Raw genomic sequence first — 72,089 nt, 5'->3', positions numbered from 1 at the left:
CACGCGAGACAACAGGTGCTGCGCAGCAGAGACAGTGCCCTGACAGACACCAGGCGTCTCACGGCGCTGACGCGATGTGAGAAACTGGCGGCAGCGTTATAGGCGTCGCACCTGGTGGTGAACGAAATGAGCATCCGATATGATGATGATGAAAATGTATTTATTGTAGGATGGCTCGAAGGCCTATTATGTGGAATAGGAAGGGGAGAGAGGGAAGGAGAAATTAGAGCCGTCCTAGAAGCTGCGTGTCCTTGGCGAAACCCAAGAGCGAGTCCAGAATGGCCGTGTCGGAATCCGCCAATCCAGTTGCCGGCCTAATCCACTCCTCGTAGGACGACACTTGCACCGCCCCCAGGTGATCCCGCTGCTTAGCGTAGCGCTGACACTCCTAAAACAAATGGGCTGCGGATGGTCGCGTAGCCACGCCGCAGTCAGGACACCTGTGCGGCTCCTGGGGTGCTTCTTCGTCCTCAGAGGCTGTCGAGGGGCCAAGTTCCTGCGACGGAAGGGGGGTCAGGAGAAGGGAAAGGAGGACGTCTCTCCCTGCGTGGCTGGTACTGCCGCCACCGCTCTAGCACGTCCGGTGTAAGGACGAAGCCGGAACGGAGCCTATGCAGCAGCACCTGCCCCGACCTGGGAAGACCCACGGGAAGTGGGTTTGGGTCTGGCGGGATACTCGCACGGAGTTTCCTCTTGCGTCGGTTGGCTGCTACTCTCAGAGCTCTGTCTGGGTCATACGGTGGTGCTTTTGTCGTGCTAGTTGTGCTGGCGCGGAGGGTCTCTGAAGGATCCGGGAGATGACGCGGTTGGAAAGAAGGGCGCGCGCCGCCTCATGGGCTCTCTCATTTCCCTCGATGCCCTGGTGACCAGGGATCCAATGAAGTGTTGCAGTGACCCCGCGGACCTCTGCACGCCTGAAGGCCTGCTTGACCAATAGAACTTCTGATGAGGCTGTGTGGCGAGACTTGCAAGCATACAGCGCATATTGGGAGTCTGTATATATCGATGTGTTTTGCATGCGCGTTGCTTGAGCCTATCGCCCGGAGTTCAAGTTCAGTTGGGTCGTCGGCATCAGCAGTTATGAACGTAGTATGTGTCGCACAAGAATCGACTACGTGGTAGGCGACTGCTCCCTCCCTGGTGCGTGGGTCGAAAGCTGCGTCAGTGTGCCAGACTCTGCGCATGACTCTGCGCCAGACTCTGCGCATGACGCGCAGCAAATGCTGCTCGACGGTGCGTATGTTGTGCGCCCATGTTTCGAGGCGTTGGTGTAGTGTCGACGACAGCAATGTCATCCCAAGGTGGAATTTCCGGTGGCAGTTGGGGTAAAGTTGATATGTCCTTTCCCATGTAGGCCAGTAGTGCCCTGCCTTGTCTGGTGTGCTTCAGGCGCTCCTCGTGGCCTGCCTTCGATGCTTCGATGGTTGCGCGGAGGGTAGGCAACTTCGCATATCGATGCAGCTCCTCGACACGTGTGTGCTTCGGGAGCCCTGTGATGATGCGAAGAGCTGCTCTGTGGAGTACCTCTAGCTTTGTCCAGTGCCGAGCAGGTCATAACAGCGTGCTCCGTAAATCGCTCGGGATGTCAGCAGAGCACTCACAAGCAGATCCGTTTTATGAGGTGCATAGTCTTGTGCCACGTCCTGCGAAGGTCAGCGAACCACGCATCCGCTGTGCCTGCGTGGTCAATAGGTATCCCGAGAACGCGCACTGGTTTTTCCGATCGCTGCAGTGTTTCGCCTCCGAGAGTGAGCGTGAGGGCAGCTTCATCTTGCGCTGAGCGGATCACCACGTAAGTTGTCTTCTCTGGAGATGGCCGCATCCGATATAAAAAACAATTCACACTGCTAAAAGTCAACAAAACTGTGCAAATCTGTATAAATCACACACCCTTACAGCCATAAAATAGTGTAAATACGTCTATTACTTACACACCCTTGCATCCTTCCTGAATATCCTTATAGCCCACATCTAAAAGTATATGCGGTATAGACCGATTTACAACCGTTATTCGCGTTTAAGTGTGTATGTAACCTATTTTACGGTGCGCAATGAACGGATTAGATGGCATAATTAGTAGGACGGCGAAAGGATGAAGACGTAGTGCAAGGATCCTATTGCAAGGATTAGATTACCGTATACCTTGAGGTCGCGGGATCGAATCCCACGGCGGCTGCATTTCGATGGGGGCGAAATGCGAAAACAACCGTGTACCTAAATTTTGGTGCACGTTAAAGAACCCCACGTGGTCCAAATTTCCGGAGTTCCCCACTACGGCGTGCCTCATAATCAGGTTGTGGTTTTGGCAGTAAAACCCCACAATTTAATTTAAACGGTATACCTTGATGTTTCCTGCCCTAGGCATTGCGGTGCGCTACGGACAAAGATGCTCAGCGGGAACGTTAATGCGCGTGCGCACAATGCCCGCACCAGCAGCGCAAGGCAGGTGACGTATTCTCGGATGATCGCTTTCGGCGATAGTGGGCCTCTTCGATTATCCGTCCCTGACTGTCGCGGACTGCCCGAGACACTGCTTTCAGCCAATGAGCGTTGCGTGAGCAGCTTCTCGGACAGTCCGGGACTGTCAGAGACCGAAAATCAAAGAGGCCCACTACCGCATTTGGCGTAAAGCAGTGCTCAACCAGCCAATAAGCGCGTACTGAAAGTGATATCGCCGGATGCCTTTGTTCCGCTGCAGAGACGATTACGCGGAGCGTGACGGTTCGTTCACTTGGCTTCGTTGCCTTTGCAGCTAAACGCAATGCGCCTAGCTGGAGACATTTGACATGGTCGCGCGTGCGACGGCGGCCGCGCTGGGGGCTCAGACGTCCGTACACTTCCTATCGCAATAAAAATGCAATGAGGCATTGGCCAGCGGCCTCAGTTAATCATATCGTGACACATTATTAGTCTGGCAAAGCAAGGCGAGTTGTGCGAGTTGATTCAGATTCATGGAAGAACAAGCGCAACTTTAACTCATACGGACAGAAAAAGACAAAAACGAGCTAACTGGACAGAGTATAACTAACTTGGTGCGGGGCGAATTGCACCTCTACACTGTTGTGTAGGGCACTTGTTAAGCAGGCTGCGTAAAGAACACAATCACACGCCCATAGCGAGTACGCTTACAAAAACCATTTTCTAGGAATATTTCACCGGTTTTAATAAACCCTTCAGTTGCCAGTGGTTCGCTCGTCCTTGTATTGTCCGTCTGTGGTAAAGTAGCGCTTTTTCCACCATGTACTGTGACAAAACTAATACGTCCTGGTCTGAGAGTAGCCTGCAAGAACTTCCTACTAATACGTCCTCGGAATGAAACACTGTAGTTTACATGCAAACGGTGCTTTGCAAATTCGAAGAATGCCTATAAATGCTTAGCAAGGCTTCCTTCTGGGCTCAGTGACGAATAGTAACACACAAACCTACGTGTTCTTGGCGCCACGGGGCATAACGGGTGACACAGAAGGGACCGCACACGTTGCCTTTACCAATTAATATTGTTGGAGAGGACGTGCGTAGCGTATATCGGGTGCACACTGCCGCATGAGACATCGCTTAAGCCTATGACAACACATCCAAAATGAAACAGGCCATTATTCCGCGATTACAGTGCGTGATCCAAAAAGCTCGTCTACTACCCTCGCGCACAGTGTGATGAAATGTCACTGATGCAGTTGGTGGCCTCCTTTTGATCAACTCACGCGCCTTTGGAGAAGCTCACGCGCTACAACACTCTTGGTTTAGTCAGGCGCGCACAGGCAAACATGAACGCATCTCACTCAATGACCGCGGAAAGTCGCTGTCAAAACGCTGGAGCGAGTCAGCGCACCAGCAGCAGCAGCGAGCGAATCGAGTTTCGTGACAGAGCTGGCATCAACGCGATCTTAGCCGCAGATGGCTTTCAAGACGCTCCTGTGTGCGCGCGCCGCGATACAGCATACGGCGAAAAAAAAATTAAACTGTCAGCCCTTCCACTGGGGTGGAGATGGAACACCAGCGAAGCTGTACTATAGTGGCATTATGTATTTCCAATTCTGACTATTAAGATGTGATGGTATAATGTGATGTGATGGTTAGTCTGAACTATTAAAGAATGAGAAATATATATGACCCGGTGGATTTCATTTATTTAGTGACCACAGGGACCGTGGCCTTATGGTCGCTACGGTACAACCGCCAAAGGTGTACGGGAAAGGTTGGCACGTTCTTCATAAACACGTCACCAACGCCGCGCGCGCTCGGTGCGAACGCGGGCAAAACGCCGCCGCCGTCGACAACCGTTCTGCGCGTTTGTGTGACCGCACACAACCGCTGTCGAAACACTGGCGTGAGCAAGCGCGCCAGCAGCAGCCTGCGAAGGTTCATGCGGTCTATCGCTTCAACGGAAACTGAGGGGCGAAAGCACACAGGGCATACAAAGGTAGAAGCCGTGTTGCAGATCGCTTTCAAGATACGGCACGCGCCTGCCTGGCGCCGCGTAAGTATAAGTTGCTCGCAGAGCAGGATCCGCAATCCTTCCTCCCGCGCTGCCTTCCCGCTGTCCTTTCGTATGGAAGATTAAGTCGCCAGTTCCCCGTTGCTCGTTGGGTTGTTACTCCGAACGAACGGCACGCGGCCGGGCCATAGCGAGTCGTAAGGGCAACTGATAAGAGCGCTAAGCGATGTCTACGTGACGGAACGGCTAAACGCCGCTGTCGACACTGTTAAGGGAGAGGCGGGCGAGAGCCCAGAGAGAGCTGATACCCACTTCGTCCAGCGATTTCTCGAACAGTCAGACGATTTCCACGAATCAACATATTGCAAACCCACTATCCAGTGCCCAGTACCATGCCTGATTATGTGTCCAGTGTCGCGCGCTCGATACTGGGACGCTGGCAAGGCGCGGCATACTGGGAGGCGCTGGGCGCGGTGTACTGGTGCGAAAGGCAGCTCTAGAGCGAGAAATACGTGGTGCCTGGCTACCTTATATTTTTCGAATACAGAAAGAACAGAGAACGTAGTAGTGCAATAAAAAAATTAAAAAAAGTAACACAAAAAACAATCCTCGAGGATTCGATCCTCCGCCCTAGAGATCCAATACCAGTATCTTACCACTACGCCACGCCGATCTATGATTCACGTTTCTATTTTGCCATGTCAACGCGCAGGCACAGTTGTAGCTTTGCACAGACGTCTCGCACAGACATAGTAGATGCGATAGCGCCTTCAACTAAAACTTACGCCTCTATCAGAACGAAAAAGTTGTTGTCCGTATTGCATAGTATGCCTGGAAGTGCTGCAACCACTGATTTGCTTTTGCGATGGGTATATTAACAACGAAAAAAAGCCTTAAATGAACCGCCGACCCGGAATGTTGTACGGCCCGTTACTGCCGATTTGACAGCCGTTTCTTATTCTTCGCGCAAGGTAATGTAACATTTCATAGCTCGACAATGCTTTTCAATCGACACATATGCTTAGTCACTTATCTCCGTAAGAGAAGTGGTCGGTTATGCTGCTGACAGCCTTCGGCGACAGCACATATAGGTATGTTTATAACGTCATATCGGCGCTCATCGCGTGTTATGCTGACACTGTACACACGAAAGAATGGTCTGTGTAAAAACAACCGATGGGAAAGGTGAACTACAGAGTGATTTATCCTCGTTAGACTTGTTGATTCCTCAGCCCAGAGGGGCCGATAGAGTGTAGACGAACTCGGCGGGTACGTACGGTAGGCTTAACCTTCGGTTGAACGAACGATCTCGGTGTGGGTACCGGGCGGATGCGAAAATGTTTGTACTTGAGCTTCAGAACCTTTTAACTATTATTTTTAGTACAGCAGGGAAAGTGGAAGCGCACGAATCACCGCAGCTTTGTTGTCGGTGCGATAATATCAATCAGCGGCATTCTTTCTGAGGTCCGTTCGAACGCGTCTGAATGGCTGCTCGGCTTCGTGTCGATTGTACAACACTGAGACAACTCGCAGTCATCGATTGCGTACAAACTACTAGAAAACGAGGCGTTATCTGCGTTTGCGTGAATTCGTTCACGAATACAGCTATCCGCACAGTCAAAAGGGAAATGTACAAAGCGAAAGTGATCTGAAGTGTCGCATATGCATGGGCTAGCGTCACACACCTTTATTCAAAGCTGCAACACCACCGACACGAAATGGACATTTATGATCCCAACTTATAGCGCTATATTTAGGACAGGAGATGCCCATAAAATTGTATCAAGCATTTAATATTCAACAGCGCCTGTACTCCGGCAGTGCTGCACAAACGAAACCAGCGCAGGCTCCACTACGAGCCAGCGAACTCCAGCGCGTGCACAGCGCACACCAGTGCGCCCCAGCGTCATAGCAGTGAAACCAGCGTCTCGTCCAGTGTGACCCAGCACTTCTCCAGCGATCTCACCAGCGTCGTAGTGACTCCCAGCGTGCGCCAGCGTCCCCAGTGCCACCCAGTGTCAAAAAACGCGCTGGTTCAACACTGGAAGGCACTGGAAGACGCTGGTTTTTGCAATAGGGCACAGTTCGAACTCTCGCGACGTGGTCATCATCTGTGGATGTAGAAGGTCGTCCAGGCTTGGGATCGTCCCCGACCGACATTCTTCCGTCTTCAAAACGCTGCGTGCGACGCACACATTCCTCCCGGTATGCTTGGCTAAGCAACTGAAATGTCTCTGTGAAAGTTTTACCAAATTGTAGCAGAACTTCACAGACACACGCTGTTCTTCCAATTACTTCATTATCACTTTGGCACCCATCCGAAGGACAGCTTTTCATGTGCTCACTTCAGCAGCTGTAGCTCGCCAACTAACGGTCAGAGCGAAACGCGGCAAATGGCAGTGTGCTGTGTAAACCTGCCGCTACATGCGCTCAGTAGCTGCAGCGCGCTCCCTCTGCCGGTTGGCGCGCTATTTCAAAAGTTATATATATATATATATATATATATATATATATATATATATATATTATATATATATATATAACTTTTGAAATATTTTTCAACTATATATATATTATATATATATATATATATATATATATATATATATATATATATATATATATATATATATATATATAATTTTCTATATTTTAATTTTCTATATAATTTTATATATTTTTCAACTATATATATATATAACTTTTGAAATATATATATATACTTTGGTGAAAGCTCCTTCCCACACACATTCAGCGATGGTCCTTTTTAGAAGGTTGGAAGTTTCGTGTGGAATACTCGAGACTAGACAAGTGCGATTCACACTGTATTATGAGCAGTCAGGGTGGATACACTGAAAAGAAAAACGATTCACTGGTATAACATAAAAAGCAATAATTAATGCAAGTGCTACAGCAATATACTCGTATAAATGGTACAGAGTACCACATGAAGCATAATATTACAGCGTGTAGTATTTGCGACGCTCAGGTAACAGAACCACTAAAAGCAAGCAGGACATTGATTTGAGCGAGTTTGTTCATAGTTGGGGAATGCAGCGCAAGGAAGAGAGAGACAAGGAAAGCACGGAACAGCGCTCGTCCAGTGTTCCGTGTTTTCTTTGTCCATCATGTCTTCGAGGTTGGAATGACTGGACGAAAGTTGACATGTTGTTCTTATTTATTTGTTAGGCTGTTTTCGCCAGTTTCAGTAGCAACGGAACAATTCGCCGGCAGACATGTTGGATTTGAATCGCATTTACTACAGTCTCGACGCAGTACGTGACGTAACCATCGGTTATAAACACCCACATCGGTGACACCGGCAAGTGACTGAATGCTTGCGACGGCGTGACGCCGAAATAAAAAAAAAATCTGTCCAACGCCCTGATGGTGCATGCGCCCAAGTGTAAACATGTCACCTACTGGAAAAACAGATCAGTCATCGCCATATAAATTACCGTCACGAAGATGTTATTGCTCGAGTCTTCACTGATACAGTCGTCACCCGATACCATGAAGCAAGGCGGATGGAACGTCGCCCCAAGTTTAAACCCGATCGAGGTTTGTTTAAACTTGGGGTTAGATCACGTGCTGCGCGCCGAAACTGACGACTTGTTTGTCTTTACTGAATTGTAGACTTTTGACTTGGTCAGTGACCAGAGGCTTCTTGCGTGTTTTTTTTTACCTTCTCTCTTTTTTTACATTTGGGATGAATATTTTGCGCAATCGCTTCCGAGTTATTTATGGAAAGCAATATGGAGGCAAAGTACCTAACTGGGCACAAGGGACCGAGAAGCTTTTACACTAGCTACTCAACACGAAGAGAAGCTTATGGGCTCTCACCCGCGCTGAGCACGGTGAGGACGGCGACGACGCAGCCCAGGAAGACAAAAGCCGCGCATACGCCACCGATGATGAAGGAAAGCTCGGTTGACCGGTGACCCCTGCGTGTTGTACGCAGAAGTGTAGGATGTGAGATGGCATCTTTTCCACAGGACCCCGCTTAAGAAGTACTTGTGACCCGTAACTTCACATCTAACAACGCCCTAATGATTAATAGGAGCGTACGAACTTAATATTGAATACGTTATGATGTTATGCGATTCTTGGTACAAGACCGTTATCGGACATACGTCTTTTTTTTTTTTTTTTTTTTTTTTTTTTTTTAGTCGAGCACCTTCTCAGTCGAATAAAGTGAGTTGGTGAAAGAGAGACTGAGAATTCCTAAACATTGTAGCCCAAATGTTTGGAGCGACAATACGGGATTACATCATTTGTATGAACTTTAGTTGTTTTAACGCTCAAAATAAGACTATCGAGTCGTATGCGCTTTCGAAGTATTTAGAGCTCAAACGCTGTCAGAATTACAGAGAGAGCACTTCTGCAATACTCACAAATATGACGTGAGGAGTTTGACATCTTGTAGCGCATATAAAGACCTAAATTTGAAAACAACTCTCCTGAAGCCGTTGAAGATCTGTAGACAACTAGCGATTCAACTTCGAATTTTGTTTCTAGGAGCCGCCTCTATTCAACTACTGTCAAATTATTCCCGCTACGCTTCTGTATCCAGTATGAAGAACACAATAAACCTGCTCAATCTGTCTTTACGACGTAAATGTTTCGTCTCTGCGTCTTTCTCACAATTTATCATCAGAATGAAGTGTTAAAAAGCTATCTTTTTCTTCAATCGACGCACATTTCATCGCGTGTGGACCATAAGTTTAATTAAGGTTGGTGTGCCATTTTGCCGAACCAACTTATATGATGATTCTTTTATTCGCAAAACCAGCGCAGAATAGAACCACCTTCCTGCCTCCATCGCTGCCATTATCGACACTAAGTTCAGAAGTGCCATTCAAGATTACTAGTTTGTTAACTTGTATTTTCATAAATTGTATTACTGCACACTTCTATATATATATTAACAACTCCTTTCTGTAAATTCCCTCGGGCTCTGAAAGTATTTGTAATAAATAAATAAACTTGCTATAAACAAAAGGCATTCCCCGCGTATTTTAATAAAAAAATCAATTTCGCCTTGATGCAGATAATGCCGCCAACGCTTCTGAGCATAACAAATTTGAACTCGGATGAAATTCGTTACAATCGGTTACGGGATTATTACTCCCATCGCAACGCAGCCTGCGCCTACAAAACAAGTAGATGTATTAATTATAAAACTTGATGGCGTACTTACTCCATTGCACCTTCATATGAAAGAAAAAAGTGTACTTGTAGAATGAATTTCATAATACTAACTCATCATAGCTGAGTAAAACAAATAGCTGAGCGTGTGCTTACTGTCTTCAGAAGAGTACTCTGCGAAAAAAAAAAGAATAGTCTTCGTCAGAGCACTCGCACGCCATCATGAGCACCGAATAACGGGTCTAGTCAATGGCGTGACTGAGCCTGGTTACTTCCAAATCGCTGCCCTGACTGTTTATCGCAGTTGTATAGCGATCCATCCAACACTGCCAGGCAGGCCTGAGCAATACCATGAAAAAAAAAATGCAATGGCTATTTAGCTGTATATGCGCGAGCAATGCGGTAGCATTACGGCGCCCCCCTTTGAACTCCCGGATCCATGATTTAAACGGCGTTGACCACATTTAAAAGCGTTCTTCAGGAGCTCACATGCACACTTCTAGCCGCTTCGAGGAGCGAAGTGCAAGTGGTGGTAGTTCGAAGGAGACCACCGCAAGTTTTAATTTTATATATATATTGTCACGGGAAACGGTATAACTGAAAATATATTTACAAAATATATACAGCGAGCTGTAGCACTGCGAACATGGCGCAAAAACAATCTCTTCAATCGTCGTCTTAACCCAAATGGTCAACCGTCATCTTTGTCCCATTGCACGCACTCTCGTAACATAACCTCCGGCCGGAAAAGCGCCGACCCGGCGCCTAAGACAAGGGTGGTGGGCGCGAGGTATGGCTTGAGGCGGGCCACGTGCACGACGTCTGAGGAAGGAGAAGACGTGGTAGGATCGAGCGGGGCTATTTCGTAAGTGACATCTGTCAATTGTCGCAGGACGCGATAGGGGCCAGAGTATCTCCAAAGTAGTTTTTCAGAAAGGCCAACGCGCCGAGACGGGGACCAACCAGACAAGGACAAGATCACCCGCACTGAAGCGGGCGTCCCGGTGGTGGGCGTCGTACAACTTTTCTGCTGTGACTGCGACGCCGAGACGCGAAGACGGGCAATGTGACGTGCCTTTTCTGCTGTAGCAATGGCGTCGCACGCGTATTCAGTAGGCAGTGTGGCAGGGGTCGAAATAAGTGTGTCAAAAGGGAGCGTTGGTTATCGTCCGTATAGAAGATAGAAGGGAGAGTAGCCGGCGGTGTCATGGCGTGAGGTATAGGCAAAGGTGACAAAAGGTAGCGCAGTGTCCCAGTCTTGGTGATCTGACGAAACATACATAGAGAGCATATCAGTGATAGTGCGATTCAGACGTTCAGTAAGACCGTTCGTTTGGGGGTGGTACGCAGTCGTAAGTTTGTGTTTGGTGGCACAAGAACGAAGTAAGTCTTCAATGACTTTAGATAAGAAGTAGCGACCCCGGTCGGTGAGAAGCTGTCGAGGAGCTCCGTGATGTAAAATGACGTCTTGCATCAAGAAGTCGGCGACGTCTGTAGCGCAACTCGTCGGGAGAGGTCTTGTGATAGCGTAACGGGTCGCATAATCCGTAGCAACGGCAATCCATTTATTGCCAGCGGTGGAGATAGGGAAGGGGCCGAGAAGGTCGAGGCCAACACGAAAAAATAGCTCGGCGGGTATGTCAATAGGCTGGAGGAGCCCAGCTGGAGGAAGAGATGGCCTTTTACGGCATCGGCACGACGCGCAGGCAGCGACATAACGTTGAACAGACCGTTAGAGACCGGGCCAGAAAAAGCGCCGCCGTACACGGTCATACGTCCTGGAAACACCAAGGTGGCCGGCTGTTGGGACATCATGCAGTTGCTCGAGTACGGTCGCCCGAAGGTGTGCGGGAACGACGAGTAGTAGTTCCTGTCCCTCGGGGTGCATGTTACGGCGATATAATGTGCCATTTACAATGACAAACAGGCGCAGTGACCGGTCCCATGAGCCAGACTGTACGCCGTTGATGAGATCATTTAGAAACGTGTCCCGCTGTTGCTCGTCACCAATGTGGCTGAAAGCGGAGAGCGAGAAAAGGCCAGGCGGTGTAAACTCCGTGGTAGCTTCGGGGAGATCAACGGGGTGCCGAGACAAGCAGTCGGCATCCTGGTGTAGTCGGCCAGACTTGTACACCACAGTGTACGTGAATTCCTGGAGACGTAGAGCCCAGCGACCTAGACGTCCAGTTGAGTCCTTGAGACTCGAAAGCCAGCACTGAGCGTGGTGGTCAGTGGTAACTGTAAAAGGCCGCCGGTATAAAGAAATTTGCTAACTGCCCAAAGAAGAGCGAGGCACTCGTGCTCGGTAATGAAATAATTGCGCTCGGCAGGGGAAAGAAGCCGGCTGGCGTACGCAATAACTCGATGACAACCACGTTGGCATTGGGCTAAAACAGCACCAATGGACATAGTCACTCGCGTCTGTGCGTACTTCAGTTGGAGCATTGGGATCAAAATGGGCGTGAAACAACACGGAAGTGTGGCGGCCCGCAACGCTCACGCGTGCGGTGCACATTCCAAGCACGGCCGGAGTTCCGTCGTCAGCGACTCGCACAGCGCGGGACTCTGGAGGTGTTAGTAATTTGTATAAGCGTTCACGGAGATCAGCGCGCTCATGATACAAACATGTGCACCACTCTCGATAAGGGCAGTAGCGGGTAGGCCATCCACTTCTACGGAAAGTTGGTTCTCGTGCGCGGGCAAGGTTAAAAGACGCTTTGCAGGTGGGTCCAATGCAGCGTCACCTCCTGGAGCTGCATTGCTCAGTTTTCCTGGAAGAGCGGCCAGGGGTGCGGCGATGAATAGCGACGGGGCAGAGGGGACCAGGAACGACGATCGTGCGGAGATGGTGAACGGCTGGAGCTGCGGGTTGGTACAGGAGCGTCTCGGAGCGGCGAGTTGTTACGAGCGGGAAACTGCAGGGGCCGATTGTTGCCGCGGCGAATGTCAAAAAAATGAGCGAGGGGAGGAAATACCGGCAGTCACGCGAAATATGTCCAACGCCGTGGCAATGAAAACATATGGGCTCATCATCGTCCTGGGTTCTCCATTGGGCCGGATCACGATAGCGGCGCAACGTTGCTGTATTTCTGTAAGGCGGAAGAACAGAACTGACCCGCGGGTGAGGCAGGGGGATGCAACAGGTTGGAGTCCTGCCAGTTCTTCCCTCACGACGGCTTGAATTAAAGAGACTGTCGTTCGGGAATCGTCGGAAGGGCGTGCGAAATAGGAATGTGGCGACGCCGCCTAAATTTCACGACGCACGATGCGGACAAGGCTATCGGTAGTCGGTTGCTGATTGGGCGGCTGAACGAACATCCGCGCAGGAGGATGTAGCGGCCGTGTTTGGAAGCCGCATGAATTGTTGGGCGATGCGGCGACTCTTCAGTGCTTCAAAGCGCCGGCATTCCTTGATAATGTCTTCAACGATCGAGGAGTCCTTAAAGACCAGCAAGTTGAAAGCATCATCAGCAATGCCTTTCAGGACGTGACTTACTTTGTCCGCCTCGGTCATGGTCGAAAGGGCGATAACGTCAAGGATCACGTACGATTCCGTGGGAGATTGGGCGCGACAGAAGAGATCTTTCGAAGGCCAATTGGTTTGCCAAATACGTCACGAAGCTTCTGCTTACATAGATCCCAGCTGGTCAGCTCCGTTTCGTAAGTGTCAAACCAGACGCGCGCTGTCCCACTGAGGTAGAAAACGACATTAGCGGCGAGTGTCACTGTCGGGTCCCACCGATTGTTGGTTGCGACGTGCTGCCCGCGATTGTTAGAGTATTAGTGAGTATTAGCGCGGGAGGAAGCGTGCCGCCTGTTGACATGGTGGAACTTGCCAGGACACGTCCGTCCGCTGCGGAGTTCCGTGTTGAGTACCCCAGCACCTCCACCAAAATGTCACGGGAAACGGTATAACTGAAAATATATTTACAAAATATATACAGCGAGCTGTAGCACTGCGAAGACGACGGAAAGACAATCTCTTCAATCGTCGTCTTCTTCACCCAAATGGTCAACGTCATCTTTGTCCCATTGCGCGCAGTCTCGTAAAAATATATATAGCGAGGGTATCGAATCCGGCAGCTTTGATGCCTGCAGGTAGCATGTGTAGATTTATTGACCAGTGGCATTCACGCCTCCGGCGGGAAGGATGTTCCACAACTGCCGCCAAGGCCAATGTTGCTAGACTAGGTTCAGTTTTCAAACTTCTGCGACTGTGTGGACCTGCCACCGGTTTTCGCATCTCGTGGCGCTGCTGTCGCTCTTTGCTCGGTCAGCACCCCGCGGACGCAGCGGCGAAGCGCTGCCCGCGGCTGTTAACGTGGTTTGGATACATGCATGTTTTGCCGCAGTATCGGTGATTTTCGCGACACACTTGTGCGTGTCGGATGCCGTGTTCATTTTGAAGAGTTTACGGGCCGAGTCATCAAATTTTATTTGGTGACGCGAATGCATTTTATGCGCGGTTCCTGCAGCTAGAACTTGCCTTGAATGTGCAAGTAATTTTGCTCACAAGCGATCAAAGCTCATGAAAGTTTGAACATTGCACTCGTGAATGTGGTGCTCTGATCAATGAAAATAATGCTGGCTTCATTTTTTTATCCCGAAATAAAGTGCTGAAAGTGTTTATCATCAGACGGTGCCTTGGGTTTTTATTCCTACTGTATTGAAATGGTTGCACCCATCGGCCTGCAGACCAATACAACTGCTGATTTAACAGCAACTATTGTACTAATTAATCGATTAATTTGAAAAACCGATTGTCCTGCTGACCGTTACAACTGCTGATTAGTAGCAACTATTAGCACCAACAATGTGTAATAATTAAGTAGTAAGTTAATTAGCCAGTTGGCCTGCTGACCACTGACGGCTGATTAGTAGAAATTATTAGTACCAATTGAATAATAAGTTAACCGATTGACCTGTTCACCGCTATCACTGCTCATTAGCAGCAACTATTAGTATAAAAACTAATTACTACGAACCAGCAACAGCTGATTATTAGAGGGAGCGGACGGGCAGGGTTGCTGGGGCCCTGGACTAAGGACTCCAACAGCGCACAACGGGGGAGCGCAGCAGCATTTTCACAGGTCAGTAAAGTTTTTCAATCAATCTGCCAAACGCGAGGCTATTATACAAACATTAAAAAAGGCATCGGTGAAAACACTTGTTGCTGTCCTAAGTTGCGAAGTCGGAGCAAGGAGGTTTTAAAAAAAATCGCTGGAGTGAAAATGATGTCCCGAAGGTGAAGCCGCACGTAGCCATCTTGGGAGGGGCACGATAAAACACTAGCTTATGGTGAAGAAGCGCTTTTCTCACATTTCACACGAGTTAATATTTTGCCAGACAAACTAGAAGGCTTAGTTTACCAGACAGATAGTTGTCTACGTGTATCTCTGCATCACTGGTTTTAGTGTGAAATCTGAAAATCCTAGCAAACTTTATTGGCGACAACTTCATTGATACCCAGAAGTTACTATTTTTGTTGTGAAAAACGTTTTTCTTTCTAATTAGCCTAGCAATACATTAACAGAGCCAAATCAATCCGTCAGCGGACATCACCCGACAAGGCTCTATTTCAGAAGTGAAGGAGGGGCCAGCATTGGCTTCGCCTCTCCTGGTAAGAAGCTACGGGAGCTTCCACTCCAGCAAATTGTTTTAAACCTCCTTGAGTCGGAGGGCCCGAGAACATTTGCCAACGCAGTTCTGCACCTGCGGAGAGCTACCTGCGGCGCTCCCGCCATCTGGCGGCAAGCCAAAGCACGAATGCGCCCGCGATGTACGCCTACGGAGAGTTCAACAACTGAACCACTCCCAGGGTTAATTCTAGTAGACAAACATAAATGCCGCAGAAAGTGGATGGGAAGGCGGCGTCGCGGTAGCTCAATAGGTAAGAGCATCGCACGCGTAATGCGAAGACGTGGGATCGTTCCCCACCTTGCCTGCAAGTTTCTTCATTCACTTTCATTTCCATTGATTTGTCACTTCTTCAATTCAGTGAACTGCCGTTAACTTCCCCTATGCTGTCCTTGGTATTAGCCTCTTATCATATATATATATATATATGCAGTTATATGATTAACTGCATGTCATTGGAGCTTCGCCGCACCACACCTCGGTGCTTTCCTTGCCGTCATTATTCAAAAAAATAGAGCCTCTTGGTTTCGATTCTTCTCTCATTCATTCATAGCGAGGGTCTCAAATCTGGCAGCATTGATGACATTAGGTATCATACGAGGGCTTTATAACCACGTGCTTGCTTTCCTAAGGTCACGTGATAAGTGACGCCATAGGGCGCAAAAAAATGTTCCACATCCGCCCACCATGGCTTCGAGTGGCGCTGGCTATTACTTCCAGGGCTACATGTTGTGAAATATAAATACCCAAGTTAGTCGACGGATTGATAGCCGTCGCCGTAGCACAATGCAACGCATGAGTAATGCGGAGTTTGTGGGTTCGGCTCTCACCGGTGACAAGTCATGTTTTCGTCCACTTCATTGTCTTTATTATTATTGCGATAGCAATTATATGGACACTTCCACCGGATTTCTGCCGTCGCCGTCGTCATCGCCGTGAGGTTCCGTATAGATAAAATCTTCGCAGCCCGCCATATGCCCGAGCGGAATCGTGCGGCGACTCACGCTGTCACGGAGAGCGAACGCACTCAATCTCCCACGCGCAAGCAAGGAAGCGGGAAGCGAGCGCCGGAGGGAGGGGGGGGGGCGCACTTTTACTCTGCCAACAACTGCGTTCGTCGCTCGCCCCGCACCGTCTCTTATCTCCTCCACACGGCTCTGACCTCTATGCGCTGTGCATTCGCCGCTCAGTTTCCGTTGAAGCGATAGACCGCACGTACCTTCGCCCGCTGCGGCGTATATGCGCTTGCTGCCAGCGTTTTGACAGTCGTTGTCTGCAGTCATTCAGTGTGATCTATTCATGTTTGTTTGTGCGCGCTCACACCACAGTTAGTAATAGTCGGGCCACATTTTCCAACGCACGCTACACATGTAATGCTGCCCGGATCGGCAGTGCGGCGCTACAGGTGTGTCCCTTCGCACGCGCTGCCCACGGGCAGCGCTTCTCATCAACACCACCGTTTCACACGCGCCTTCTCGTGGTCATCGAGTCTCTCTTTATGTCGGTCTACTTACGCCGCAGCACACCTGCTTACTTAATCAGCTCATGTTTACTACAATTCATATTGCTACCAAAGCCGCTCACCTTACTTCGTATGACATTGCTGTGTTGCTATCGCATTCATTGCTTCGCCCTTAGGGCGAAACTGTGACATTTTTTGCACCTTTCCATTTCAACCAGAGCTAATAATTTCCCCGCATCGTTGTCTGTTGGCTTTATATGGCCATGCTTAAAAAATCGAGCCCCTCGGTTTCCCTTCTTCTCTCGTTTATATAATATATTTTCATGTATTGAGAGCGCGACCCATGACTGACTCTTCATCTCTACACATCATCACTTGTACACATTTGTCATCTGTATTTATCATCATCATCCGCCCAGCTTGTTCTTCGTCGTCGCTCGATCTCCGCTGGAATAAACGGTTCCTTATAACTGTGCCACCTACTGCCAAGTCTGCTCAAGACAATCCGAGCACGTCCGCTACTACCACCCCAGCACAGCCTTCGCCATCCGTCGTGGCCATCCACAACCGCCACCGTGACCCACCAGTCTTCGCTGGTCTGCGGGGAGATGACGTCGAGGAATGCTTCCAAAACTACAACCTGGCAAGCGACTTAAATAAGTGGGACAACGCACAGAAGTTGCACAATCTCCCCTTCAACCTCACCGATGTCGCGAATACCTCGTTTTGGAACCATCAGCCTGATCTTCCCGACTGGGAAACAACTTTCTGTTTGTGACATTTGCTTGCAATACGGCTGTGCAAAAACACACCACCGGCTTTTCTGAAGTTTTCCTCGTCTATGGGCCGCTCACATAGTTTCGTTCTGGACTTCTCGTTCCTTACGGCTCCCGCGTCCTCAGCAATGAATGCCCATCTCAGAACAATTTATGTCTTGCCTTGAAGCCTGCCGTCATCGAGCCCGCATTAACATCGACATCGCTACGACTCGACTAACCGTGTTTTCACTTTTTCCCTTGATGACGAAGTTCTATGGACTCCTGTGCGCGTTCCCGGTTTATGCGGAAAATTCGCCAGTCGCTTTATGGGACCCTACACGGTCATTGAGCAGACATCTCCGGTTAATTACCGCGTCTCGCCCCTTAGAATTTCTTCCGACCACCGCTGCCGTGGTGCAGAAATCGTGCAGGTATCGCGCATTTCATCATAATTCCGAGCGACCAGGCGGCCGCTTCCACCGCGGGAAGGAATTAGTGTGAGCGCGACGCATGACTGACTCTTCTTTATCTCTACACATCATCATCACTTGTACAAATTCCTCATCTGTATTTATCATCATCAGCCGCCCAGCTTGTTGTTCGCCGTAGCTCGAGCTCGGCTGGAATAAACGGTTCGGTATAATATATATATATATATATATATATATATATATATATATATATATGCACCTTTACTACGCGAGTGGTTTCCCCCACTTAACATTAACTTTTTTGTTACTTTGACACATCTGATGCTAACGCAGCAAAACTACGCAAATCAATGAGCCTAACATGTTGGTGTATTAATGACGAGTCATAATGCGAAGGGAACTTACGGCCCCGTGACGGTATCAGCAGGTCATGGCCTGCAAAAGAAAAGTTCGTTTTATTTCCACAGGATGGTAGAAAGGGCAGTAGTACAAAGTTCCTATAAGAGGAGGAAAACAGGAATATTCCTATTTAGGCATAAGCAAGTGCAACACACTGTACCCTTGAGAACAATTTTAGATCGCACACAATATAGGCAACTAACAATAATATCAAATAGAAAATAAAGGGGAGTGAAATGGGGGAATGAAATGGAACGCTGCCGGATACGGGCCCAGAAAAAAGCAAATGCGCAAACATGCACAGCGTGTACTATGCGCACGGAATGAAATGCGTCGATTTAGGGTTAAATATAAAATGCATGCGACTAATTCTGTTTAAACGCTAGCAACCTTGTCGAAATAAGATTTTCCTTTAGTCGTGAGAGCGCTGTGCCCTTGTTATTAAGGCGAAAGCCTTATTACGGCCCATGAAGCGGAAAATCCGGCGACATGCGATGACAAGAAAACCGACGTTACCGACGCTAGACCTGCTGCGGCTCGCACTGCGAAATCTCACGATGAACAGCAACGCCGTGGCGCAGACCCCTCAAAATTTACTTTGGCCAATTCGAAAATTCAATTGACCCACGTTCAAAAACGACATGACCCACTTTCAAAATTGAGTTGCCCCACCCGCAAAATTGGGTGTCCCAACCTCAAAATTGACTTTGCCGAATTCGAGCACATGACCAAGTGATGACGTCATGGCGATATAATCACGTGACCAAGTAAGAACCTTAAGTTACAAGGTCACATGATCAAGTGATGTCGTGTGACAATGTCACGTGGCAAGGACGTCGATATAATCGACACGCCCAGACACGCCACGGCCTAATGCACATAAGGAGACTTCTCTGGCCCTGTAACATTTTTTTTTCTGCTTCTGTCCTCATCATCTCCGCGCATGGGTTACATTGAATTCCTTCCGACTTGCCCAACATGCATCAACTTTAACCGTTGTGCCTCGTATGTTCATTTCCGTCGTCTCCAGTTCGTGCAAAATTGGCATAATTTTGGCTCCCACACATCAGTGTTCACATCACACCTACTGATCGGATTCGTAGCGGGGACGACATAGCCCTCTTGATTAACTGCACGTATGGGGCGTTGTCTTCAAAGTTCGCCTGTCGCTTTTCACTCCGCGATTGTAGTCAATAACTGTAAGAAAGCTGCACCCCTAGGAGGATTTTCTTGGCCCACAGATATAATCGTCATTCACCTTGATCGCCTTTCGTGTCTTTAACGCTGCACTTTCGGTACCTTTAAGTGAAGAACGGCATGCGTTTATCAGCGTTAGAGCGTTGCGAAAGCTGAGTGTCAAAGAAAGCAACCGTACGCAACATAGATCAGTGTTAGTGTTTCGGTATAAGATGAAACAAAAAAAAAACGTTAATTTTTTTAGCATGGCCTACAATCAACCATGCAACGTAGATTAGATGACCGCATACTTACTTTTGAGTGACATGGTGGAGTGAAATGAATCAGGCATATGCTTGTCCACTGGAGAATATTAAATAAAACAGTGCGCAAATAGTAGTGTCACGAGCAGGTAGTCAGCAAAAGATGTTCATGGTAAGTTCAAGCTACAGTTTATGTGCATACGTGATGCTTCATTGATTCGTTCATACCAATAGCGTTGTCAACCTACCAGGTCGACGAAACAAGCACTGTATGCTTAGGACGACCTGAAATGCCCACCATGCACGAGAAAAGGCAAATAAGCATGCATGCATTCATGTATGTATGTATGTATGTATGTATATATATATGTATGTATGTATGTATGAATGAATGTATGTATGTATGCGTGTATGTATGCATGCCGGGTCTTGCGCTGATTAGGTCACGAGTTTGCCGGGTATTCCGCTGACATGGCGCATGGATTTTATAAATCCCTAATGCACTGGGAACGTTTGCTTGAAGTGTGTCGTATGGGCACCGTTCACTGTTCAGATGGCGCTACGACATTTCATGTTTCGCCCCAGTATTGCCGACGCCGGCCGCTAGAGGGGCGATGAAAATGATACGCCATTCCGAACGACAACGGCTTCGTTATCGTCGCTCGTTTGAGAGGTATGCCCTGCGCTTTGACGATATCAAGCTCACAATTGTTACCGCTGCTCATATCGATTGCGAACGCGTGCTATCATATGCAGAGCATGCAGACTTTGATATTTTCACATCTCGGACAGTCTTCTTTCGTGATAAGCGATCGAAAGTATCACGGCGAATGTATACAGCGTCTCTCCAGTTTTGCTGGTTTTGACACTGGCCGTCCCAAAGCTGCACTTGTAGTGGCGCATAGATCGCGCGCAAACTGCAATGCACGGTGCCTATAGGAACGCTGTTGGCTTGATTTGCGAACGATTCTTGACCGTCATATCGACATATCAATCGACAGTTGCTGTCAAACCTACGCATTCATTTCTAAAAGCAGTCTGTGATTATTAGTTGCGAGGCATGAAAATGTCGTTTCACCGAACGTGCAGCACAATGATTGGGCACAGGTAGCGAACACAATATGAAATGCCGCAAGATTCACGGGATTTCGCGCCAAGTATCGGTTGTAATCAACATTCGTAGTTTTCGGCGAACAATAAGCACATCACCCTTGAGCTGCAGCCGGGCTGTTTGTTTTGCCCATTCATTCATTCATTGAATCAATTATTCATTCATTTTACCATGCATATAAATAGGCATCACGGAAGGGTAGGCAATATTTAAACATTTAAAATGCAAGACGTAAATCATGCGTAATCTACCGCAGTAACCTGCGATTACAACGAACGGCGTGAACACTATCAAGTAAAAATGCACACACAACCCACCGAACTACACCCAATAATAAATTAACTTAAATGCTGGGGTTTTCTGTGGCAGAGCCACGATGTGATTATGAGGCACGCCGCATTGGGGGACTACAGGTTAATTTTCACCACCAGCGGTTCTTTAACGTGCACCCAATGTTCCGAAATATAAGAACAGCATTGAACAACCATGTGACCCGTCCACGATTCCGAATACGGTCGCCTATCGCCTGCAAGACGCGATATGTTGCGTAAATGAGGGACTTGTACCTGGTAAACTCGTGGCCCGTGTGCGCTCAAATTTGGCACTCAGCATTTCAAGCGATTTCAGGGGTTTCTGTCAACCCGCCGTGGTTGCTCAGTGACTATGGTGTTGGGCTGCTGAGCACGAGGTCGCGGGATCGAATCCCGGCCACGGCGGCCGCATTTCGATGGGGGCGAAATGCGAAAACACCCGTGTACTTAGATTTAGGTGCACGTTAAAGAACCCCAGGTGGTCCAAATTTCCGGAGTCCCCCACTACGGCGTGCCTCATAATCAGAACTGGTTTTGGCACGTAAAACCCCATAATTTAATTTTAGGGGTTTCTGTCACTACGGGAACTGTCTCATAGTCACATATGTAAGTTGCAGCGTATTGATGGCCGTTGTTCCGACCATGATTGTACATTATTGATGCCATAATGGTTTGGTAAGTCACTGTACGTGCACTGATATAGTGAAGTGCACCGGATAAGAAAACTAAACGAACGCTTGGCTGGGCTCAACACGAAAGAATGGTCGTGAAACGACACTGTGTTGCGGCACTTACGTGGAGGGGAAATTTCGTCGTCATCTGGAACTGAATGTCACAAATTATGAGCTAGAAGAACATGCACTTTGTCAATGACAGCAGAATACGCCCAAAACTGCGCGCATAACGGGCACGTAGTTGCAGGAAATGCAAGCAATGAAATTTCAAGTAAGACTTCTGAAAATTCATGGTGCGGGGACGATTTCACCGGTGACCTTCGTGCGTCGTAATAACTAAGAAAAACACGTTTCAGATGTCATTGTCACGTTGCTTTGCTTACGTACGCACATATATACACGTTCTAACTAATAAAAAAAGGAGTACTAAATCAAAACAGGTCATGGGAGACGAGCCCAGTTGTGTTTGTGCTCCAGTCTTGTTTTCGTGCACCATCTTTAGCTGTGAACGTGGAACAAGTACTACAGAGTCCGTTTTACTAACATGTTACACGTTTTTGTTTGTTTATTGTAGTATATAGGTGGTTTCCAATTTTCTAAAGCTTGATTCTGTCGAAATCTTCGTGTTGTGTGCTGTTAATTGCTTACTGATGAGCGTATGGCCAACAATATATGCCTTCAAAACTCGAATATTACTCCTCGCAGAACGGCAGAAATCTTGCTTGCAGGAACATTTGCTAGCTCAGAGAGTGAACCAATTTACTTTCGTTGGGCACTGGGCTCGCAGACGAAGTCCCCGCGCGGGTGGTGTGTAAGAGTGAACTTTGCGCTTGACAGCTGGGTGAAAGGCACAGTGCGGGTAATGAGCAGGCAGAAGGAAATTTTTTATACTTACTATATTCCTTCCAGGCTGCAAGAACAATGGTATCAATTAAGAAAAATATTATTTAATCAACGGAACAATGTTTGCACGGGTGGAGAACTGTACCAGAAATATAACGAGCACTTTCGGTGCGCGCTTTCGAGAAGGGCGGCACAGCGCAAGGCCGCAAAAGTATTCGAGGCGTACACTTAAACGCAGTTAAAATTACCATGTAAACACTGCTAGTTACTTTTTCGGGATCTGTGATAGCAGGTCAGCATCGCATCATGGACAGCACGAGCCAGTTAATTCCACGACGTGATCGTGAAACAACTACAAGTATGGGCGATCCTACATAGAAGCGTCGGCGCACCATCGCGCAAGCGGGCAGTCTTCCAGTCGCGCACAACGCTCCGGACGTAAGATAAGGAGGCTCCCGCCGGGCGGAAGGCTACGGGAGGGGGGAGCCGCGTCTTGCGCCAGGAGCACCCGCCCGTTCGGCTGTATCTTGGAAGCCATTTGCGGCGCGGGCACAGTCCGCCCTCCCTATGTTTTCGCGGCTAAGATCACGTTGATGCGAGCGCCGGCACGAAGCTTAATTCGCTCGCTGCTGCTGCCGCTCTCAATCACACGTGATATCAGCGAGATTCCGTAGGCATCGAGTGAGATGCGTGGATGTTTGCTTGTGCGCGCGTGACAACATGCTTCTTAATTCTTAAAGTTAGTGTGCGTATGTTTACAAGTTTATACGGAGGATAAATCTAGTATTCTTACTTTGCAGAGCTGTCCACTAATTTGCTATCGTAATTGACGCTTCGCCTTTCGGGCGAAACAGCTACTTGTTTTTCTTGCGACGAGCTCTTTTATTTTCTGGCGGTTAGTGAAAGCGAGGAGGTTTTCAGCCTATTCGACAGAGTACACGTCGAACCGGTATCGGTGTTCTGCCGACGTTAAAGCACTGCGTTACCTCGACACGCTATTGCTAGCAATTCGAGAGTTGCGAGATTGCCAGGTTCGAGAGTGCAGGTTTCCCTTTGCATAAGCGAACGAGAGTGCAATGTTTCGTTTGGTTCTCTTGCGATAGCAATTATATGAACACTCCACGCGCATTTCTGCTGTCTCCGTCGTTGTGAGGTTCCGCTTAAAGTCCAACCGCGATAAACTCGTCGCCGCGCGCCGTACGCTGTGTGTGCGAGTGAAAGCGTACGAGGCTGAGCCGGCAATCGCGGCTATATATGTAGCGCACTCGAGCGGCGAAGGCGGGCCGGAAGCGCGCGGTCTTTCGCGCGCAAGGCACGGGGGCGACGCGACGGAAAGGGAGGGGGAGATGCGTTATGCACCGTCGGCTGCTGTTCACAGCGCGGCCACGCGGGTTGGCGCTGAGCCGTGCTCCCTCAAGGGCTGCAGAAGATAGCGTCAACCTTTCTCTTTCCCTCAAGAACCACTTATCATCCACGCGGGCGCCGTATCATGAAAGCGATTTGCGACGTGGACCAAGTGCGCGCCCGCGGGCCTCATCTTCAAAGCGATCTGCGATGGGGACAAAGTGCATGCGCCGAGTGCCGGTAGCTTCGTATGCGCTGTGCTTTCGACGTTTATTCGCGTATAAGCGAGACGAGAGACAGCGCGAAGGTCAATTTGCCCACTGCTCTTGGCGCGCTTTTTAACGCGATAGCGTAACGGCCCCGTGTCGCTGAAAATCCGCCGTCGGTGTCGGCGTAAACATCGGCGTCCGGGGCATCCGTGGCGCAGAAATTCATCCCGACCACACGGGACCTCCGCATGGCGCAGGGAATTAGTGAAGAAAATTTGAATTTATCAATAAAAATCCGTCAGAAAAATCATAAAGTCTTACAACCCACAGACATGATAGAGTCGGAATATCAGAGAAAAAAGCCAGATAAGAAACCAGGGATATTTGAATGCTATCGCGTTCCACTCCTAAAAGCGAAGCTTAAGCGCCCTCCAATTCTGATTGTGCGTGGCTCAAGTAAGCAACGCTCACGCAACATTTCTTTTGGAAACGCGCGCTCCTCGGGGCAACTGCAAACCATTTATAAAATAATAAACTGTCCTAGGGTCTTCACATTTTGATATAAAACGGTTTATATTGCCCCTGGAAAATTGTCTTGCCAGCAACGCATTTGTGTTTAATAGTGAAGCCGTCTTTAAGGGGAACAGTGTAATCTTGGTCTTTGTAAGCTGGCTTTCCCACGTTGCGTGTTGCAGCGAAGCCTACTCAAAGAAAAATTCGATGAGAACGCGGCCCGATAACGCTATGGCGTTACGCTCTTAAAGGCGAAGCTTAAGCGTCCTCCAATTTTTTAGAATAATGCGAGGGAGTTGGGACGTGACACTGTGGCCAGCGGCAACAGCTGCAGCTCTGGTTCCTACTGTGGAAGCTCACCAGCAGCATCGTGACTGATTACACACCGCCCATAGCCCTGAATTTGCGTCGATAGGGATAAATTTCCTTAGTCACATACGCAAAGCGAAAATAATTCTGAGTCGAGTCAAACTCACCATGGGCGGTCTCGGACTGTCGGTTCTTGGCCGCCCCTGCAGCAGCGGAGGAGGCTCGCCGAGAAGACAACGATCGCGATGCTGAAGAAAACACCAGCGCCACATTGAGTTCCGAGGTAATTTTCCTAGATAAAGCATATAGATTTGCCAAGGAAGGCGGAATAAAAGATGCTTCAAAGCAGCTTGCCCAGTTCGAATCTCCCACACTACGACGCCGAATTTATAGAGACCTAAAGCTCGAAATGTCACGGACACTGTGAGCGTTCAGCGCTAATGCGGGGAAACGGAGAAGAGCGGTTGGCGTCGGCAGCACCTCTGCGCGTTGCCTCGTTGGTGCTGGTACAATTTTGTCTCTCTCTCGCTCTAGTTTTCTCTTTCTCTCTCCCGAGCATGGCGCGCGACGCTCCTCGAGGTGGTTGCTAGGCAACGCAGTGGCAGGCGGCACACATTACGGCCGGCTTAAACAGCTCCGCTGTTAAGAAACGTGAGACGTCTCTATTTATAAGGAGCTATAGTGCACAGCGATCTCACATACGTAACTGTAACAAAAATTTACCCGCTCTCCAACTTATCTTGTCTACAAACTATATTTGTCATGTGTCTTGCCTGCTTTCCTTTCTTTCAAGGAGGGCTTACACGAAACATTTATTCTTGGGTAAAGCACAGCACCTAGGGGACCATAATAGCGCCAATCATATATGCACGATCGTGTCTTCGGTAATTTATTATAAAAGATTTCAATCGCACAATCCTGGATGTCCAAATTCTCGCCAGTAGAGCCGCGGATAACCTTTGAGTGACGTAAATTGTGAGTACCCGACGTTACGCAAAGCGCCGACGACAACGAACTCACCCGTCGTGCCCTCAATTCCACACGTGCGCCCACGTTCGTCGACGTCGAAGCTATAAGTGGGACACGCGCACTAGCGTTTCCCGGCCGCATACATTGAAAACCTAGAATACACAACCGTTGAACGCGATTGGCTGAAACGCCACCGGCGACGCTCGACGCCCTTTGCAACCAGTGTGAGTACGCCGCGCTACTCACTAACGCCTTTTATGCTAACTTAACCTGCACAAGAAATGCATTGTTCTTACGAATGCATGGTGTGCAAAAAAATTACCCAAATGAGCTATGAAAAAACCAAAAGCATATTATTTCAAGAGAGGAGCTCAAACTCTGTAAATGGTTAGCTTTATTGAGCTGTCAAAAATATTTAAATAGTTCTTTCGAGTAGCATCTCCCTCAAATTAAGAAATAGTCATCTTGCGTGCCAGTAACATTTGTAACCAACGAAAAGGCAATAACAAGCCTCACGGCGTGACATCAGAGCGTCCCCGGCGGCGTTTCAGCCAATCGCGTTAAACCGCGGTTGCTAAATCACTGCACCTTCTAGCTTTTCAATGTGTCACACTATTGTATTTCACTGCCACAATATTGTGCTCTCAACAATGACGTCTTCGGGATGGCTATCGCGATGAGCCCGAATATGGGAGCCACGTTTGATTTCTACGCGTCAAAATTGAAGGAGTAGTATCTTTTAGCCGCCAGACAAAATGCGGCCGCCTTGGCCAGAAGCAAATGGTTATACTTCACCGAAATTCTGTCCCTTCGTATACCGATCTCAACTCGGTACGCGAAGTATGTTCTTATTTCTGGGGTTCTATGTGCCAAAACCAGTTCTGATTATGAGGCAAGCCGTAGTGGGGGGCTCCGGATTAATTTCGACCACCTGGGGTTTTTTAACGCAAGCACACGCGCCTTTTTGCATTTTGCCTCCATCGAAATGCAGCCTTCGCGGGCGAAGTATGTTCTGAACGATTCCGAAGAGGTAGAACTTCAAATTTTTCATAGTAACATGAGTATTTAACAAAAATGGCCGCATAGTGGGGAAGTTAAACTTTGCGCCCTTCTCTTTCTCGTTTTCACAGAGGAACGAGGGGCCGCAGAACAGTTGCTGAATCCGCGTCATTGACTTGTTTTCATCAGCTTGCGTGCCGTCTTTTTATGTTGTTTCTGTAAAAGCAGAGTGCCCAATGTCCTGCTTGTCCTTCCATCCTGGTACGAAATGTAGGCCTGTATTGTTCGAAGCAAATTCTTGGTGTATCGCGAAGAATAAGTCAATAATATTAGTAGTGTTATCCGCCAGAGATACCAGACGACGTCCTTGCAAGCGATTGAGTAATGAAGCTGACTTACACATAGCGGGATGTCCGCGGCAACAAAACACCAGGAAGACTTGGAGAATCCACCTGCGGTTAGCGTCGGAGGGCGCGCTTCTTCTTTCACAGGGGCTCGTAGCCACGCGCTCGCGTGGTTGAGCCCCTGGTGCCGCAATGATGATCGCGAGGACTTCGAAACTGTGCCCCGTATCCACTTATGGGGATCGGCCAAATATTGTGCGGCATATGCATCACGTAATATTTTAACAGGTGTTTAAAGTTCAATAAATGAAAAGAAGAATAAGATCGGGAAATAACAGGGCATGTTGCAAAGGAATGAACATCGGCAAGTGTATGTGAGAAATCGGACGCGGATAAACTATTTCCTGGGATAAAATTTTAAAAATAAAGCCACCGAAAACAAGAAAGAAAAAGAAACGAATAGAATCACCATATAGTTAACAATTTAGGTGGTGGGAATCTCACATGATGTCTGCTATGGCATTGCACGCGAAATACTGGACTCGTTGCCGCCACTTCCCGACGTTATACACGACGACTATTTATTTGTCTGGCTTCTGACTTCGGCGGCATGGTCAATTGGTCAAAGGGCGAATTGTTTCAAAGTTGACTTGTGCATGGGCTGTCGTCTCGGTGTTACCATCCTAATGGCATGGCTCCCTCAAGTGGGCTTCATGCCCACGATGCTCACAAAATGTTCCTCCCAGCAGTCAAATATAATGTGCCTTTTCAGTAAAACTACGGAATGGTCCACGAACAAGTCGCGAATCCTTCCTCCTTGAAATGTTTTGTTTTGCACGAATAGACTTAAAGCTTTGTCGTAAAACGTACATGATACACCTTAATTACAAACCTTGGTTACGTTGTGAAAAGCTTTGATTAAAACTCACGTGGTCAGTAAAAAAGAATGCCCACAAAAGTACTATTACCCAGCGCAGTCAAATCTTAAGAATAATGGGAACCTGAGCCGTATAGGTTCGTTCATTGCAGTTCACGTTTGGGATGCGATGTTGGGATTTCGCTTCAATGGGCAGAAATTACGCACTTCCCTAGATAACCTGGCCGCTCACGTCCAGTACCTGAGCAACATCACTTAGTTGCCGCTTTGTTCGCGGCTTTTGTGCGTCATCAGCTGGTTTGTCCAAGCAAATAACCTTGCTGCGGTGTTGTTTGTTATCGTGCAATGAGCAAGTTGCCGCCTTGAGCAGTACGCACGTATAAACTGCAACAACAAAATGAAAAAGTCGCAGTTTCGCCCGAAAGGCGAAGCATATGAATTAAGGATAGCCGTTTTATCGGCCGTACAGACTTGGAAACATTCACTTACTGAATGAATTAACAATAATCGTGTCAGCGCGCACAAGCAAACACAAACACATCTCACTCGATGACCGCGGACTCTCGCCGTCCAAATGCTGGCGTGAGCAAGCGCGCCAGCAGCTGGAGCGAGCGAAGTGACCTCTGTGCTGTTCATCGCTTAGGAAGCGTAAAGAGTGCACACTCCCGTAGGCTCATGCGGTCGACTTTGGCTCGCAGCGCACCTAGCGGTATCGACGAAACGCACCAGGCTGCAAGACGGCCGCTGAGTCTCGGAGGCCGTAATTTCATTCGTTTCTTTTATCTTTTTTTTGTAGCCAGTAACATTGCATACATCGAGTGATTTCATGCAGGCGCTTGTGCCGCTGTTTATGTGTTGCCACGACGAGCGCACAAATGTGCTTGACTTTGTTAATTTTATTTAAATTCATATTCGTTCTTTCAAGCTGTATCTTAGCACAACAATCATGGTAACTGTTAATGAGGAAGTAGAATTTTATCGTTGGTGATATTGTGCTTCGTATCGTAAATAAATGTGTCAAGTTCCTTCAATATTATTCAGCTAGCTGGACAGGTAAGAACACGAATATTGCATACAGTTTATTGCAGCAAGTTTGCGACAAAAATGGCAGACAAATCAAAATGGGCAGAAACTGCCAAGTGAAAGTAATGGAGAATAGTAGGAAATAATGGCGTGATGGCAATGAACATTACACAAGCATAACACACACAAGACGTGTTCGAAGTATCCAGATAAAAAAGCTGCACAGACAAGCCAGCAATTAATTACTCCAAATGGAAATGTTTTAGAAGGAATCAATAAGACGTTTTTAACGGGGGAGCTGTTTAAGCCGGCTTTTATTCCGTTAGGCGTTCACAAAAAAATGTGGGCGGATCCTGGCGCTAGTGCAGAAGGGTCCAAACGCAATGGCACCCCTGTGAACTAGCGAAGCTGAGCCTGGGAAAGGCTAGCTAAGCATGGTTGGGACTACATAAGCTCAGTCAGTCATCAATAACCAATGAATAGCTAATCGATAATCGATGAATAAGCAATAAATTCCGGAAAATGCTTGGGATGACTAGGTAGTGCTTAGCCTAGCCCAAATACGTAGCCAATACCTTGCAGTAGCGAATGAATAGCTAGCGATAATCGATGAATAATCCATAAATTCCGGAAAATGCTGGTAGTGGTAGGCTTAGCCTAGTCAAAATACGTGGCCAATACCTTGCGATAGCCAATCAATAGTTAAACGATAATCAATAATCAATAAATACCGGAAAATACTGGGGATGACTTGGTAGTGCTTAGCCTAGCCGAAAAGCCAGGACTAGCTAGGTGCCCATCAGCTCCGCTGTCTCCTTAGCGTTGCGCCTCCAGTGCAAGGTACGCTAATTTTTTTACAGCGTAAGCTGTTATGGGCACATTCCACTAGCTGTTTCGGTTCGTGATGGTGTCCGTCGCCTCCGGAGTTGGGGACCTTAACCGCTATAGCCGGAAATGCGAATAAAGTATCCCGTTACCGCCGGGATCGAACCCTCGCCCGCTGCGTGGGAGCGAAATACTCTCTACCACTGAGCCACGCAAGCTTTTTTTTCTTTATTGCCATTTCACAAACACAAACAAAAATTATCAGATACACATCATATTCTAAATAAACCATCTATAACTCGGCGGGTGTATGTGGCTTAAAACGTATTCACAGAAGCCAATCGATCCAATATAGGTAGGCATTCTGGGGGTTCACCTTGGGCTCTGAACAAGTCCCGGGTGTAGATCACACTCTCAACAAAATAGTGTCTTGCTGAGTGAGTGCCTAATATCCATCTTCGTCTTCCATACGCTATGCATGCAAAGCAACATTAGCATATCACTCGGCACTTCCCCTGTATCCGCACATGGAAGAAGCCGGATTCCAAAAGGGCGCTTGCTATCGTGCACCGGAAAAATGCCCTATAAACGCTCCCTAGGCAGGCGCCTGCAGGCGCAGACGACCCGAGCCTGCTCCAGTATGGTGGCGCCATCTAGTTATGGTGCCTGCAAACGCAGCGTGCGCAGACGATGCGATTCAGACGAGGCGCGCAATCAACGCGACTGATGTGCGCCACGTATTCTGAATAACCCTTCGGTACACGTTATACCATCTTTTTGCAAGGTACGAACCGCCGCTGAAGAAGCGAATCGTAGAGCAACGTGCGCGGCTACAACCAGGCCTCAGACTTCTGTGCAGAGTGCATTACAAGCCGCAGCTCGCCGTCGACACCGGGCGGACATTTCAGATCGTTCTCGTCAAAACGAGGTGAAGAGACTTTGCAGCGAAGACCCTGTTGTGCGTGGCCCCAAAATTGGAGCTACTCTTGAGCCACTCCATCAGTTTATGCTGTGACAGTGCTACGCGTGCCGCACAGGCCTTTGACTTTTTTTCACTGTTGAGGCGGGATTGCAAATAAAAAGCAGTCTTTCGTTGTAAATGATTGATTGCTTTCAACATTCCCATTTGCAATTTCAAGGCTGTCAGAAGCACATTAGTAGAGTGCCCAGTTGAATTTTCCTCTCTGGATTTTTTCTGAAATTTTCTAATCTGTGCTCATGTCTATTTCCTTCTTGGCCTCATGTTTTTGAGGATCCAGTATGAAATAAAATTATTTGGGTATGTTTGTAACGATATGCTTAGCAGCAGTACTTACAAGCCTGTGTTGGTATAAACACTAAATATTTGTTTGTATATGCTGCACTATGATTTGTAGTTTGTAATGGTGTGCTCCATTAATCTACGTCTAGCCTACATGGGCCACAGTAGCGAATTTATATAAATAAGCATTCTCATTTATATTGTACTTGTGCCCTATCTGTGAAGGCATCATTCCAAAGTTAAAAAGGACCACATATTCTAACTACACACATACATGGCGTACCCATATAACGTCACAATAATTTTTCTGGTGACCCTCCTATTTCCCTGTCTTGAAGTGTACTGGTACACTCTGCCTGTGTTCTCGTCTTATCTGTGTTTCTTTCTGCGCCACAGACAGACAGACAATGAACTTTTATTGAGGTCCTGAGGGACTAGCCGGCGGAGACCCGTTGGGGCCCCCGGCTCGCCATGGCTGCTCATGTCGGAATCGGGAGGCCAAGCCTCTCCGCCATGTTTTTTTCTTCGTAAGTCCTCTAGCTGCAAAAATGTTTCTTGTGGCCACTGTACAGTTGTCCAATAGATTTTTTCATCCTAGTTGCTTTACCTTGTGAAATCTTGTGCGCACTGTTAAATTGTAGTATGAAGTAGCTCGATGTTTATTCTCAAATGCTTCTATGCGTGAATTTCGTGCATTTTGTGTATGCTGTTTCGTAATGTATGTACAGACATTCCGAGGATATAAATTTATGCCTTCTCTCTATACCCTTATGTCTGAACTCTGCTGTAAGTTTGTCAATTTTACTAAATATACCGTGGTGGGATGCCACGGACTTGCTTCAGTTGTTTGGTGGTCTTGTTCTTGCACACAGTATTAGAATTTAAAATTGTGCTGGTCTGCGTTCACTAATTATAAGAAACCTATTATCAGACCCTTGCTACTAGCTTCCACGGCTGCCATCAACGGCATACATTTCTTTTCCTCTTCCATCAAACTCACTTAGTTTTGCACTAAAAAATAATTATTCTAACCTGAGCTGAAGGCACCTTTATGCTGCCATGTTAGTAAGAAACATTACAACGAGAATTTTAATTAAAAGAGCGATGTTCCAATGGGTCTACTCATATTGGAGTTATGAAACCAATTGCACTAACAAGTCCAATTAGTTTTTCAAATTCAAGTGCAGCATTCCAGTTGTTTCCAATTTATTCCATTTGGGTGCAATTGCTTGCAACTGGTACGACTAGTTCCACAAAATTACTTTTTTTGACATGGATGATACGAGTGCGACAGCTCAGGGAACAACTTCAGCAGCACCTCTGAAGATTACTCAGCATCTTCTGAAGCATCTCTGAAGAGCCTTACACGCCCGGCCAATGGTGGGACTTGGTGTTATCCAGTCTGCAGCGCAACAACTGCATCAGAGCTGTTCCCGCGTTGAAATCACTAAAGCGGCGCTTTACCTTAATAAAGACCCGCCGTGGTCAGTGGTTATCGCAGGAGGTCGCGGAGGTCGCAGGAGGTCGCGGGATCGAATCCCGGCCACGGCGGCCACATTTCTATGGGGGGCGACATGCAGAAAACCCCGTGTATTTAAATTTAGGTGCACCTTAAAGAAGCACAGGTGGTCTAAATTAATACGGAGTCCCCTACTACGGCGTGCCTCATAATCAGATGTTGGCTTTGGCACGTAAAACCCCATAACGTAATTTAATTTTAACCTTAATAAAGGGTCCGTGCGGACTGATTTCACACAGGAGCGACTAGACATCATTGGAAGAGGCCGTCGCTCTGTAGGGGACATACCTTAGGCTCCCGATGACGTGAGTAGTACACTTCCATTTTTGCACACTTACTAAGACATATCATGCTGTTGAGTTTACACTTCAATGTGACATATAATACATTCAGCGCATCATTCAATTAATTGCCTAAAGGTGTATTGCAGGACATTTTTTCGAAGGTTTTTCTCGTTCTCTTTTTTATTGCAGTTCCGAGAAAACATGAATAGTTGTAAATTGGCCATCTCGTCTTCCATGCCGCATATTAGGGGTTCAGGAGGGTGGCGCCTGGACAAAGCTTGTTCCGCGATTGTCACTTCTCCTTTTCGGTCAAACGTATTGTCACGAAAGACGAAAGGGTCTGCGTTATTCCCCGACGCTCGCTCTCTTCTTGCGTCTTCTTGAGTTTTAGCACAGCGCCATGGTATTTGTGACAAAGTCATGTCTTTCAAATGCCGAGCAGTACCAAAGTGACGTTAAGCTGAAATATAAAAGAAGGAAAAGTTGTGACTTGGCGCATCAGCCTCGAAACAATGAAGTCAACATGTGCAGCCGGATACAGCCACCAAACACCGTTTCTCGAGAAGTCACAGAAATTACGTACTGGAACGCAGTATCAAGTGTGAGACACCTAAGCGTGCATCACGCGTGCAGCAAGGGCGGATTTGTAGGCCCAAATCTTTCTAAGCGCTTGCGAATTTTAACTATGAAAGTCCATGAAAATCGCTGAATTGTGACCAGAAAAGTGACATTTGAAAACTGATTATAGCATGAATTGATGTGCCAACGTAGAATGTGTAATTTACGAGATGGCTTTCACATCCGCTAAATTGCGCATGTTGAATTTTTTTATTAGTCTCGTTTTTTCAGTTTGAATGAAATATGCCGCGTAAATGCAGGTATAGGCCTGTCAGTTTCGCAGACGGTTTCACGCAGCTTTATCTGGCGTGAAAATTGAAGGCACAAATTACACTTTCAATGCAACCGCTTAGCCGTTATCGAAGTAAATGTAGCAACGCCTGCACCGATCTAGCTTTGCAAATGCAAGTTGGCCTTAATATGTCAAATTGCAATTCTTGCCCACAACAATGCGCCAGGATGCTTTTAAAACTTTAAAAATACGGCACTTATAATTTTTTTCGCTTTCACCAATCTAATCTAGTGGTTCTTTAGGTAAGTTCTGTTCTTTTTTTTTGGAGAGAATTGCAATAACCCAGGCAAGTATTCACAGTTACTTTTGATGACAATTTCGATTATACAGATCACAAACAGAATTTTATATAGGAAGTTATATAGGAAGTGATCGGGCTTTCTGGTTACCAGCCAATCTATTCTACCCAGTGCACCAGCGAAGTTATTGAATGGTGGCAATATTATGAGGCACAATGTTTGTCAGTGCTCCGCTGAAAACTACATGTTGGCGTTGAAAGAGTTGAAACGCTACGCGCTACATTAAATTTTGATTTCTTTGTGGGTACACTCATATTCGCCGTGGGCTTTCTAAAAATCTCAAATACTTGTAGCATGGAATGTTAGTGAGTGAGCAGCATACACACTATGACCAATAAAGAGAGTTCTTTAAGAGTTAAGCTTTAAGCGATAATTTAAGCGTTATTTATTAGAACTATAAAGATATTTCACACGTTTGACGAAAATACAAAGAACGATTTTTGCTAATTGAGTGTATATATTTAATATTCCAGTTCAGGTGACAAGCCTGAGCCAGTGTTTTTCACAGGCTGTCAATATTTTTCATTTTTATGCAATTGCGTCTTGCCGTTGAATTTCTCTGCCTACTTTGCTGTGGACCCTCTACTAGCCTTGTGGCTATGGCTCCAGACACTTATGTTTTCATTTTTGAGCAAGTAAACGTATAATGAAAAAAAAAATAACGTGGACTAAGGGGAGAAATGGAGTGGCATAAATCACCTTCGTTTCTTTTTAGTCCCTGGCTATTTTCTTGTTGACGGATTACTAAGCTATTCGACCAACCTCCTTAAATTGCCACACTTGTCAGTTTTTACTCATCGTAATAAGATACCAAACACACTTGAAATGAATAGAATGCTCGTGTCAGTCAATGCATGTGTTAGAGAACACGTAAGTTCTCTTCGGCTACCGCCATTGCATCTAGTTAGCTGTCAAAAAGATGAGTCTCTTAGTTTGCTTTTTGGTAACACCCACTGATAGCCCATATCTCTTCGCACGCATAGACTCCGCATGTGCCAGCCTACGCAAATATTTCGTGCGGTTGGGGAGGGAAGGATACATAATCATGCGCTAGAAGTTTGTCACGACTCCTCCTGACTAGGAACTCTGCATCGGTGAATGAAGGAGAACAAAGCAACGGCGTTTTGATAAGAAGTCAAAACAGAGGCGCATTGTCTTCGGACTTGTATCAGTTAGGAAGGAAGCTCCTTTTCTTGAAACCTTGGAGCCATAACGTAGCTTCTCATGTTCCTGGCCCGTTGTACTTGCCGCGTCTCAATTGTTCCCAAAGTTTTTTCCTACTTCAAAATATATTGCTGACGTGAAATAAACCGCAAAGACGGTAACAATAGGCAACAACGGTTAAAGCGTGATTCACACTTGGCGGCATCAACTACGAGCAGAATGGTCCACACGACTTGCTCGTGTCTCGTTTTTTTTTTTCGTTTTTTTTTTTTTTTCTTGTAGAAGCAGATCGCTGCTCGGCTATCAGCACGGATAGCGTGGAGCGCCGGTGCCCATGTCTCAAGATAGGTTTCCTCTACGGAAAGTTTATGGCAGCCTTCGCACATGACGGCGTAAGTCGCCAAAGACAGATGGTACCAGAAAAGTCTATCAAGATTTATTTGCACCAGCGAGAGTGGCATGCTTTGGTATTTCTCAGTGTTAATTCAAGTGCGCACGGAAATTGGCCCGGCATATTCGCCTGAGCTGTATACTCCAAGCCACAAAGTGCTCAATGACATGTTGGCCTTCAAGTTAACTGTAATTCATTAATTTAGAGTTTCCTCTTTGCATGACATCGGTTAATGTTACAACGGCGAAAGAGGCACAGGCTCAAAGCAGAACACGCAAGAAAATATTGAGTTTGTAAGGAAGCGCAAATTGGGATTCAATAGATATTGGGAAATACAGTGTTAAGTATATTCTCATTAGGGCAAATGAGTCCCCTTTCCGCATACTTACGAATGCAAAAAGGCGGTTTGCTCCTGGTCCTGATGTACTGAATGCCGCGCCCCTTGGCGGTGATGCTGTCGTATCCCATGGCTCCTCGGCTAGCCACGTCGTTTTGCTGCAGCGACCGTGAGTTCAAGCTAAGTCCTCTCATGCTTCGAGCGCCTTTACCGCTGACGGGACGTGACACGAAGATGCAGTGGTGGTTGGTTATGGACTCGATCATGAGAGCATGCGCTCTTCGGTGACTGCAACCTGGATCAGCAAAGCGAGGTCAGCCAACCTAAAGCAATTGGATTTTCTCGATTCATTGAAAAAAACACATATGGGTGCTAAGCGCAAGAGTTAACGCAACATATAGTTTTTGCTGCGGCAATTGCAGTTCATCGTAGTCAGTTTATGCACCTTATTTGCGACTCCCGCCTGTTCTGCTAGCACTCGGTAACAAGTTACAAGCTGGGCCGCTATCTTGTACGCGTTCGAAAAGCCGGTGTTGTTTCGCCTCACTCGATTGCCCAGGCCGCGCCGGTATCGCACCCCAGGCCAATCGCGTGAGGCGAAACCGAACGTCTGCTTTTCGAACGCGTACAAGATAGCGGCCCTGTTGTCAGAAAGGAAATCCTTATGAGCACCAAATTTGCATTCTAGATAGGAATAAGCAGGCATGGAGATCTAGATAGGAATAAGCAGGCATGGAACCGTCGATGAGCATTCATTTCGTGAGCTACACATTTGTGATATAATGACGTAAGGCCCCTGCGCTGAGACCAATATAGCAATCGAAGTTTACTTAGTGTATTTGTAATCTGCTAAATAAAAATTAGATGCAATCTAGAATGGAAAATGAAATTTTCTACGTCACGACAGCCAGCCAGTGTTGTCGGGGCTTAGGACGCACGGCGTTGTTTATCTAGGAGGAGTAGATTTTAATGAAGAGTAGGGAGGAGAGGTCGGCCTGGAGAGCGTATCTAGGCATTTAGGTAATAGGTACAGCGGTCCTGCACCGCAATATTAACAATGTTAATGTAGTCGTAGCAACACAAGTTTATGTAGTATCCGCAACTGTAGCCCACTGGCGATGGTTTTGCGCTGCTGAGCTCGAGGTCGCAGGTTCGATCCCATCCGTGGTGGCCGCATTTCCATGGGAGCGAAATGCACAAACGTTGGCGTACTCAGGTGCACATTAAATAAACCCAGGTGCATAACGAACCACATTACGGCGTGCCTCATAATCAGATCCTGGTTTTGGCACGCAAGACTCCCCGAATTCCTTGTTATTAAACAAGATGATCCCTGTGGGCAAGGACTTGCAAATAAAACCGTGCTGGATCAATTGGGCGTGAAGACTAACATTATTTGACTGCGTAAACATTAACGCCTGTATCATTGCTGGGAAAGTTGACAATTGGGAAAGTACTGCGCTCATGGTACAACGACCGTCTATTGATAATAACCAAAACCTGGCCGCTTCCAGGTGTTGGCGACGATGAGGTTGCACCGGAAAGCTACATGATTTACCGTAAAGGTAGAGGTTCTCGAGGTGGGGAGTTGGTATTGTTTTCAAGAAATAGTTACAAGTTCAATGATTAGCCGATATATAGAGCGTCGAGTGCGTTTTCGCCAAATTTTGTGCCGATGATCTAAACTTTATTGTTGGAGGCTCTTACAGGCGCCGAGTTGCAGATGATGTATTTCGTGAAAGGTTATTGAAAAAAAATTTCTTTGTATAGCAAATGTCTTCGTCCAATATAATATTGAGCGGAGATTTCAATATGCCTTCAGTTAACCGTGAAAATTAATTTGCTGAGCCAGCATCTACTGCCTGCGGAACTGTAGTTCTAAACATGCTCAATCAGGTTTCCGCAGTGCGTGTATTTGAGGAAATATCTCACCATAAATGAAGGTGTTTGAACATCTATCTACACAAAGCGACTAGATGTACCAACGAAGTGCGCGGAGTTTGTCTTTGATATTTGGACGTAGTCAGCTGGAGAAAACCACACATTCCTTGCTTTCGAAACACGTACACGTACCACAGATTCAAAGGTGAACATTCGACAGGTATCTGGTTAGGAATCACTGTGAGACAATTTGTGGTATTACTGCAAGAATGTTGTACTACGGTGCAGTCGCCGTGGTTGCTTATATAGCTTATGGCGTTTTACTGCTAAGCAAGAGATCGCGGGATGAAATCCCTGCTACAGCGTCCACATTTCAATGGGGGCGAAATGCAAAAACGCCTCAGTAACGTGCATTGGGCTGCATGTTAAGGAAACGCAGGGGGTAAAAATTGATCCGGAGTCGCCCATTACGGCGTGCCTGATAATCAGAGCGTGATTTTTGACGTAAGACCAGCATTTTGTTTAATTTTCTTTTACTACGATGCATTCATGAAATTGTGGCAACAAACGTGTTGCGAAGTAGGTAACCATAGGTGAATTATACGCGTGGGACGAAACAAAAATCAAATTATGAAGAAAAACAATCAGCGACTCTCATGCGTGAGCTTCCCACTCCGTAATGTCAGCCTAAATTTTCAATCAAAGAAGTGCCAAAGAATACTACAATAAAATCACAATGAACCACTTCTTTCTTTCGTCCACGGTACAATGTTCTGGCAGCATTTCACCCGTAAAAAGAAACGTTTAAGTACTATTCCTAAAGGCGACAGTATGGTACATGAGGAATCCCGAATCGGGAAGTCATCCAACGAATTCTTTTGCTATGTGTTCACTGTTGATGACCAAGATTCACCGCATTTTAATTCTACAGAACCTCACTATTGATGAAATCCAGGTACCCCAGGACGGCAACCTTTCACTGAATCTCGAAGAAATTAATTTGAATTGTGGGGTTTTACGTACCAAAACCACCATCTGATTATGAGGCACGCCGCAGTGGCGGACCCTGGATTAGTTTCCACTACCTGGGGTTTTCCAACGTGCACCCAATGCACGGTACACGGTCGTTGCTGTATTTCGCGCCCATTGAAATGCGGCAGCTGCGACCGGGATTTGATCCCGCGACCTCGTGCATAGCAGCTTAACGTCAACGCCACTAAGCAACCACGACGGGCACACACACACACAAAAGAAAAGGCCAGCCACTAACAACACACAAAACGTTTTTCTTAACTCGAAAATCACTATACGAGTGACGTGCAAGTTAAGCCGGATGTTCACGGTAATGCTACAGGCGGTACGCCACTTGCATGCTGGCTTGCCTGAGCAGCGATGTGTCCGCACTGACCGATTACTGATGAAGTAGTGACACGTGTTCCTCACCCAACCGATGGCATCCGGGCTGTAGCGATCCGCCATTTGGGAAGAAGTCCACGTCACCCACCGATGCAGCAAGACCCAATTTGAACTTGTCTAAGAGGCCCATGTTCGTGTGGATGACGTCCACAAATTCTGCGTCACCCCTAGACACCGAGACGTTAGTGCCTTCGAAGAGAGGACCAGCCGGATCGAGCGCTGGGTCAGAGATAAGCAGCGGTTACCGCCAGTGTTACGTACTGAGCATTGAATAGTGCTACCGCCTTCGCTGGAAAAACTTTTAATCGTATTTCGTTCTTATAATGGATGGAGCCAGCACAACTGTTTACAAAGCAACCATCTTTAAGCCCTTTAAACACAAATTGCCCGCATTTTTGTGGGTGTTGTCTTTCCAGAACACTGACCCCGCAGTCTGCCCTGTGCCTTCCAATCATAGAATATAAATGGCTTACAGAATCAGTCACTGAAACAGACAGTAAAAATAAATGGGCTGAGTGATTATTAAGGCTTCACATTGTGTGAATTAGCAAATTAGGTCCCCTATTCATAAACGAGTTGGCATGCTACATTCACTCGTAATAAGGGAGGCTGTTGAGTAAGGAACAGCGATCATTAGCTATCAAATGTTGACGGTCGCTGGCATAACGTTCTCGCGAGATGAACGCTTTGCGATAGTTCAGGCACGCGTCTCTCACCCGTAATGCGTCCGATCCTCTTGCCGGTGTGCATCAGGAAGTGCCTGCCGCAGAAACCGGCCACGTGAGCTCCCAGGCTGAAGCCAATAATGTGGACATCGTGGGGCACCAGGCCGGAATCATTATTACCCTGCATCAGCTGCTGCAGCACCACCGAGAGCTCGGCGCCCACGGCGGGCGTGTTGGCGGCGGCAACTGAGTACACGGGCGCGGCCGCGCCCCGACGCCAATCCACCAGTAGAACGTTGGCGCCAATCTGCGCAGCAGTAGTACGTGTCTTTAGGATTGTCGAGTGCAATCTGCGTTTGTATGCAGCTTTACGTGCCTTAACGAAAAAAAAAAAACGAGAAAGAAGACGCCCCGCATTTCTCACAGGTGAACGCGACACTTTTAGCAAGAACAATAATTATAGGTAAGAAAAAGGGATGCCTTAAAAGGGATAAAGGTAGCCAAGATAAATAAAGAAATAAAAGCTAATAAATGCTTGTAGAAATTTGCGACCGTCTACGAGGCGGCAGTGAAAGTTATAAATTTTGATTAGAATTCACAGTCTCATTAAGTTGTAAAGGTAACGACCTCTCCAGGAAAACAAGTGGAATTTACTAAACCCCACTTTTAAAACCACTTTCATCTCCTTTTAAGGTGTTTCCGAATTTTACAGCACATACAACCTTAAAACCCAGTAGCAGTTCATTGGAAATTATTAATACCGTCGGTTCAGTTACACTAATTCTTTTTTGGTCCCGCCACGGTAGTTGAGTGGCTGCGTATTGATGGTCAGGACGCAAGAATCTTGGTGCATAGACAATTAAGTGCACTTCATGAGCCCCAGGTGGTCGAGATTATTCTGAAGTGTACGACTATGAACTTTTTTTAATATTTTCTTGATTGCTTTAGGACGGTAAACAGAACGCAGTCTCTGAACTTTCTGTTACAGTTCGGCGTTCTTGCTGTGCGTCTCGTACCAAGAAACCGCGAGTAGTAAATGACGCCATGTCCCTGATTATAAGATAAGAATTGTCGCCTAATAATCCTCTGATTGAAGTACGCTAAATTGACTTTCAGTAGTCGTTCAAAAACAAAGAGCGGCGGGGAGGGGGGGGGGGATGAGGCTGTGAGGAGGTGGCACCGGTTTTGCCAGAATAACGGGAACGGCTGACAAATATCTGCAAGGAACTACGTTTAAGCATGCATTGTCAATCCAGCGGGCAGTTTTCTAAGAACACAGGAAATAAGACGAGATATGAGCCTATGAACAGTTGCGATCAACAAACATTTTAATTCCCAGTGGTGACTTGATGTAGGATCCCGATTGTTCACCGCTTATGTTTATATTTCTGCAACTATTATAATGTTCTTGCCATGGTTTCCTATTTTCAAGAATATAAACAGCATTTTACATCAGGTCAGAACAGAACCAATCATATCCCAGCCCAAATACTTACTATTCATTTATTGTCATCTTTCAAGCTGCTTCTAATCACTTTTCTTTGATTATATTTATTCATTGTCATGGTGAGTTGTTTATTATCATTGTATTTGATTTATTAGGTTATTATATTCTTTCAGCAAAACGTGCATTCGTAGTTATTGCTTTTATTCCCCTATTGCATATTTATCCTTAACCAGACGCCTTTCAATTTACCACTCGCTTATCAATTTATTTTCTAACTCAGTAAGCTAACGTAAACGAGATGCGTAGTAATGTAACGTAAACGAGTAGATCTTACCACTCAGTCACCTAACGTACCACTTTGAGCAGAGCTCTCGCCATGTCCTTGACCCATGAGGCAGCTGCGCTCTCGGAGAAGCCGTGGACAATGACGACTAGTGGCCGATGGGCCTTTTTTTGGCAGCCGGCGTGGATCCACGCTGAGGAAGAGGCCGCCTTGGTGATGACGGTCCGTGGGCGGAACTCTGGCGCGCAGTAGAGCCAGAACCGAGCACCGATCCTCTGCGGCCGCTGGGGGAAGCCGTACGGGAGCCTCATCCTGTCTCGCAGCTTGAAGCAGCCGAGGTCACGGTAGCAGAGACCACGCGAGCCGAGACTTCGCTGAAGGATTTCGGCCTGAAAACGTGACCAGAACATGGATCATATAAACATATCTTAGAAAATTTCACATGTGACTTCATTCGTGTTTCCTTTATGTAACGATCACTGGACATTGACTTTACTGAAGCTTCACCAATTCCAGGGTCGCCGCTAAATATTCGTAGCAAAGAAAAAATACCGTGCACCAGCAAATAAGGGAAGTTTTGCTAACCTCGTTCGTACTTTAGAATTACAGCCACAACGTGGTCGTTATTCGTTAACGAACAGCCAAAAGCTGTTCGTTATATTGAAGTGCATGGGTATTTTAGACGCTTTATTATCGTGTGTACAGTAGGAGACAATAGCAACTATCAGCGCAAAAAATATTATGAAAAAGTGTCTCCGAGTTTCTCCATTGACACAAATAAAACGTAATTTTTCTCTCGAGGCTACTTTCACTGGAATACATGTTGAATTTATAGTGACGAAATGACGAGTTTGAGGGAAACACGCCTGGTCAGGGGTAGACGTTGTAAGCAATTTGTAAGTTGGACGCCGAACATATAAATTGTAAATAAAATGACGGTTCGTGGAAGCAATGCTTCTGTGTGGTAGCCGTAACGTCCCTTTACAGCGCAGCTTTATGACTAGGCGATACAACATCCGTCTGTCCGTCGCCTGTGTACGGAAAACTATCATCATCAGCAATGGCTCCAGCGTCGTCGTCTTCCATAGCTGGCACGTTGGCGCCCCTGGGCGCAACCGCGCGAACGCGCTCGTGCCGTTGCTCCCGCGTTCATCGTCGTCATCGTCTTCCACAGCTGGCTCCGTTGGCGCTAATCATTCCAGCGTAGAATTTCGCTTCTCTTCTGTCGTAATGGGAAGCCCCCGTTTACGGCGGTATGAGCCTTTCATTGTCTTACCTGAGGGACAGATTTAATTTTGAAGAATCGGAAGTGGCAGTGGCGGGAGGATGCTGGTAACACGCCGCCTAAGCAAACTCGAGACATCGAACGCAAGCGTTTGTGGTTCGGCAACAACTTGTCCCTCATCAGCGCGAAACGCTCTGACTAACAGCGACACAATGCATTGCAAGTGTTGAATGAATGAATTAAGTTTGCGCTGCGTGTAAGGAATCTTTAATCAAGGAAAAACTGGGGGCCTACGTTTTCAGCACTGTGAACGGGTACGTATACGCTCCATTTGTTGTGATTGCTGTAAGCGTCGCTCATCATCCGCCTTCACGGAGTGGAAGGGCTGACGATATTTATTTGTAATTTTTATGGCCTGCGTCCAACTTTCAACTACATAGAATTAATAGTGATGTGCTTTATTCTGCTCTGTCTAGAAGACTGTTTGCTTCATTGTATTATTAGTGTAGGGGCTATACATTTCCTCTATTCCCTCCTCCTATAGGAGTAGGCAGGCGTTGTGCCCCTCTCGGTGGCAGTTGTCAGCTTGCTCCCTCCTTAATCCCTTTGTGTCCTTGTGTGTATATGTGTACAAATCAAATAATAATAATAATATACGGATGTGCTGGTGCGCACGTGTTAGGACGTTGAGGTTCAGGATACATAGAGTATTACAAGTCATGCTTACTTTGGGTTATAGTTGATTCCTTCGATACTTATTTTTCTTTATGCCAGCTAGTTTCTAGCTTCCTTTTTTTCATTTTGTAGTTGCTATGCATTGTCGTTGTCACCCGATGACCAGCTTTCGCAGACTTGCATCATAACAAGCAAAACCTCGCAGCACCTCTGCATACGTGCATTACCTCGCTGATGAGTGCCGACTTGAATCCCTCGTAGAACCACTGTATCGGAGCAAATCGCTTGGCACGAGAGTGCCCCTCCTTGCGATGGGGATCGTGCCTCGATGCCTGCCAAGGTGGGAACAGATTTCAGTCTTTTTTCAATTTTTCCTTTCTTCTGTACGATGCAGTAAAACACGTCACGCTGAATAATACAGGATTTTACAACTCTTCCAAATTTCAGCACGTAAGATATTGCGCCTCACACGTAAGCACGCGTGGCTGATAAACAACTAAACAGAAGCGCCATCGCCTATATTTGCCTCGAATCTCAAGCGCTGGATCCAACATAATGCTGTCTTTAATTACGCACCATAGTGCATCGACCATTAGGTGATCCGTTTCAACTGCTCTTATAAGCACGTCAAAAACTGGTCAGGCGAGTGGGTTTAAAATGAGTCTGAAAAGGTGCTGTGTCCAAGAACTTGCAATTCATAATAACTGGTACGCAGCACATGTCAACACAGTTTTTCACAGTATAGGCTCCGTACAGTCAACAGGCGGCGCTGCTGCGCAGCCGCGGTGGTGCGATGCTCAGCGACGCATGTGGCGGGCGGCGCGAAACTGGGAAGGGGGGAAGACCGCGAGATTTCGGAACTACGTATACACGCCTCCGAAAGCCGCACGTATATCCGCGATCCGCCGTCTTTGTGTGTGTGTGTGTGTGTGTGTGTGTGTGTGTGTGTGTGTGTGTGTGTGTGTGTGTGTGTGTGTGTGTGTGTGTGTGTGTGTGTGTGTGTGTGTGTGTGTGTGTGTGTGTGCGTGTGTGTGCGTGTGTGTGCGTGTGTGTGCGTGTGTGTACGTGAAAGTACAAGCGTGGCCCTCTGATATGGCACAAATAGTTTTTGCGGGGTTCAGGCCTGTTAAAGGAATAGACGATTATTTTCACGGTGCTGCGTTAACCAGCGGAGACAAGCTCTACGCTGCTTCGCATGTTGCTTGCGTGAAAGAGGTGGACGGCGTGGACGTTCACGCGAAGTGTCGTTCTCAACAAGGAAAGCAAGTATACGACGTCATCCTTCACGTGAGTAAAGCTTACAGTTATACTAAAATTGAAGTCACTAAACTGGCACCCTGAAAACGTTGTAGTTGACCGATTTTTAATCGACGCCTCACTGTTGGCAATGCATGCCTCATTTCGCTCTGGCGAGTTAGTTGTACGCCGCGGGTTATCATTTGATGCCCCTGTCACACTGTTACTTTAGATTGTCATGCAGTCGTCAGCACAGTCATGTCGAGTGAGCTAAACTAACTCGATTCGGATTGTTGGACCGTGTGGCAGTAACCATGCTTGATCGAAATTGAGAAATATGATCCGGATCGGGCGCAATCTTGATTGACATTGACTGTGTGACACCGCGGTGCTCTAACGTTGTGTACTTCGTCGTCGTCTGGCACGCCGCATAACGAAAACTTTGGCGGTTTTAAAGTAGTTGTAAGCGGTCTGTCATATGGCTCACTACTGAACACGGAACCGAGACTTACTTGACGACGTAATCCGCGCAACTACGAGTCGCTTTGCGTGCCAAGTGAGACAAGCGAGCCCTTATATATCCAGTCTTTTTAACGCATAAGCATTCTTTGGCGAGTAGGCCAGCACAATCTGTCCGTCACGCGAAAAGTGTAACGCCTTGTATCTGCTCAAGAAAGGCGTAATTTGCGAAGATATTTAATCGTTATAATAGTGTAAATTAAATGATTGGCAGTTTTATAAGTCATAATGAACCATTATAAAAATTTATCAGAGAGAATATCCATATGATCAGGTTGATATGATATGATCATAGAAAATGCATGGGGTAGCCTATAGTATGGGTGGGCCAACTTGAAATTTGGGGGTACGCCTGCGCATACTTAGACAAGTCCAGTGGAGTTTCTGTGTATTTATTTGTAGGCACAATGTATTGCATTGTGTGCCCAATATTTTATATATTAAGATAATCAACTGGCCCTAATATTTGCAAAATGTTGCAGCCAGAGTTTATTGCAACATAGTGGCGAGAGTTCCACTGGATAATTACTGAAGCGGTCTTCTTTTTGCTAACTTTTCCATTATAGCACAAAGGTTCCATTAAAATCATGCCTACCGTTGGTCCCAATAATAGCGTTCTGTACTTATGATACACAGCTTGCCTAACTTGCCACAACTGAACTAATCACCCTGTGTATTGCCTTCTAGCTTGACAAAGACAGCCGCCAACTTTGAGGAGGATACTGCAACTGCAGGTATGGAGCTGCGGGCACCTGCAAACACTGTGCGGCTGTGGCGTTACACATCACAAGACATGAAGATGTGTCATGCACAACACAAAGACAGAGCTGGGGACAACCATCAAAAGTACAACGCCCTGATGACAAAGCGTCCATTGAGGAGCTCTTTGGCAGTAAGCATATTTTTCATAATAAATACTGTTTACATGCATTCCTTTTGTGTGTGTGTCTGTAGTAAATGTGCATGATGGGACAGATTTTGTACACTATCTAGTCTGAATGCCTGGGTACTTTATCGCTGCTCTAATAATGTGCATTTCTTGTATTCAGTTCAACTCTAAAGCAGCAACTCTGTTGTTACTGTATCATGCGGTCTCTCTAGGCATTTATTTTGCTTTAATATGCCCATACAACTTTGCAAGCTTCATGCAGAAAATTGCATTGTCATGTGTTGACACAGAAATTGAAATGTTGGCCAGGAGTGCTTATTTTTATTCTCATGCATCCATCCGCATGTTTCTTTGCAGCAAATGAGCACCCTTATGTGGGCGGGCGAATGCCTGCAGCCTTAGAGCCCCACTATGTGCTGCATCACTTCCCTGACATCGACTGCTCAATGCTGAGGCTGCTGAGGGAGAACACTGAAACAACCGAGAGTGTGTGCATGGCGACACTGGAGGATGTTGTCAACCAAGCCGTCGTTGCAGAAGATGTGGCAGTCTTTGAAAAACTTCTTCAACTGCCAAAGGAGGCTTTTCATGCACTTGAAGTAGAAGGCGGCTACCCAATAATGACCATAAAAAAAGGGAGCTGGAGGAACGTATGAGCAAGGACTGTGCAGACTTCTATACAAAGAATGTGAAGTGGAATGTGAAGTGTACAAACACACACTGGATGTGCGCGATTACCAAAGGGCAGGCCACTAATCTCAAGTGCGCATTACTTCCAATTCTTTTTATGCATGCACACTTCAATGAATGCCACTTCTAACACTAACATTTCTAACAGATGGCATCAACAAGCGAAAAACAAGAATATCGTGCTCTGTCGCACACACTATCCTGAGAAGCAAAAAGTCACCCAAGGAGCTGCTCAAAGCCCTGCTTAGTGCTCGAGGGTTTTCCTCGGCAGCTACATCTTATGGTATGCAGGTTCAGGGCCACAATCTGTCTGGCAATGCTTATAAAAATATTTTTCAGGGATTAAGATGGAGCCAGTAGCCCGCACAGACTTCCAAGCCAAAGTGTGTACTGATGTCAAGGAGGTAAAAAGTACATCATCTCTTTTGTACAAATATTTGAAAGACACCTACAGTTGCCCTGCCTATCTGGCTGTCAAGAACCTTAACAGCGAGACATTCAGACAGACCTGGAAGAGCTATACATTTTACTTCCTTGCTTCATATACACAAAGGAAAAGCACGAGTACACCGAAGCAACTATACTTGCTAAACCAATTCACCACAGAGCAGTACTGTTTACATTGTTAGCTACAGGAGTAAACACAGAATCACATGAAAAGAGGAAAATGTGAAGCATTTCCAGGACGAAGCAGGACAGCTCATGTTTTCAGATATGCATCGAAATCTGCAAACTGAGTTCACGCTTAGTACAATGCATCACATCATTCTTCTGGCTTACAGTGCTTACGATTTGTGTTCAGTGCTCAGTAGTGCAAAACAGCCTAAAAATGTTTAAAAGACATGGTATTTGATTTGGCTGTTGCAAAAAAAACAGCATGTGTTCCCTCATTAAGTCATTTTTTGGTTTTCCTTGCTTAAAAGCAGGTAAAAAACAATGCATGTCATACCTATGAAAGCTGCACTTATGTGAAAGCACCTTTAATGAAAAAATGGTAAAAACTGTTGCAAGCACCTTTGCAGTATGTATGTATTCGTATTACTTTTCCAGACTGGACTTGTGGTTCACCCACTGCAGCCCTGGCTTTGTGGAAGCCCGGATGGCCTTTTTCGCAGAGGAGATGTTTGCCTCCACGAAATCAAATGTCCATTTTCAAGAAGAAACAACATTCTGATTGATGTGCAAAAAGAAATATCATTCGTACCATATGTAAAGTATGTAAATGGGAAGCTGACCTTGCTTCCTAGCCACAGATATTATACGCAAGTCCAGCTGCTCATGTATGTGTGCAACTTAGCAGAATGCTTTTTTTTTGTTTATTCCTCTGCGCAAAGTATTGTTGCTCCTGTTGAAAGGAACAACCTCTTTTTAGTTGGGCTGTGCGGGCTTTGGAAGACTTTTACTTCACATTCCTGTTGCCTGCCCTGGCCAAGCAAAGTGTAACATGCTAAGCTAGTTTGAATAGTATATGTGCAAGCAGTGCAACAGTGTTCCTAATTTTTTATAAAGTCACCAGATAGCAGCCAAAAAGTCTTGACTGTTACTGAAATGTTGCAAGTGACGAGGATAAATTGATCTCATTTTTGCTTTCTAGGCTTTATTTTTTTATTCCTAAAAGTCCTAATATTTTAACTGCTGCTTTAAATTATCACCTGCGGTCAGGAGTCAACTATCGGAAATCTTATCTGGGGTTTTACATGCCAAAACCAGTTCTGGTTATGAGGCACACCGTAGTAGAAGGCTCCGGAATAATTTTGACCACCTGGGGTTCTTTAGCGTGCACTACTACATTGCAAGCCCACTGCATTTTTGCATTTCACCTCCATCGAAATGCGACCGCTGCGAACTATCGGGAAGTGAAATATACATATAATATATATTTATTAATAATGATATGGCTATGCAAATAATGGTATCAGATTTCAAGATTTTGCCATGTCTAGAAAAGCAGTTTTGTCACCTGGAGGACTGAATAAGCTCTTCAGTATGCTTTAAAAGTAGTGACAAATAGCAGACGCATATCCCTTTTGGAATCAAATTGGGTGAGGAACTTGACCAAAGTTCCGTAGGTTTTCTAGGACAGTTGACTGACTATTTGCGTATAGGTTTATGACAAGCTATGAAATGTGCTTCCAGTGACTGCTTCCATCAGTGGAGTGTGAGCTTGGTGAAAATCTTGCAATTTAGCTGCGTCTGCAGTTGGACATATTACGTAATTGCCACAGGAGTCTCTACAATTTTTTATTGAAGTTACTAAAATCTCACTAAATTTAGCAAAAATGCTGAGTTACCAACACTGTAGTGCAATGAATCTCTAAGCAGGGGCGGATCCAGGTTTTTTCTGAGGGGGGGGGGGGTCAGCTTCTGTCAATGATGATGATGATGATGATGATAGTAGCCTTTCTGATTTACCGAAATGCACCGTTTCTGCTCACGATAAACCCGCGTTTTATACGGCTAGAGCAACACCTCTAGCCCGCCGTGGTGGCTCAGTCAATTCAGGTGTTGCGCTGCTGAGCACGAGATCGCGGGATCGAATCCCGGCCGCGGCGGCCGCATTTCGATGGAGGCGAAATGCAAAAACGCCCGTGTGCTTGCGTTATAGTGCACGTTAAAGAACACCAGGTTGTCAAACTTATTCCGGAGCCTTCCACTACGGCGTGCCTCATAATCAGAACTGGTTTTGGCACGTAAAACCCCAGTAAGAGGAAGAAGCCCTTTATCGAAGCCAGGTATCGGTTTCTCCGAGCTTATAGGAAAAGGACGTTACCCAATACGGCCATGTGCTTGGCGGCTGTGCCTGATAATACAGGGTGTTCAAAACTAAGATTTATGGTTTTCTTAAAATTAGGCAATTAGGCACCCAGCAGGTGGGCACAAAGTGAGATGATAATTATCGCTGTGATCAGCCGAATTAACTAAAGTTTAACAATTATTTTTTTTTCCGACTGCAGTAAGTGGGTATGTTTGTATTGAAAACTTAGAGACTGTCGTGTTTCTACACAGTATTGGTCGGAATAATTATTCTAGCGTGTTCGTGCGCCGATATATCCGACTCCAAATTTCAATTGTCTTACTGCGCAGAGTTATCGACTCGACGCGCGAGCGGTTTATCCTTTGTGTTGCTGTGGAAGGGAGGCATTTTTAAGATTTTTTAGGGCATTCACATCTTGATGGGTGAAGTGTTATCACGAGATTTGTGCATGACAACACCAAACTTAAAGCGGCAGTATGTATGAAATATTCGTTAGCATAGCTAAAAATGTTTCTGCAGTTGATGGTGTAGTTTTCAATAAAACTTACAATACTTGGAAATCAGCAGTCACTTTATTTGCGTAGCCCAGGCAATGACCATGCCTGGTCGTCTAGTCACCATTACGCACGCGCATTGCCCTCCGGCTTCTCCGCTCGCGCCATTATCTCGGCATGGCAGCTGCCGCCAGCTTTACAGGCTGCGCGGTCGCGTGTTACGACAGCGGTTACGGGTTCTTCGATTTTTTTTTATTTCGCCAGCCGTGATACGAATGGGTACAGTTATTATCTTTGTCAATGCCTCCGCCGCGTTGTCAGACTAAACGCCGCACTCAACAGCCGCGTCACATCATGGAAGAGCTTTGCGCCAATCCTCACTCTCTTGCATGCGCAATCATGCGAACGACAATTAAAATTTGGAGTTGGATATCTCGAAGCATATGATGATATTTGGTGTTTTTTGGCGCAAGGGCCAAATGTGGCCAAAGAGCGGCAAGACAATGAATGGTATGTTTGCCATGATCAGTGGGTTCCGATGGTAGGATGCTATGTGGCTGTAAAGGGGCCTAAGAGCAAATCGCGGTATATAAGCGTAAAACATATATCGAATAGAATTATGGCAGTGACGTGTGGAGTGATCTGTGGGTCGTGAATGTATGAGAAGTGGTAATGGTGCTAAAATTAAGGATATAAAAGCAGCACAACGCCTACCGAAGGCCTTTCTGAACAAAGACCACGAGGCACGTGCTTTCTTTAATAAAATACCGCAGCAGTGGCCTCTGCAGAGACGCCGTGCTACACGTCACCTGGATAGATAACACGGAAATTATGTATGTCTTTTAAAAACGCGAGAAGTGATTCATATTTAAAAAGAGGTTCATTGCCCAAAAACATAGAAGGATGTAATGGGAGATATTGCCGTGATGGTAACGGAAAATGTTTTTTTCCTCCGAGGCTCCAGTTCAGGGCACTGTAAGAGGACATGAAGTACACTGAGTGGCTCGCCACATTCATCACAGACAGGCGGATCGCCACCGGGCAATAAGTAAGCATGTGTACTGTATGTGTGTCCTATCCTGAGTCTGAAAAGTGTAACTTGTGTGCGGCGTGTCTTCGATTCTGGTGGCCAATGAGCGAGATGAGGCTTGATAGTGTGTAATTTGTTGCCCGTTTCTCTGTCCCACAGACGTTCCCAGTCGGTCCTGACCTTTTTCTTAATAAAGGGCTTTAGGTCCATTACAGGGACGGCTATGGGTGAAGTGGCAGCGTCTGTATGAACTGATGTGGCTAGCTTGTCGGCCAACACATTCCCTTCGATCTCGCGGTGCCCTGGCACCCAGCAGAGCACAATTTGCTGCTTGGATACATACGCGGTGCAAATGGTGGAATAAAGAGTTATGATTACGGGGTTTCTGTGCCTACTTGGAGTGTTTAAACATTTCAACACGCTCAAAGAGTCAGTGTAAATGACTGCCTTGCGTATGTCTAGCTGTTTGATGTGTTTAACCGCCGCCAGGATGGCGTAGGCCTCCGCTGTAAGGATGCTTGTGTTTGGGTGTAGAACTCCCGCAGCAGAAAATGATGGACCGACCGCCGCGTAAGACACGCCAGCGTGTGACTTTCAAGCGTCAGTAAAATATTCCGGGCAAGAGTATTTGTGCTGCAATTCGAGGAAATGCATACGGATATGTAGGACAGGCGCATGCTTTGTAACCTCCATGAAGGACAGATCACACTGAATCAGCTGCCACTGCCATGGTGGCAGCTGTACAGGAGGGGGCATGACATCGTGCTCGTGGAGTGACACATCCATTTCTTCGGCAAGACCTCTTACTCGCAGTGCGTAGGGCTTTCTAACGGAAGGGCGGTTCTGAAAGGTTTGGACACTGGACAGATCATGTATGGTTGTGTAGGTAGGGTGCGAATTGTTTGAGTTCACTTTTAGGAAATATACGAAGGATAAATACGTTCTCTGCAGATGGAGCGACCATTCATTTGATTCAGCGTAGAGGCTTTCTACGGGGCTTGTTCTGAAAGCACCCGTAGAAAGGCGGATGCCCAGATGGTGGACAGGGTCTAACATCTTCAAGGCGCTCGGCGTCGCGGAGTGATATATAATGGAACCATAGTCTATACGGGATCGAATGAGGCTCTTATAAAGATTCAATAGACATCTTGTGTCACTACCCCACGTAGTGCGAGACAACACTTTCAAGATGCTCATTGTCTTCAGGCACTTGTTTCTTAAATACTTTAGATGTGCGATAAACGTTAACTTCGCATCTAGAATTACGCCTAGGAATTTGTGTTCAGTTTTTACAGGTAGACCCTCACCCTGTAGCTCGATGTTGGGTTGAGGGTGCAGACCTCTCTTTCTCGAGAAGAGGACGCATGTGGACTTTTGTGGGTTAAGCCGAAACCCATTCTCGTCTGCCCACTTAGACAGTTTGTTCAGACCAAGCTGAACCTGCCGCTCACAAATTGCGAGGTTACATGACGTGAACCCTATCTGTACATCGTCAACATATACTGCATAAAATATGTTGCGTGGGATGTACAGACGCAGAGAGTTCATTTTTACGATAAAGAGGGTGCAACTAAGCACACCACCCTGTGGTACTCCAGTTTCCTGCACATATGGTTTTGATAAGGCGCTACCCACACGAACACGGAATCTGCGGTTGGACAAATAACTTTCAATGATATTCACTGAGCATAATGCCACGTATTCCAAAGTGTGCGAGGTCTCTTAGTATTCCGAATCGCCAGGTGGTGTCGTATGCTTTTTCCATATCAAGGAAAACAGACAGGAAGAATTGCTTGTGGACAAAAGCCTCACGAATCTGAGCCTCTAGGCGTATCAGATGATCAGTGGTGGATCGGCCGTCGCGAAATCCACACTGGTATGGGTCAAGCAGCTTGTTTGATTCTAGGAAATGTATCAGACGGCGGTTTATCATCTTCTCGAAGACTTTGCAGATGCAGCTTGTTAGAGCTATGGGCCGATAACTCGATACGGACGATGGATCCTTGCCCTGCTTCAGGATAGGAATCACTATGGCCTCTTTCCAGGCAGAGGGGATCTTACCGGAGGTCCATATACAGTTATACAGACAGAGAAGGGTTTTCTTCGTTTCGGAGGGCAGGTTCTTCAACATTTCATATAGTATGCGTTCAGAGCCTGGGGCAGATTGGTTGCAGCAGGCGAGTGATGCATGCAGTTCTGCTAGAGAGAAAGGTAAGTTGTATGGCTCGTTCCCGGTGCTCTTTCGGTCTAGTTTTTGTTTTTCTATTGCTGATTTGTATGTTGTAAATGCTGTAGAATAGTGCGATGAAATGGACACATGTTCAAAATGTGCACCCAGAAGTTCGCTTGGTCCTCCAGGCTGTCTCCCTGCGTGTCTACCAGGGGAGGCGGATGTGTTTGTCGTCCTCTTACTCTAGCTATTGACCCGGTTACAAACCTTGGCCTCATCAGTGTATGAGTTGATGTTTGATAAGAATGTTTGCCAGCTGTCTCTCCTGGCTTGTCTGCGCGTTCTCCTACCTTGGGACTTGATTTTCTTAAAATTGAAAAGGTTTTCAGCAGGAGAATCGCGAAGCTGCCTCCATGCTTTGTTCTGCTGCCTACGCGCGTTCCGGCATTGTTCATTCCACCATGGAACACGGCGTTTGCTAGAAAGTCCAGTTGTTTGGGGGATACACTTAGAAGCTGCATCAATTATCAAGTTAGAAAAATACTCGACGGAACCATCAATTTCGAGCGAAGACATGTCAGCCCACGAGATCGTACTGGTAAGTGTTTGGTATTTCTCCCAGTCCGCTGCATCGACCTTCCACCGGGGAGCATGTGGTGGAGATTCGTGTTGTCTTGTTGCTCTCAGCAGTATTGGGAAATGGTCGCTCCCGTAAGGGTTTTTTATAGCTTCCCATTCAAGTTCGGGTAATATGGATGGAGAAGCTATGCTGAGATCTATAGAAGAAAAAGTTTTGTTTGCAAGACAATAATATGTAGGTTCTTTTTTGTTTAGCGGACATGCACCGGATGAGAAAAGAAAGCCTTCAATTAGACGGCCTCGAGCATCGATGCGAGAGTCGCCCCACAGTCCGCTGTGTGCATTGAGATCCCCAAGAACAAGATAAGGTTCTGGCAATTCGTCTATTAGGGACTGGAATTCATGTTTGTGTAAGTGGTAATGTGGGGGTATGTAAAGCGAGCAAATGGTGACGAGTTTGTTTAAGAGAACAAGTCGAACTGCCACTGCTTCGAGGGGCGTTTGCAGCGGTAAACGTTGACACGCTATGCTTTTCTGTATTATCATGGCAACACCGCCTGAAGATGCAAGAGCATCATCGCGGTCTTTACGAAACGTAACATACTGTCGAAGAAAGTTTGCATGTTCCGATTTTAAGTGAGTTTCCTGTACACACAGCACTTTTGGGTTGTGTTCGTGGAGAATTTCTTGCACATCATCGAGGTTCCTAAGAATGCCTCGGACGTTCCACTGTATGATTTGTATATCCATACTGAAAGTAAAATTGGTGCTGTGTGTACAAAAAAGGAAGTGTTGCCTTAGATTACAGAACCTTTTCCAGGCCCTGTAACGCGGGATTTGTCCTTGCTGAAGCGGTCGAGGGAGCCTCGCCGCTCCTTAAGCGCTTGATGCGCCGTCGGGATGGGTGTAGTGTCCATTGCCTCATGTGAGGCGCTGGACACACGCTCTTGCGAGCGAGAAATTTCGCGAGAAAGTCTCGCCGCGAAGGACGAGACCTTTGTGCCCACCAGCCCGGAGGTCGATGGGGCTGCCTTTGGGCCTGAGCTGCGCCGGCTGTTGCCAGCGGCAGCAGGGGCCGGAGAGGCTGAGGCAGCCTTGACTGCACCCACCGTGGGCGCTGCTGGCGGTCCTGCCGGTTCGTTACGCGAAGCGCAGGATGCCGTCGTGAACTGTTGTGGTGCCGGTAACCCTAGGGTAACCGGGCTTGTTTGCTGGTTGGGTGGGGTAGGCTTAGCTCCTTCCACCCCGGGGGCAGGGGCCACAAGCGACAGCTCGCTGTGTGCGGGCTGGGCAGGTGGCAGTGGCCGCTGCGACGCTGCCCCCCCCCCCCCCCCGACGAGCCGCATCAGCATAAGACGTGTTGTGGAAAAGTGAGCACCTCTTACGGGCTTCCTTGAAAGAAATATTTTCTTTTACTTTTAGGGTGATTATGTCCCTTTCTTTTTTCCAGTTTGGACAAGAACGTGAGTAGGATGCGTGGTCCCCACTGCAGTTCACACAGTGAGGAGTGCCAGTACAGTTGTCGGAGGAGTGGCCCTGCACTCCGCACCTTGCACAAGTTATTTGACCACGACAGTTCTGTGAGCCATGGCCAAATCTTTGACATTGGAAGCACCGTCTAGGGTTAGGGACATATGGTCGAACAGTTAACCTAATGTATCCTGTTTCGATGGTTTCAGGCAGAACGCTAGATCCAAATGTGAGGACAAGATGTTTGGTGGGGATTTCTTTGTTGTCCCGTCTGATGATGATACGTTTTACATTGGTGACATTTTCATCTTTCCACCCTTCCAGGAGTTCTGCTTCTGATAATTCTAGGAGGTCTGCTTCTGATACGACTCCACGTGAGCTATTCATTGATCGGTGTGGTGATACAGAAATTGGTATGTTGCCGAAAGTCACAAGGTTGCCGAGTTTCTCGTACTGTTGTTTCTGAGGGACCTCAAGAAGAAGGTCTCCGCTAGACATTTTGATGACCTTGTAACCTGAGCCTAAAGCTTCCGTGAAAGATTTCGCAACTATGAATGGAGAAATGGATCTGGCCGGTTTTGAAGCATTTTCACTGTGTACAACATGGTATTTTGGATAGTTATCTTTTGGTCGGTTGAAAGATAGGCAAAGTTCATCGGTGCGTCCCCGCTTTAGAGGCTGACGATCAAGTAGGCGGGGAAATGCTGGTGTTCCCATAACTGTTTGATTTATTTCGGCGGCAATGGCGGCCACCCACCACGGAGCCCAACTAGGGGACGCTGCAGTGCTTAACGCGTAAGGCTGCAGGCGCCAACCGTACATTGCCACTATAACCTAATATATTGTACCCAAGGGAGGGCACATACACAAGGTTAACCCAAGCCGCCTATGAAAATTAGGAAGTGACAGAAGAGAAGAGATGATAAGATAGTTAAAGAAAGGAGACAGGAAAGCAAAAGGTTGGACAGGGGGATAGGAAAAGGCGACCACCGGTTTCCCCCGGGTGGGTCAGTCCGGGGGTGCCGTCTACGTGAAGCCGAGGCCAAAGGGGTGTGTTGCCTCTGCTGAGGGGCCGTAAAGGTCCAAAAACTCAGCGTCGGCTCAACCCCCAGGATCCCCTTTTCCCCGGACACGGCTAAGCCGCGCACGGCTACACACGTAAGGGTCCAACCCTCGTGTGCTCGGGTACGTGGTGGCGCAACTCACCAAATGCCTGCTTGCGCAGACGCCCCTGCGGGGTATCTCGGAGCATAGACATGCTAGAAGAATTCTTCAAAGTGAAACTGTGTAGAAACACGACTGACTCTAACTTTTGAATACAAACATACAAACTTACTGCCGTCAATGAATAGTTACCCTATTGCAAAACCAAGTATCCATTGCCCAGTGCCATGCCTGATTATGGGCCCAGTGTCGCGCTGGATACTGGGACGCTGGCAAGGCCCGGCATACTGGGAGGCGCTGGGCGCGGGGTACTAGTGCGAAATGCAGCTCTAGAGCGAGAAATACGTGGTGCCTGGCTACCTTATATATTTTTTTTCGAATATGAAAGAAACAGCGAACGTTGTAAAGCAATAAAAAAAGAATAAAAAGTAAAAAAAACCGCCAGGATTCGAACCTCCACCCTACAGATCCCAATATCTTACCACTTCGCCACGCCGATCTATAATTACCGGTTCATATTTTGCCATGTGAACACGCAGACACAGTTGTAGCTTTGCACAGACGTCTCGCACAGACATGGTGGATGCGATATCGCCTTCAACTAAAACTTACGCCTCTATCAGAACGAAAAAGTTGTTGTCCGTATTGCATAGTATGCCTGGAAGTGCTGCACCACTGATTTGCTTTTGCGATGGGTATATTAACAACGAAAAGAGCCTTAAATGAACCGCCGACCCGGAATGTTGTACGGGCCGTTACTGCCGATTATGACAGCCGTTTCTTATTTTTCGCGCAAAGGTAATGCAACATTTCCATAGCTCGACAATGCTTTTCAATCGACACGTATGTTTAGGCACATATCTCCGTAAGGGAAGCCGTCGGTTAATGCGGCTGACAGCATTCGGCGACAGTACATATAGGTATGTTTATAACGTCATATCGGCGCTCATCGCTTCTTATGCTGACACTGTACACACGAAAGAATGGTCTGGTTAAAAACACCGATGGGAAAGGTGAACTACAGAGTGATTTATCCTCGTTAGACTTGTTGATTCCTCAGCCCAGACGGGCCGATAGAGTGTAGACGAACTCGGCGGGTACGTACGGTAGGCTTAACCTTCGGTTGAAACGAACGATCTCGGTGTGGGTACCGGGCGGATGCGAAAATGTTTGTACTTGAGCTTCAGAACCTTTTAACTATTATTTTTATTACAGCAGGGAAGTGGAAGCGCACGAATCACCGCAGCTTTGTTGTCGGTGCGATAATATCAATCAGCGGCAGGCTTTCTGAGGTCCGTTCGAACGCATCTGAGCGGCTGCTCGGTTTTGTGTCGACTGTACAACACTGCGACAACTCGCAGTCATCGATTGCGTACAAACTACTAGAAAACGAGGCTTTATCTGCGTTTGCGTGAATTCGTTCACGAATACAGCTATCCTCACAGTCAAAAGGGAAATGTACAAAGCGAAAGTGATCTGAAGTGTCGCAGATGCATGGGCTAGCATCACGCACCTTTATTCCAAGCTGCAACACCGCCGACACGAAATAGACATTTATGATACCAACTTATAGCGCTAATTTAGGACAGGAGCCTGTTTTTTGGACAGGAGATGCCCATAAGTTGTATCAAGCATTTAATATTCAACAGCGCCTATACTCTGGCAGTGCGGCACAAACGAAACCAGCGCAGTCTCCAGTACGAGCCAGCGAACTCCAGCGCGTGTACAGCGCGCACCAGTGCGCCCCAGCGTAATAGCATTGAAACCAGCGTCTCGTCCAGTGTGACCCAGCACTTCTCCAGCGATCTCACCAGGGTCGCAGTGACTCCCAGTGACTCCCAGTGTGCGCCAGCGTCCCCAGTGCCACCCAGTGTCAAAAACGCGCTGGTTTCACACTGGAAGGCACTGGAAGACGCTGGTTTTTGCAATAGGGATAATTATTCAATTTTAGGTAATTCGGCTGCTGACAGCGATAATTATCATCTCACTTTGTGTCCTCCTAGCCACATAACTTATTTGCGCAGGTGCTCTTTACGTGCCTCCCAGTGCCTAATTTTAAGAAAACCATAAAGCTTAATTTTGAACACCCGGTATGTCTAGCCTGTATTGTTTCTTAAAATAAAATTTGGAATGATCTGTCGCAGGTTTGTATGCATGCGTAAGCACGGGTCCGTCTTTGGAGTTATCTTGGGCCACCTTGTTTTCCTTAAGGAGATTACTTGTGTTCGGCTCAGACACCTTCGTTTGCTTTGGAGCTCCAACGCGGCAACCACTACGCTGGTTGTTTACGATATGCGAATCACCGCGTATGAAGACTCACGACGCCACCTACAAGAAGAACGATGTGGTGTAGTAGCTGAGAGCGCGAGCCAGCGTCTTGATGTTTTGTTTCCCACGCGACGCCATCCTATTACACAAGGCGCGCATCTGCTCCCCCCGTTTCTCTGACCACGCGACGCCATCCTTGGCCTGCGCGCTGGCGTTGGCCGCTGACGTCATGCTCCCCCACTTCGCAGCCGCTGCTCGAGACTTCGCCCCGCTCCGCGATAACGGCCACTCAGATAAACGGATCCGGCGGCTTTGAGTCTCCTATGCTTAATGTACGACAATAAAACTGCGAAGTTACTATGAAAAACTTGTAGCGTACGAACGGTACTGTGCTAGTACTGGACATTGTCAACGTGTAACTGTGATCACACAACCCGCCGAGGTGGCCCAGTCAGCTAAGGCGTTGTGCTGCTGAGCACGAAATCGCGGGATCGAATCCCGGCCGTGGCGGCCGCATTTCGATGGAGGCGAAATGCAAAAACGCCCGTGTGCTTGCGTTGTAGTGCACGTTAAAGAACCCCAGGTGGCCAAAATTAATCCGGAGCCCTCCGCTACGGCGTGCCTCATAATCAGAAGTTGTTTTGGCACGTAAAACCACAGAAAGAAGAACTGGGATCACACTGAGTGCTACAGTTAAAAAACAGTTGCCTATGCGTAGTTCTTAGTTTAGCTGTTAGTTGTTATTATTTATATATGAACACTTCAGCGAGAGATCTCTTTCATTAAGCAGGTTGGTCGCGGAACCGATGACAGCCAATGAGGCAACCGATAACACCTCAATGGGGAACAGAGTTGATCAGGCGCGAAGGCGCTCGCGCGGACATCTGCGTGCTTGGCAAAAGGGACGTCCCCTCGTTCATTCGACGCCACCGATGGGACGAGTAAGGCACGGCCGGCGCCAGGAGGTCCAAGGTGTTCATGAGAAAAAATAACTACGGCAACTTCGCCACACCACACCCCTACGGAATACAACTAAGCTTGTGAGCGAGCTAGCTTTACTTCTACATGGCTGATACCACTGGTACTCGCGAAAAATAATTTTGAAGAATGCTGGTGGCCATATTTTTTTGCGACAGGGCCATCCCCCATGTCAGCGAGGGGGCGATTCAGAAATCTGAGGGGGGGGGGGGTCAGGACATCCGGACATCCCCCCTGGATCCGCGCCTGTCTCTAAGTGCAATGAGGGTAGTGCAAAAATTATTTATTTCGGTATATAAATATTTTACAGTCATTTTTTTCGTTGAGATCAGAATCTTTTTGATTGCTTACCTAGTCATTTTTGCATTCACATCAGAGTATTTTTCACTACTTCAATAAAAAAGACAACCAAGAAAACCTACTCTCTGGGACTGTTTTACTTGGCAGAGAACACAACTTGGTAGTTGTACATTGTACACAGTCGTCCACTGTTACAATGAACACCCAGTTAGTATTCAAGCAAGTATAACTTGCACGTTTTTCACACCATGTGGTGCCTCTGGTAGACCTGTGAGGATGAGTTCAGTTTTCTGAACTTGAACTGTGATGTGGGCTTGAATGAGCACCTATGTGGTCACCTAAGTGGACGAATGTTACACAATCGGCTGAAAGCACTAACTACCACAAAAAGTGTTTTCCGTCTATGCACACCTATCATCTCCATGAAATGCATTTGAACACAACAATCACTTGGATACAAGTTGCACAAGGCATGACGGACAATAGCCTCATAAAGCAAAAGCGTGCAAATAACTAGAGCGCTCGATTAATTTTGTGATGCTAAGGTGGTGACATGGGCAATTAGGTTTAAATGCACATTGATCAGTAACACAACAAAGTGCCAAAGAGCAGGAAACTACATATAAGTCCCTCTGAATGAGTACAACCATATAGTGCCAGCTGAAAAACGTGCACTTCTTTCCTGTGCAGAAAAAAGGATGTATTCTTGTTACAGATCATAGAAAGGAGCAGGCAGGGATGTAATTGCAAACAAGTACACTTAGGCTCTGACGGACCAGATCACTTTAAGCAAAGAAATATTGAAATACTGATTATTAGTGCATGTACTTGCACATCACCCTGCACAAGGAAGGTGTAAATTGAATACAGATCACAGAAGTGTGATTTTGCATAGACCAAATGGGGCACTGCCTAAATGCGACTTCAAAAAGCATAGGCAATCGCCATACTAGAGGCTATGTAGGTCTAACGCAACACAGCACAAAATGGGACTGCAAGCCTTTGAAAAGCAAACAGCTAACACGGATGTCAACAAGAGAAGCTTTTCATCAATGTACTGGCATTGTGTTTCAGTTTGACAGCCAGTTTCCCTAATCACCATGCAGTGCTGGCATGTGCCTTCTTATTGCTTACATTTTGTTATTTTTTGCCCAAGTGACATGTTTTCATGTAAGTGCCTGGATTTTTCACAATGAAGCCAATTCGCATGTGTTATTGCCCAACAAAATGCGCTTGGAATTTAGCCAGCAGAGGTTGTTTTGCATGAATATAGCGTCAGCACTTCGTAGGCATGAGTAAGCAAAAGCGTCTACTCTCATACTTTCCTTTTAGCAAAACATTGTGGCTGAAACGCTTCGCGCTGCATATCAATCTTCTAATGTTGTTCGAGATGAGCACTGCCTAGTTGCTCCTGAATGATAGGGGGCTGTAGGTTTGCCAGAATACAGCAGACATGAAATACATCGCTCATTGCTGGGATCAGCTCTGTAGGTACACGCACATTCAAAATGTTGAACATTTTAATGCGTTGAATAGCCCTCTCAACATGAATACGCACTTGTGCAATTTTGTACGTCTCGTGCACATCACTTTCTGAAAACTGTCCACCACCTTGAAGGAAAGGGGGCATCACTAACACTGCTTGTGTCCCTTCAAGGCCTGCCCTAATTCCAGGAAACCCTTTGTCAGCCATTACAACGTCGCCTGGTTGCACTAGGTTTAGAAAGCCAGAGTCAACAGTAATGAATGCGTCTGAGAACCTCCCTCCATAGGACTTCGAGCGGAAGCACACTGCTCCACATGGTGTAATAGCTACAAGAAACTTGAGAGTGTACCCACCCTTGTAATGTGAATACAACAGGCGCTGTTGCTGTATTATTGTGCAGGGCTGCTCTGTCCGTACTTCAGTGCAATCAATTATCATTGTACAGTCTGGATAGTGCACTTTGAAGCAACCTGGCATTGTGCGCTTGATGACCTGCCTAGGTGGCAAGTAAACCCACTTATGAGTTGCAGCAGCAACTGTTCGAAGCACACTGTTGAAGTGTCGCGACACCGTGTTTCTAGATGTCGAGAACAGCACAGCAAGGGCTGAATAGCTTATGCCTAACTTCAATTTCATGAAGAAGATCAGAAGCCTGTCTCTCATTGAGATGTCACATCTGCGCTCTGCACACTGTGGTAATATGCTGAGAAAAAGAGAGAACACTACATCTGAAACGCCACATAGATCTTTGAGGGCGGTTCCATTGTCTTTAACGGTGTCATAGCCGTTAAAGCACCCCATTCTGTAGTCTGTGCCGCAGTGGCGGGAAACAGTGGAGAGTCTGCACTGCGTTTCATCATCTCTGGAACACTTATGATTGATTTGACTACAAGCCTCGTTCCCCTGTACACAACATAAGAACACAGAAAATGCGCCAGTGCCAGTTGCGTCCACACCATCAGTTTGGCAATCCTAGGGAAAAAAAAGCAGAGGAGGGTTAGGCAAGAGGTTTGTGGTGGGTTACCATGCTTACTCTTCAATTAAGGTTCTGCCCAAAAAAGTATAACCTAATTACAAAATTTATGACTGCAATAAACATTCAAATCCGATCACCTGAAACAAAATAAAAGCATGACGCACAAGCACCGCTGTTAACTAGGAGAAGTTCAGTGAAAAAAAAAACAGCTGTTATCAAGAAAAAGAACACACATTCTAACACTGCCCGCCTGATTCATCACTAATGTAGAAAAACAAAACGCAGAAAAACAATGTAAAAGGAGAAAAACAAGCTACATTATTTGGGTGAGAAGATAATGCACCAACTATCGCACATCAAAAAATGCTGTCACACAATTTTACAAAAGCAGAGAAAAACGCTAATGCTATGAAAACATGACATTTTTTAAACACAATAAGCTCATATCAGTCAGTGATCATGAGAGTCTATGTTCTCTAACACTCAACTGATACTTTACAACCAGAAATGGATGAATAAACTCCGTTTCTCAAAGATGCATGCTCATGTTGTAAACCTCGGTTTAGTCTGCATGCTGGGGCTGCAAAGAAGATTGATGCTGTTCGCGACACCTGTTCGCAATTGTACAGCCCGCTCGACCTTGACGTGGCACACCCAAACAAAAAGCAAGATGCGCTGAACAAAAATATTTCTATGGAAGCACAAGATATCATCGTACTTCACATTTGAGCAGTGTCTGTTTTTACAATGCAATTGGTTTTTCAGTCTATTTCACTAGAACTATAGACCATTACGAGCTCGAGCAGGGTATGCTCGAGCTTGCAATGTTCCTGCAAAAAAAGACAACTCTAATAGTGCATTGACTGCCCTGTACCTGAGCGACAAAAAGATGACTATCAAGTACCATTACAGTGGCCTTACCTTGTCCTCTTTTGTCTCTTTCACTGCATCAATCGCCATGCAGAGGATATCCAGGTTCGATGGCAGTGGCTCGACGAGCTCGCCCTCCTGAGAAATTGGGTCTTCGTTGAGCAGTGTGCTTTGTGCCCCTTCTTCAGCACTGTCAGCAGTTTCAGAGCATGAGCTTGGTGCCAGTGATACTTTGGTTCTCCTTTCTCTCCACCTGCAAGTGCAAGGAAAAAAATTATGGGGTTTTACCTGCCAAACGGACCACATGATTATGAGGCACGCCATAGTGGGAGACTCCGGATTAATTTCAACCACCTGGGGTTCTTTAACATGCACCTAAATAAAAGTACACGGGTGTTTTCGGCATTTTGCCCCCACCTAAATGCGGCCGCCATGGCCCACAAGCGCAAGGAGTGCCACAAGAATTACAATGCCGCATAAATAGGTTCACTGTGGCTCTGAGTACTTCACATGTACGTCATTTAACTGTGCTCTAGAATTCTTATGGGAATTTGCAATTTTCTTGGGCTGACTCGCTTCAAACTGATTAGGGTGAATAAATTAGCTAAAGTGAGCTACACAAATGAAAAACAAAGCTGTCGATACATACCGTTCGTATCTTGATAGCAGTTTCGTTCCGTCAACGTGCCGCACCTTGTAAACGTCCGGAAAAAGCGTCGGGTTGTAGCCAGGATGACTTTCAATGGTGCTTTTTTCTCCATTGACGAAATGCTTGGAGCATATCCTCGTTGACTCCGTTTGGGACCCAGTCAGAGCCATCTGCTGCGCTGATAAACGAGATTTATTAACTAGGCGATCTTAATTTACATGACGCGAATGTTCGTGTTTCATCATGTACAATGACCGAGGCTCATTAGGCGCCTTTCACAAGATACGATTTCGCTTGCGAATTCCTTTGCTTGCATACGCGCTTTGCTTTTGCAATGATACATCGCAAATGAAAATCACAACAAAATCACAAGCGACCGCGTCTCTCAAGCGCCAGTGGCCGAAACGAGGATCGTCGAATTAGTGCTCGCCAGCACAAAATAGGCTTCCTTGGCATAAAATATTGCTCGTCGCACATGCCAGTGCAATGCTGATCAAGCAGTCGTCAAATCAGCACAGTCGTGACAAATTTCTTTTAAATGTTCAGCAGCTGGCCATGGCCGCTGGCGTTGCACAACGAGCTGTGAAACGCGCATGTGTAGCACGCTTTACAGAACAAAACCTTCTCACAAATATCAAAGAAGCTGACTTACTTTACTCTCCTCACAGCTGCGATCCATTTCTTTCGCCGTTCGATTTCATAAGACTTGCCAGGAAACCTGTACAACTTTATCCCGGGCTGGCCTTCGTGGTTGTGACAGTCCTTTACGCAGCAGTATCGCCGGTTCCACTTGCCTTTTTTTTTCACCTCCGACGCTTGCCGATGAAGCGCATGCCATTGCACCGTCGCAAGACAAAAAATAAGGAGGCTGGTGAACAAAGCAAAACGGCTTCAACCATGGCCGAGACGAAACGTAGCGCGCGGGAAAGAACACTCATCGAGCCGGCCGAGCTGCAGCGCCCACTTCCCAACACTGTTGCGTCGCTGCGGCATATGGCGCCAGAGCAGCCGCAAACTCGACTGTACGGAGCCTATACGTCCACGGCATTGCACGGAATAATGCAAAGAAACGCTAAGGACATATTATGCATGCGCGTACATTACAGCATGTTGTGTTAATCGAGAGACATACACTGAGACTTCGATATAATTTCGACCGTTCAAATACCTTACTTGTTGATCGAGGTTCGAACGTTTTTGCAGCTACGTCTTCGGTACAATTAGGTCCCACGACTTCCGTTATTTAATTAGTGCAACTCAGCTCTCAATTATACCGCTGAAATCGTCTGACAAAGACTATGTCGCCGTCGACGGTGCTCACGAAGGGCTGCGACAGCTCAGAAAAATGCTTCTCTTTCAGAAACACACCCAGCAGTAGCCTAAAAAGCATTGTTCATGACAGCCCCATGCTTACATAACGGTAAATAAAGCAAGGCGTGCAGAAGAAGCTGCCTTCAAGAACAAGGACAGCGGATCGCCTTTTGGACGCCCACAGCCATTCAGTGAAGCTGGTGACGCAGGGGCCTGTTCACCACAACCGGGACGACATCAAGCGCCGCGGTAAGCAGTACGCCCAGTGGCAGCAATCCGAAGGACCGCGTGCATACCATTTCTAAGTGTATGAAAGCAACTACAACATCTGGTCCGCTAGGGTCTTCGACAGAGCAAAGTACAACCAGCTGTCCACACAATCACGGCAACGAAAGGAAAAAAAGTTGAACATAGTCGCCTATATATACACACGAATGACGTTATTCACTGGACTGGGGTGGACAGAGTTCACTGGCTCATTTTTACCGTTTTCCTCACCGATGTTTCGGCCTGTCTCGAAGGCGAGGAGCAAATCACAGAAGCGCTGTGAGTGCACCTTTTCATGGTTAAGTACAGCAGGCGGCAGCCTTAGGGGCAACCCCAATCAATGCACGCAATCAGCGCCTTTTTGAAGCGAATACAGGAAGTCTTTTCAAAATTTACATCGATTGTGAAGGCCTACCCAAGTGAACGACATACGTCGCCGCAAGGAATACGGGTAATCATGCCCAAATGCTTCGCAGCAAAAAGCACGAGTAAACGCTTGATAGCGGTGGTTTTTATATCTTGTCGATATCTAGTAGTAGTTGTAGTTAATATTAGTGTGTCTTTTTCTTGGGGGGGGGGGGGGGGCGCAAGGCATCTTAAGTCATAGTGCGCCAGACACAGAGTATAGTTGCCACATGTTCGTAAAAATATGCCATGGTAAGGTTATATACGGACCCGAAACCGTGCACGTGTTTTAAAGGTATCGTCGTTTATTCAGAGTCGCCCCTAAAGAAAAACAGGCATTCGTCGGACGCTGTTTATGGGCTTTTTGCCAAGAGTAGTGCCTGCGCAGCTAAAATTTATATCACAGCGTTATTCACTGTAAGGAGGCTGAGGCTGTTGCTCGCAGTAATGCTAGCTATGTCTCATTTTCCGTGCAACGATGTTTAATTTAACTCTGGGACATCGATTTTTCTAATATATTCTAAGATGTGTTCGAGCAGTACTTAAAGGGTCATCACAAACACTGTCGATCTAACCCCGGCAATATGAAACGTCGATAAAACCAAACCACGTATAAAATCAAATGAGGCTTTTATACTCACTTGCAGTGCCTTCATCACCGGCGTCATGGCGAGGCTGCGACCATTCGTTAACCTTTTCTGCGCTTCACCGTTCGTGGCGAGGTGATAGGTGCCATATACAGAACCCACGCAGAGACTCGGTCGCAGACACACTAACGGCAGAAGAAAGGAGAAATTAGTGCGCGTATTGAGGAAGTACTCGGTTTTCTGGTAATGAAATATCTAGCTAAAAAGTTAAACCTGTCTTTTCCTGCTATAATGAAGGAAACCCAATATTTTGTTTTGCGATTAGCAGTCTCTCCGAAATTCACGCACTATTCAGTACGTCAGCTTGTATCTAACCTCTTTCACGCCAACTTCGACCACTAGGTATGGTGAGCAAACTGGGCATGTGACACTAGGTATGTAATGCTCCAGAATGGGTATGTTCCACGCAGTACGTGTCCGGATGGACAAGGAGAACACGAGGCACGAAGTGAATTCAGCAACAGAAAACCGACGTCAGCTAAGAAAAAGTCAGCATAAAAAGTAGACAACTGCGGAGAAGTGAACGGACTCGCTACACAGAAGCGAAGATGTCGGTGATAGAAAAATGGCGCGAGGCTCAGGTCAGGCCAAACAGCGCCAAGCTACTACGGTGGCTAGATGGGTAGGTGTGCCGACCGAGCGTAGTTCACCACTTCTCCGCATCATGACGCAGAAGTGGCGCTGCGGACAGTGTAACGGTTCAGCCGCGCGCAACGTCGGCTGCGCTGTGTAGACGAGCAGCGTGTTTGATAGTATCGCTGCCTCTGTCTGCTCTAGCTTTGAAGTACGCGTTACACAATGGCGTTTCAAGCAGAGTAAGCAAAGCCATAATTGGGGAATTTGTGACTGTCGTCTACTCAGAAGACACGATATGCTGAAGTAAATTTTCTAGCTTGGCGATTGGTCACATATATTTATTGGTACAAATGCGGCGCTCCATCCAGATGCATTTTTCCATGCATAAAACAAAACTGCAGTGGTTTTATACGGTATATGGAAACGTGTTTGCGTGATATTTAGTGAGTTCTAATGTTTCAATTTCGAGAAATCCAGCTATTGTGTTTATTGCTGCCTCAGTTGCGGTATTTAAATTGTTACTAGACGAATTGTGTTGGTAAGTGCACATGGTTCACTGTTTGGTTGCAATAAAATAAAGCCATACGTCTTGGGCTAGATTTATGAATATATTTAAAATACAAGAAACGCTCTCATAACTTGACGCACCAACATAAATAGCCCAGCGCCAGCAAGGTCGCAACGTTGGTCCACCACATCATAGCATTATTCACAGCACACGCCTCCGCTTCAGGTGATTCCTTTTCTCCCTGTTGCTTTCACGCGCCATGTTCTTGCCCTTGACAAGAAAGTAAAGGCGTGTAATTGAATAAAATTTCACAACATCGTTTGTGAGCTGTTTCTTGTGCCGCTCACAGCCGATCAAATTCGGAAGATTCAGCTGCAGAAAGAATGTAAAGTTGGCGATACTGTTCCTTCGTAACTCGTTTAAACTGAAGCACAGCTCGAAGGAGTCTTCGAGCGATGCTACCAGTTTTTTTTTTTTTTTTTTTTTTGCTTCAAAAGGGAGCAACAGCCCTGACCTACTCATTCTGTTGAATTCAGTAATGTCCCTGAGCAATCGGAGCACTTGGTTCTTTGCAGGAACTTCCTTGCTACATAGCCTGCTTATAATATAAGCCTAGAGTCACTTTTCTTTTCCCTGTAGCAGCGAAGCGGTGCTCGATGTCGCAGGCGCTGAGCACTTCATGTGCTGCTTGCAAATTTCCAATGTCGAGGAGCTCATAGACGGACGCTTTTCGGCGTACGGCTTGTTCATTAACGTCGCCGATACTGAGCAAGCTACTGAGCAACCCGGGGCGAACATTTCCGCTGTCTTTCTCACAAATTTAGAGCCCAACTTGCAGTTCGGAGCGAAGCAGTAAGTCTCCTTGGTGGTCTTCTTTGGTGGAGCAATGCCGCCGCTAATCTCGCTGGTCATTTTTCCGACCTGGAACATTCCACATCGCTTAGGAACTTGCAAACAGTACGAGAGACGCGGAGCTCACCTTTGAAACTGACACGAACAGACGACATACAACTATTAAAATACGGGCTTTATTTAGTTATTTTTTTGCTCGCCGCCAGCCCGCTGTAGCAGACGACGCGCGCTGCGGAACCGTTCTACTGACCGCAGCGCCAATTTTGCGTCATGACGCGGAGAAGCGGTGAACTACGCTCCAGACGCGCCGGTCGGCACACCTACCCATCTAGCCACCGTAGCCAAGCAGCTAACCACGAGTTTCGATGTAGTAATGAATGACGAAGGGCACGTGCAGCCTGCGGGTGTATCATGGCTGTCATCATCAGCAGCAGCCTATATTTATGTCCACTGCAGGACGAAGGCCTCTCCCTGCGATCTCCAATTACCCCAGTCTTGCGCTAGCTGATTCCAACTTGCGCCTGCAAATTTCCTAACTTCTTCACTATTTTCTGCCGTCCTCGACTGCGTTTCTCGTGGTATCCATTCTGTAATTCTTGGTCCACCGGTTATCCCATGCTACATGGCCTCCCCAGCTTCATTTTTTCCTCTTAATGTTAGAATATCGTCTATCCCCGTTTGTTCTCTGATCCACACTGCTCTCTTCCCGTCTCTTAACGTCAGGCCTAACATTTTTCGTTCCGTCGCTCTTTGGCGCTCCTTAACTTGTTCTTGAGATTCATTGTTAACCTCCAAGTTTCTGCCCCATTTGCGCCAGTAAATTGCAATGATTGCGCACTTTTCGTTTCAACGACACTAATAAGCTCCCAATCAGGAATAGGCAATGACTGCCGTATGCACTCCAACCCAATTTTATTCTCTAAAGTTCCTTCTCATGATCAGGGTCCCCTCTGAGTAATTGACCTAGATAAACGGAGCTCCTTTAAAAAAAATCTAGAGGCTGACTGGCGATCCTGAATTTTTCTTCTCTTTCCAGGCTATTGAACATTATCTTTGTGTTCTGAATATTAATCTTCAACCCCACTCTTACACCTTCTCGGTTAAGGTCCTCAATCATTTGTTGTAATTAGTCCGCATTGTAGCTGAACAGGACAATGCCATCTGCAAACCGAAGATTGCTGAGATATTCGCCCTTGATCCTCACTCCTAAGCCTTCCCAGTCTAAGAGCTTGAATACTACTTATAGCATTGGAGAGATTGTGTCTCCTTGCCTTACCCCTTTCTTGATAGGTAACTTTCTACCTTTCTACGCCACCTCTGAAGCAATCAATAACATCGTTCCATGATTTTTGTCATTCCAAGCATTTTTTTCATTTGGTATATATATATGACAGCCCAGCTTTTCACCTTCCGGACGTTCTTTTTTTCGAGCTGCACCAATGCACATAAGCCACACATTGTTATTGGATAATCTCAAGCTATTTCGAAAAGCAAACATATGTGCCGCATAGGGTTCTTGCGAAGCTTTGTTAAAACACTTCTTAAATAGTGATATCGTCCTAAAAAACGCCCAAGAAAGGTTTCTATCTCCTAGTATGCGCGTAGGGATACAAAAGCAATGTTTACGCGGACTAATTCGCTTTTCAATCGACTGCACGAGGAAAAATAAATGAATACATACGTGCCAAAACTGCTACCAGTATTACGAAGCGTTCCGGGTAAGCGCACATAATAAGCCTTCGATATACGTCTCGCACTTACGCTCCTGCGAGAACGAGAATAAATGTGCGAAAAAAAAAACATCCGGTGAATATTAGCGAACAATCATGAATTCATATTTTATTACGCGGCGAAAGCCTGGGAGTATAAGCCACCGCAAACAGTTCTGGCACAAAGAGAATTAATTCTCACAAACAGCAAAACGAACATAAAAAATAAAATGACAATAAAAAACAGAGATCAGTATAAAATTGCGGTGCAGCTGTTGTGGCTAAATATAAACTCGTCGTTCCCACTCAGAATTATTTCGGACGAAGTTATCTGCGCAAATAACGGCTTGGCAGAGAGGTTCAAGCTATGAGCTGCGCGATTGATGGTAGGAAATATTGAAGGTGTTATATATTGCCAAAAATTATTACTAAAGCAGATACTCAAAATAGGCCGCACTCCCTAAGAAGATAGTGGCGTAGCATCAATTTCAGGTAACCCACGCCCATTTCTATCTTCTGTACTGCGATTAATATATTTCATATACAAGAGCTTGTCTTTCTTTTTCACAGGAAAATACGCATAGGTCGTTTTCCCACACTGCTTCTGCTTACTTGAGAACTGTCGAGGACCTGCACTTACCTGTTTGAAGATATTAGGCACTGAGTCTAATCGCAGTTTCTTAAGTTATCTGGGAAGCGGAATTAGAAGAAAAGTCTCTCCGCCAATGTTCGCGGTCATTCTGGCAGCCACGAAGAACGGAAACTGTTGTTCACTTTTGCGCGAGGCACAGAAAAAGCACCAACGGATGTAGATGCTCCCAAGCGAGGAGAGAGTGATTAGGTTAGCGAATATGTCGTGCAACTTGAAAGCCGTCGATGAGACTTCGCGACAGCTTAGCGAGGCGCGTGGGAAATGGGCTGGCACAAACGCGTGCTGTCCGGGAGAACGAGCTACGTGGTAGCGACGCAGATGTCGCGTGCCGATGATCGTAAAATGTCTTGACGAATGCGGGCGACACCTGCCGCTGCTCGAACGGCTTCTCAATGGAGCCACTCGTCGGGCCGCGGCGGCGAGGAGAACGCCCTCAGCAACCTCCCGAAATGCGGGCGTAGACTTGCGCCGAAGTCATGACTCGTTAGCGAGGTTCTAATCGGATTAATAATATTGCAAGTCATGCCTTTCTCTCTTGCGTCTGCGCTCAAACATGCACGAATAGAAGGACGCGGCTGTGACGATGGAGGAGCAGGCTACTAGGTGATGTTGAATAGATATTTGCCTTGACTTACATTATTCAAAATAATTCAGTGCAGTGTCGTCATATTCTCACTCGATGCCAGGGGCACAAACAGAAATCCGCCAAAGTCCGGCTTGACGGAGGTACTTCAGAATGTTTAGGCTCCATGACAGACGGGGTCAAGCAAGTGGACGCACCCAAGCGCGAACTTCAACAAATGGGTTTATTCGCGATTGGTG

At 46.7% G+C, this 72,089-nt stretch overlaps 2 protein-coding genes across 2 annotated transcripts; both read right to left on the bottom strand.

The window, feature by feature from the left end:
- Nucleotides 1–33,463: 33,463 nt before the first annotated feature.
- LOC119452549 (pancreatic lipase-related protein 2-like) lies at nucleotides 33,464–70,674 on the bottom strand. Its single transcript, XM_037714626.2, has 8 exons — nucleotides 70,588–70,674; nucleotides 66,965–67,095; nucleotides 44,045–44,149; nucleotides 41,989–42,306; nucleotides 40,239–40,494; nucleotides 39,550–39,741; nucleotides 36,278–36,520; nucleotides 33,464–33,584 (listed from the first exon to the last, which is right to left on the bottom strand). Exons 1-8 carry the CDS (start codon nucleotides 70,634–70,636, stop codon nucleotides 33,580–33,582), a joined length of 1,299 nt encoding a protein of 432 aa, XP_037570554.2. The 5' UTR covers nucleotides 70,637–70,674; the 3' UTR covers nucleotides 33,464–33,579.
- LOC119452548 (uncharacterized) lies at nucleotides 60,337–65,217 on the bottom strand. The gene is made up of 4 exons (XM_049668341.1): nucleotides 64,993–65,217; nucleotides 64,341–64,518; nucleotides 63,743–63,944; nucleotides 60,337–62,817 (listed from the first exon to the last, which is right to left on the bottom strand). Exons 2-4 carry the CDS (start codon nucleotides 64,508–64,510, stop codon nucleotides 61,735–61,737), a joined length of 1,455 nt encoding a protein of 484 aa, XP_049524298.1. The 5' UTR covers nucleotides 64,511–64,518; nucleotides 64,993–65,217; the 3' UTR covers nucleotides 60,337–61,734.
- Nucleotides 70,675–72,089: the final 1,415 nt, after the last annotated feature.

This window comes from Dermacentor silvarum, chromosome 5 (assembly GCF_013339745.2).
Source record: "Dermacentor silvarum isolate Dsil-2018 chromosome 5, BIME_Dsil_1.4, whole genome shotgun sequence".
Classification (NCBI taxonomy): Eukaryota; Metazoa; Arthropoda; class Arachnida; order Ixodida; family Ixodidae; genus Dermacentor; species Dermacentor silvarum.
Note: the sequence above shows the minus strand (reverse complement) of the source record. Positions and strands in the feature narration are given on the sequence as shown.

What these genes read in the sequence shown, in the direction of transcription:
- LOC119452548 (XM_049668341.1), bottom strand. Translation starts at nt 64,510, where the DNA reads ATGGCTCTGACTGGGTCCCAAACGGAGTCAACGAGGATATGCTCCAAG. An exon ending in CTGCTATCAAGATACGAACG is followed by an intron (nt 63,945 to 64,340) that starts GTATGTATCGAC and finishes TTGCACTTGCAG; the next exon opens with GTGGAGAGAAAGGAGAACCA. An exon ending in AAGAGACAAAAGAGGACAAG is followed by an intron (nt 62,818 to 63,742) that starts GTAAGGCCACTG and finishes TTTTTTCCCTAG; the next exon opens with GATTGCCAAACTGATGGTGT.
- LOC119452549 (XM_037714626.2), bottom strand. Translation starts at nt 70,636, where the DNA reads ATGTGCGCTTACCCGGAACGCTTCGTAATACTGGTAGCAGTTTTGGCA. An exon ending in ACTGGTAGCAGTTTTGGCAC is followed by an intron (nt 67,096 to 70,587) that starts GTATGTATTCAT and finishes TTCTGCCGTTAG; the next exon opens with TGTGTCTGCGACCGAGTCTC. An exon ending in AGTCGGCACTCATCAGCGAG is followed by an intron (nt 42,307 to 44,044) that starts GTAATGCACGTA and finishes TCACGTTTTCAG; the next exon opens with GCCGAAATCCTTCAGCGAAG.